The 53,362-nt window shown below is 41.5% G+C and overlaps 1 protein-coding gene and 1 pseudogene across 2 annotated transcripts; both read left to right on the top strand.

Moving 5' to 3' along the window:
• Window positions 1-13,989: 13,989 nt before the first annotated feature.
• On the top strand, window positions 13,990-34,429 carry frmpd1a (FERM and PDZ domain containing 1a; the record flags this gene model as incomplete). Its single annotated transcript, XM_084562028.1, has 14 exons — window positions 13,990-14,108; window positions 14,388-14,551; window positions 17,464-17,566; window positions 17,698-17,743; window positions 19,261-19,365; window positions 20,719-20,814; window positions 21,593-21,718; window positions 21,824-21,943; window positions 22,778-22,914; window positions 24,873-25,092; window positions 25,589-25,771; window positions 26,696-26,840; window positions 26,968-28,170; window positions 29,123-34,429. 14 exons carry the CDS (start codon window positions 13,990-13,992, stop codon window positions 32,557-32,559), a joined length of 6,204 nt encoding a protein of 2,067 aa, XP_084418154.1. The 3' UTR covers window positions 32,560-34,429.
• A 3,151-nt stretch (window positions 34,430-37,580) lies between these two features.
• Window positions 37,581-47,245, top strand: LOC311501930 (multidrug and toxin extrusion protein 1-like; annotated as a pseudogene). The gene is made up of 17 exons (XR_014699915.1): window positions 37,581-37,968; window positions 39,064-39,165; window positions 39,272-39,340; window positions 39,474-39,622; window positions 39,783-39,825; window positions 39,930-39,974; window positions 40,065-40,162; window positions 40,554-40,651; window positions 40,792-40,973; window positions 42,061-42,169; window positions 42,385-42,460; window positions 43,500-43,558; window positions 43,795-43,864; window positions 43,954-44,086; window positions 44,174-44,268; window positions 44,373-44,436; window positions 44,531-47,245. The product of XR_014699915.1 is annotated as a multidrug and toxin extrusion protein 1-like (transcript).
• Window positions 47,246-53,362: the final 6,117 nt, after the last annotated feature.

The raw sequence follows: 53,362 nt of genomic DNA on the forward strand, positions 1-53,362 counted from the left end.
GGTAATATATTACATTTGTTTCTAAAAGCATCACCACAGACTCCAGTTTTGTAATAAAGAAAATGGATAAACGCTGCAATTCTTTCATTAGTGGATCATTGGCTCGGTTACTGTTGTGTTACCTTGTTTAGAGACACAGTTAATGAACATCTTTGATACTTTAAAGTCCCCTTCTGCTCAACAATGGGATTTCTCAACGTTACTTCTCTCGGATGTTTCAGCTTCACTGTAGAGAACAATGTATGTGCAAGCTGCTCTTCTGTTGCTTCTTCTGTTCGTCTAAAATCTTTGTTAAAGGATGAACCTGTGAAATTGTGAGACCATAGATTTGAACCGAATCTCGAGCCTGATTTATTCACACACTATGCATTAACTTTCACTGATGCACTTTGAAAAAGGAGAATATTTGGATAGATTCAGAATTTTTCAAGGACTTATCAGAATCAGATGAATTGTTGTTGTGTATTTATACATGTTTTTATACATGTGCAAGTGCACGCATGTCTGCAGGGATGTTTAATTAGACTGCACAAGTAATTATTTGGTTCACAGGGTGTACTCAACCATGAAGGGATAAGTACTGACTAGGGGGGCATTGTAAAAAATACCACCCTCATTAATGGACATGAGTTACCACAGCCAGTCTGATTTCCCACATGTCAGTAGATCAATTATTGTCCAGTCAGTTGTCCATTTGTCTCTGCCTCATTGAAAAAAAACTTATTATTAATGTCATCAATCAGTTCACAGGATGAATACATAGGATCAGAGATGTGGAAAGACAAAAATACACAAACAAATATGATTACCTCAAATTCTATTTTCATATTTTCCATAAACACTCATTTACTATATTGACAGAGTAGAGATCGAAAGTAAATGTGTTTTCTGGATCACAGCCAGCGCTCCGTCCCCCGAGACTCGAGACTTATTATAAAATGCAATGAAATATGAATCAACTAATGAGATCATTTAAACATGCATATGCGAGTATTCTTTAAAAAACTATTGAAATGTAGTCCTGGAGAATACATCGTTGACAGTCCTAAACTATCATTTGTTAATATCACACTGCTGCACTATTTCATATGCTAGAAAAATAATGAGTATGTCTCAACATGAAGTCAGATGCAGTATGCCAGAATACCAGTCCTATACATCACGTCCTGTTGCAGCCTGATGAATTTTGCGGTATGAAAGCTGGAATGCTTTTCTAGCGATATTGACCCACAGTCCTCTGTGCTGAGGAAGATACTGTATGTCATATGTCTAAACTGCAGAAAGAACACAGATGAGATAGTACTTCAATAATAGTGACAGAGGACAGCATGAATGGCGTGTTGTTATACTTCAGAGGTTTTGCCAGCTATATTATTGGCTCTACAGACTGCAATAGATGAGAGAAGGTGGATCAGAGTTCAGGAAGCAAAGTTGTGAGGACACCGGTCATGTTAACATGGACAATATATCTTTTTCAGTCTGATTGAAATAATTCTGATCACAAATACAGTATGTGTTTACTTGTCCCAAAACATCAAACACTAGAGAGCTGTTTGATAATGTGGTCCAGTTGCTGTGGAGTGTCAAGTCTGACAAAGATAACAGAAGAAGAAGAAGTATTTAGTCCCAACTTTATTGACAAGACTAAACTGATTAAATAGAAAAAGATGACTAAGACGTTACTATGTTTCCATCATTGCTGTCCACATGGATTCCAGCTTCGTTCATCTTCTGAAACACTTATTTCATCAATTGGTTGTTTTGCTACCTCCATGTTTTGGGCCCTCTTAGAAGCCTCCTGTTTAGCCCACGTTAGGCAGACATGCTCAGAAAGAATGAAGTTATTCCAACTAGAGAGAAACCAGCAGATGAAGTGTTCACATGGAGATTTTCCTATTGAACAGTTTATCAAAGGTTCACACCACTCCTCTACATCTGATTGAAAGCTCTTAATGATCAGGTCAGTCTGTTCTGATTGAGGTGGTCACATGAAGTATTTCAATTCTGAGTATTTGAGTATACATGTTGGCTATTAAACATGACCAGTTGTACTTATAGTATATTGCAGTAAAGGCACACAGTTTTATCAGCCAGCTCTTATTTCCAAGAGAAATACCTAACTAATTAAATACTGTGTGTGTAACTTATGAGATATGCATGCAGCCACCCACTGTCTGTGTCAGTTAAATGATCTGATAGGTATTTTCCTAAAAAGGTCATTACGTTACAGTTACGTGTGTGCATGTGTGTGACCTGCTATTTGGATTGTATTTCCTCTGCCACCCTTTGGAGAGTGGGCATATAATTCTTTTGTGTCAAGAGGAGGGGAGACCAAAAAATGCAACTAAAACATTAACTCAGCGCGCATACACCCACAACAGATGCATGCAGTGAAAAAAAGGCTTGAATAATTTATCTACAGCTGTTTTTACAGAATGAATTCTCATTTGTTTTAAAACAATATTCAGTGACAGAGTTAACATTTGTTGTCAGATGTAAATACTTTAAAGGTCTTTCTCAGGAAAACGGTTTGAGGAAGTTAAGAAAAGCAAGTTTATTAATACAAAACGAGAAATAAAATGAATTAAATTGTCCAGTTAAAGTACTGACTGTTGACTCCTAACTATAGGAGTCAACAGTCAGAAAGAGCATACATGGCATGTAGTGTGTTTTAGCCCATTAGCTGTTTTCATGTCTGACGTTATGGTCCTGCTAGCATCTTCTGCAGGTAATAAGACTTGTGGGTAATGTAGTACTCCAAATAGTAAAAACATCACCCATAAGCTAATTTTCTGAATTTATTAAACTATGTCCTCTATTTCTGTGCTGAACAATATTGACACCATACAATATTTTTATACACAATTTAACTGAGACTAGAGTTGCAATTAGACACTTTAATTGAAAATGTCAGGACCTTTAATCCACTCATTGCTTTAGAGTAGACTCTCACTTTTATATGGATTTTATGTCTCATTCATCGTTCTGCTGGGCACAGACTACAGTTGTTACAAGGCGGTTACCCCGAAATTGCTCATCAGGATTGCAAGACTCACCAGGATTGCCCAGATCAATGTCAAACATGTTGAATAGTTAGGATTTAAAATCAGGATGATGACTTTCAAAATAACCAGCGAGAGAAACAAGTCCATGAGTTATGCTTTAATTAGCTTTAATCTGACCAAATTTGTATGTGCTCTGTAGCACTCAGATCTTTCCACAGGTGAAGTATCTCTGTCTCTTTATTTGTCTTTCGTCTTGAAAAGTGTTGCTCTACTTCATCCTGTTCATCTACAGCAAGATCTTTCTTCTTATACAAAATTTATGAGAATTGTGGCTTGCAAAGTAATGGAACAAACTCTTTTAAAATTTTAAATCACCTGTGAGTATTTTATAAAAATATTGTTGTCAGTGCAAACATTATTAACTCAAAAGTTTGGTGACAGCATAACTTTAATTGAAGTCCCCTTGGCCTTTAATCCGCTTGTGTTGGATTTTTGTGAAAATCACTTTTAAATGAATGTTTTTGCTTCCTTACGCTGGGACAGACTACAGGCGTTTAACCCTCAATTCAACCCTCCAAACAAGGCTTGGCCCAAATGATCTGGTAATGTGAGGGTTTGCATACCCGCTCTTAAACTCCTAAACTGCTCCAGAGTTATCAGGGCCATCCAAATTAATATTAAACATGTTTGGTATTTAGAATTTAAACTCTGGATGGTTGTGTCAGTACTCATAACCAGTGAGAGGAATGAGTCTACGAGTTATTCATTAATTACCGTGTATTTGACTTGTCTGTGTTCTACAACTCTCAGAGGTTGTTCCACAGTTCAATGATTTCTTCCTCTTCAGTTTTCATGTCTCTTGAAAAATATTGCTCTGTTTCATCTTTTTCAGATCCAGAAAGGTTTTTGCTACGAAACTAAAATTCATGAGAATTGTGGCTTGCATAATAATGTAGAACAAACGTCTCTTTCAAATCACCTGTCACACTAAATAACAGCACAGTCTTAATACAAGTTATCTAAAAAAGGTGAAAACGTAAGTGAGAAACTCCTACTGAAATCCCATTAGCATAATAATGTGGAACAGTCTATATGTTCTCTCCATACTCATCACAACCTCACCTCTGTGATCCCTCATTATATAGTTCACATTTCCCTTTCTCATCTTACAGTTCTTTGCAGCCTCATGTGTTTTTTGTCTCTCTCTCTCGTCCCTGTTCTCTGTCTTCCTCTGTGTGCGTCGGTATGCCTGTTAGTTGTTGGTAGAGTGAAGCGGCTGCATTATCTAGATACATTATTGATGCACGCAGCACTCTGACTAACGCGCACAAACACACACACACACACACACACACACACAGGCCGCTCAACTCCAGCCGCTCGCTCACATAAGAAACGCACACATACACTCATAAAATCAAACACGTCGTTGCAGGTACTCACGACGTCACAACAAGCGAAGAGTGCCTCAATTTGTTTCTGAATGCAAGTGTGTAAAAGAAAGAACACACACGTGCTTTTCTTTATGGTTGTGAAAACGCATTTGGTCCTGCCCATCTCTCTGAGAAAGTATTGAATAGACCATGCCGTTCGAAAGGCACAGAGGAAAATTAAACACTTGCAACCACGTGCTGAGCTATTAGGTCCGTGTTGTGCTCTTTCTTCACACCCCTTAGCACTTTGGGAGGAGTTGGGGGCTCGGGAGAGACAATCAGGTTTTAAAAATAACTAAAGAGATATCAAGAGAGACAGAGAGAATCGGGAAAGCGGAGAGAAACAAGAGGGAAGAGTGAGAATTACGAAAGAGAAAAAGTACTGAGGAGTCAGAATTTGAGTGGTGGGGAAGTGGAGATGGGAGGGAGGAGGGACAGAAGAGTTCCCAGCATCTCTTTTCCCAGGGCTTTGTAAGGGCCTCATTAAATATGGATGGTGTTTGGAGCAGAGCAGGGGTAAGTGGGACTCCACAAACAGCACAAGCAGGCCAGGCAGGCAGACCTATCCTGCTGCAATGGAGGCCTGCTGTCTCTTTCCCCCGTTTGCCTCTCCGTCCTCCTCTCCTCCCTCAGCTCTCTTCACTGTCTCTCCCCGTTTTTGTCCGCACTCTTTTGCTGCTTGCCCTGCATCTCTTTCCCGACCTCTCTCTCTGCCGTCATCCTAAACTGTCCATCAAATCTCTGGTGGGAAAATGTGTCTTTTTTTCAGCCGGCTTGTCCGATTTTGTCTCTTCCTTCTGCTCCTTTCCCTCGCTGCAGTTTCTCACACTGTCTTTTCTCCCTCCCTTCCTTCCTCCCTCCCTCAGATGATCACTGAGTTGTTTAATTAGTACATGTGACTGAAGAGGGAAGCTCCCCTTCATTGTTCAAACAAGAAAATCAAACAAGACTGTATATTATTCAGACTACAATAACGTCAACCTCGCAGTACTGACGTTGTGTTTGTCCACAGGAGATGAAGACACGTCATCCTGGTCTTCTTCAGCAGAACGATGGATGGACAGGAAGTAGAGCGGGACTGTAAGCGGCGCCCTCATGGAGCCCTGATACACAGGGCAGAGAGCAGGTGTGTGACTGTCCGTCTTTCTAAATACTAATATGAAACAGATTTTGATCCGTATGTATACAAAGCAAGCAAGATTACAAGATTACAGGTTTAAGCGTGTGGGATAAGGAGAGAGTGAGACAGACAGACAATGAGAGGGAGGTGAATCATGGACTGGTGTCTGTCTTATAGCTTTAGACAGTCTGTTACCCTAAACAGACCTGTAAGGTTGAGGTGAAGCTCAGTCTAATCTGGCTCAGCAGCAGTGACGCACAAATTCCCTGTCACAGCCGGCAGACACACTCTGTAATCCCATTTGCTTACTCTGTGTCGATGTGCCTCTGTATATATGTGCATTCAGAGTTATGCAAGAGGATACTATATGCTTAATTCTGTTTACTGAAAATATATATTTATATACATTCAACAAATGTTATTGACATTCCCAAACTAATGGGAAAACACGGGGGACTCAGGTTGTCTTTACATGTAGGCTACTTTTGACTTTTTTAATTGTACCATAGCCAGTTTATCTAACCGTAACCACACTTTGACCAGTCTGAATGCAAACATAAAAATGCATAAAAACCATCACAGGCAAAGCGTCATTCATTTATTCATAAAACAAGACCAAGAGTTTAGATTCCTGTGAGGATGTATTTAGCCAAATGCTAGCATCAGCATGCACCAACTTAGTTCCTCATGCTAATGTTTGATATTCAGCACAATTGAGGCTTATTTAGGGAATCAGAGAATCCCTGTTGTTATTAAAGAGCCCCTTGAGGCCTGTTTGAAGATACATAAAAATACTAATTTGAATAATAATTTGTATCTTTTACCTTTGTTTGCTTTTTCCTCATTTAACATTACCATGTTAGAACTTCTTTAAATAGCCAGCTACTGTTCCTTCCTTTACTTTAATCGGCCGCAACTGTGAAGGTGTAGATCAAAGATATGAGGAGCTAGAGGAGTCACCTCCTGACCTGCAAGAGTCATCTCTCTCTGGCTGCTAAGGCAAACCAGGTCTGATTTTTGCTGCCTTGAAATGTTTACTGCGTTCATGAGAAAACTGCATTAACGGTGCTCTCTGGTTGTATCCACAACCTCATGATTGGACATTTAAAATAAGATTAGAGTTCACTTGTTTGGACTTGTTTGCAGACATTTTCAGCAATGGAAAAAAGATTGATGGTAAATTAATGAACTGTAATTTGTATAAAGTCGTATAAAGGTTTCTTTATAATTTTAAAAGGAAATTGTTGTCTTATATTCGGCCTTTGCATTTACTTCACTGAGTTGCTCTGTTGTTAGCTTATGGTTGTTAGCTTACTTACTGTTATACTTGGTTGCTTCTACACACTAGCAGCAGTGTGTTACCACTTGAAGCATTTTGTGTAGACAGTTTCCTGTTTTGTACCCATGAGGTCACAAGCTCCATTTGAAAGCAGCAAATGTCACATATTTACATAATGTATTTTTTATTTTTGTTGTAACCGTGTGTGCAGTTCATGTTTAAAGTTTCAGTCTCAGGAGATTGGACAGACTGGAGACTGGAAACGTTAATTGATCTCAGTCCAAATTGAAATAGTACATAATTTAAATAAAGTTCCATTAAATTTGACGGGATGCCTGTCACTTTTATATACCCACTTCTCTTACTGCCAGCTTCATGGTCAGAGCTGCTGCTGTTGTCAGCAATCTGTACCAGCAGTATTATGATTATTAGGAAAACATTTCAGGAGTGAACCAGTGAAACTAGAAGATGCACAACTAACATCACTCCGCTAAACTATGCTATATGTTCATGAGTGGAAAGAATATGTATGGAACAAGGACAGATGACAAAGTGAATGAATAAATGTACATGAGAGAGCTCCAGAGTGGGGAGTAGAGGATAGACTGTAAGTGCTGCTGCTGCAGACCCATTAGTCAACCGGTGTGTTTGTGACAGTGTGTGTGTGTTTATTTCTCTGCAGCATTTGTTACACCACCCAGCTGAAGTTTCAGCATTAAATAAAAAGCTAACATTTCTACCAGAGACTAAAGTTTCCTGCAGATATTATATAACAAACACAGCTGTCTGAAATGAAACAAGACAACTATAATGTGATTAATGTTACTTATGTTACGTGTATTATAATATTGCGTAAAAAGAAAACATGGGCAAAAAAAGAGGAAGCAACTGCACATGCGGCACAGTTTAACTCCTACACTGTTGGAATCATGTTGTTGTTCAAGTTATATGTTGATCAGCTGTGATCTTAGTTTATTCACACTGTAGTTGTGTGATCAGAGTCATATGTTTAATCATTACAGAAGTAAAATGATAAAGAAACTAAATCCTTCAAATCACTTTCATCAATTAAATAAAATATTACTTCTATTTTTTTATTTGACGTACCCTTACTTGATAGTCCCAAGCGGCAACCTCCAGAGCTGAAAAATTAAGCCTACAAGGAAGTGCAGTTTCTCAAATAACCACTAAAAGTGAATCAATCCACATATACCTCCATGTTGAAATGTCCACTATTACAGCAGAAGTAAATATATTTGCAGCCTAGTACAAAAAGACTATTTTGGTGTCTATGGCTAACTTCTCTATTTATGACAACTGTTTCATTTCTATATAATACACCTGTTTAAATTATATTGAGGGTTAAAGTTTTGAGTAACTGTGGCTGTGTTGCCTTAAGTAACAGGTGTGTGTCCTCACAGAGTGATCGTTTTTGAATTAGCTGTGAGTTAGGTGGAGTCAGACACTGCCAAGATGGCAGCGGCCAGTGACAAGACACCGAGCTTCAGAACAGCTCTTCAGGAAAACTAATGAGTGACGTCACGGAGGGTTCATACATGGTTAGATACAGTCAACGTTTATTCCGAATAAAATGCGCTTAGTGTGTTTAAAATCCTTCGCTTTCATTGCTTAAACCTCAAATATGGCATCTGGAAGGATGAACATATCTAGTCTGTACAAAAACATATTTAAGAGATTGTCAGCTTTTCAAATCAAAAACAGTATTATTATATAGCATTACATGATGATGATACAGTGTATTGGATGGGGGTGGAGTGTTCCTTTAAGCTCCATCTCTGCAGTTGTCATTGAGACAAAGAGAAAGCAATAAACAGATGCGAGAAATGTGATTCCTCCAACATAAACTAATCTGATTGAAAGAGAGGGAATGGGGGCGCACAAGTGAGTGATTGGAGGACGAGTGGACTGGCAGAAAAACATGTATGTGAGTAACATGGCATAGTAAAGAATGGCTTAAAGTGCACGATAGATGCACAGATAGTTTTACATTGTTTCAGTAGACTTTTCAGCATCATCCTTACACATCTTCCAGTGGGGTTGCCAGATTGCCAGCAGACAACATGTCGTTCATTACGTAGTGTACAATCCTGGGAACACATGCTGTAGCTGTACAGAGAAGCATTGGGCTACTAATGTGTCTCTGCCAAAGAGCCACACTTTGTTTGTTTTTTAGTCACTGGTGTATTGTACTGTTTTGTTCAGCTTATTTAGGGTGGTACAGATGTGGTTATTCAAACTCAGATTGCCTGAAAGTGATTTTGGACTACATAACCCTTATGTGCATCAGCAGGAGTTGAAGAATCTTCCTTGGCTGCCTAAAAATGCTCAAAACCACCAATTTATTTTTTGAGTTCTTTGCGATCACTAGATCACTCAGTGAACTGAACTACAGATTTTGTCATCATGGACAACCCGAAAAAAATCATTCTGATCAGAATTCTAATCAGATATATGTGTTCACATACCATAAAACACCAATCATTACAGAACTTTATTGACAAAGTGGTTCTGCTGCTGTAGCGTTTTGATTCTGCTGGAAATAGAACAGAAGAAGACGAATATTTTTCCCCAGCGTTATTGACAATACTGACTACACTGTCCCAGGAATCAAATCTCAAATCCTTACAGTCACGGGCTTTTATTTCCAGATCTCATAACTCATAAATGTCTCATCTAAAATGGATAACGGTGACTACAAGAGCAAAAAAAAAAAACCCAGAATCCCTTCAGTCTGTTATATGAAACTAGTAATAAGCATTTAAAGAGTCAGCTTTTGATGCACTGAGAGTATTTATTAAACATATGAGATGGAGAAATGGGACGTCTCTAGTGATTGGTGTTAGAGGGAAGTACAGTATACGGTTTCCATCAGTCTCTAATGTTACACCTTGTCAAAAAAATCAGCTGACATTTCCCGTCTCTTATCTTGAACGCTGTGGTTGCAAAATGGGAGTTGCTCTGCAATCTCATCACTGTTTTACCAGAGTGGATTTAATTCTCTGGGTTTGTTCTTCATTGGTATATTGTTACCATTGTCATGGTATGTTGTGTTTGAAATGCACATTTAGGAGTAAGTCACTCATTTTACGTTTACGCCCATGTGGACCCTGAGATCCCGATGCTGGTGAGCACGTTTGATTATCGCAGTGTGTCTCTGCAACTTGAGACATGAGCGAAGCAAATGTGAGGAGTGAGATATGGAATAACAAGAAGTGAAGTGAGCGGCAGATAGGATGAAAGGACAAAGTGAGGAGCAGGAGAGGGGTATTCACAGACAGATGGAGGGATAATGTGCTTATGACTCAAGATCCCCCAGGAGACACTGCTGTCTGGCTGTGTCACTCAACACTTTCATCACTAAGCCCTCCACTTTCCTCACCTTCTATCGCACTCGTCTGTCTTCTGTCCTCTTTTTATTCAGTTTCCTGTGTTTGTCGATCCTCTTCACTCCTCTCCTCCTCATTCCTCTCCTCTCCTGTCCTCCCCTCTCCCCAGCCTTTTGTTTCCTCTAATGGACGTTGCTAATGCCCATCATCAGCAACGTCCGTCTGGGGGAGATTCCTTCCTGCAGCTGCTCACTGAGGGACATAGCAGGCATGCTGAGATCATTCACTCATTCACTCCATCCATCACCTGTGTTTATGCATTCATCTACCCCTGTGCTTATTAGCTCTTCACATGAGTAACCTGTCATTGCAGTCTCATTTAAAAATGCCATTCGTATTCTCATCCTCTTATTCATCCACTCTTTGATCAATGTATTATGTGTCAGTCATCTGCTTATCATTTGTTCATTTCTCTGTCCATTTATTCCGTGTGAAATTGTCTCTCCTCCCTTTTACCCACTGTGTGAATAATTGCTTGCTCAAATGAATGAGTCATTCATCTGTTCACTAGTTCGTTCACTCCTATTCTTCTCCATCTGCCATTCATAGTAAGGTGATTCTCCATGAATGCTCCTTCATCGGAGTATCTGTTTCCAGTCCCAGTCAAGTAGATTCTTCCTTTGATGATGTGAAGGGCGTATTAGGTGTCAGCTAATGACCAAGTCTTTGTCTGACTGCCTCAGTCATCCTGGAGGACTGTTGTGTGTGTGTGTGTGTGTGTGTGTGTGTATGAGTGCAAGGGAATACTTTCTAGTATCTAGCCCTTTTCATAACCCTGTAATAGTTTGTATTGAAGACAAGCTAGTTTTTCTACCAAAAACACAAATTTGCATTTGTTTTTACAATTCAAGGATGGGTTGGGATTTTTTGAAGCTAATTTTAATACAGTGTTGAAATCACTGAATGCATCCATTGGGTTACTGAAGATAAACTTTGAAGCTCAGTGTGCAGTCACTGGCTGTCACCATCTTGGAAGTGCCTCACTTTGCGCAAGTCCCGGCTAATTCATAAATGGTCAGAGAGGTGGTGCGTGAATGTAGCTGAAGCAGATAGCTACCAACGTGTGAGGACACCCATCTGTCACTCAAAGCCTTGATATAATTCAAACATGTAGGTTATATGAAAACTCTCTCCCGTACAATTGTCATAAATGGGGAAATTAACTTTAGAGACCGAACCTCTTTCTGAACCAGGCTGCAGGTTTCTTCATGCCTGAAAGTCGGACATTTTGACGTAGATGTATATGGGGATTGACTTCCCATTGGAGTCAGCCTCAAGTGGCCATTAGAGGAACTGCACTTCTGTGTTGGCTTCAGTTTACAGCACCGTAGGTTGCAAATACCTACAGTCCAAAGAGTAAATAGTCATTGTAATAATTCTTTCTATCTGCACTGACATCTGCATTTAAAGTATTATAACATTCAGTAAAAGCTAATATGAGGCATCAGCAGCTGAATTTGAATCTGTGTCATGCTACGTTCACACTATGAGCAGTAATGTTACAAAAGGGCGAAGCATGCATTATTGGAGCGCTAGTAAAACTCTGAGACCAGCTCAACTTTGATTTGTTGCCAGTCGCACCCATCACACAGCAAACAGGGACAGGTGTCATTTTGAATCCTCATATCACCGACTTCCTTTCTTTTACCCACTGTGTGGAAAAGGGGAGGAGAGACGATTTCACAGAATGAATGGACAGAGAAATTAACAAATGATAAGCAGATGACTAACAGAAAATACTGACTAATATCCTGCTGCTCTTTCACAGGTAGTCTAAACGCTGTTGCAGTAGTAAAAGGACCCACCATGTTAAAGCTTCTCAGCAGCGTATTTGTGAATACATTTTGCACCATAACTATGGATTTCTGTCCTCTCTTACAGTGTAATCTCACTAGGCCAGATAATGTCCACACTCATAGATATTTGCTAAATGTGATGGTGATGATGAGGGCACATGTGTATGTAAGCTGATATTGCATTACCGAAAATATTGAGAGGTTCCACAGTGGCCCATTAACTCACTTGTGAATCGTAGGCTCATGCATTAGCCTGACTTAACCCCTCAGAGAGCAGAGGTGACCCATGTCCATTACATCTCACCAACCCAGTCTTTCAACAATCATTTATGACCACCACCTGCTTCACAGCTACACAGCAGGGACCCATTTAAAGGAAACACCATCATTATTGGATATTATGAACTATTGATATTGATGTTTATTAAGGCATGAAAGCAACAAAAGAGCAAGTGGCTCATAACTCAAGCTAAGAGCCTACTGGGCTGCATGATGCCACAAATGACATCATTGTTGTCCTCAGCCAAGTGTAATACCCAGAAGTCCCACTGCAAATCTTAATGTGTGGGTGTGTATGTGTGGCTTCTGTGGCCTAAAGTCCTCTCCATTGCCTTTGTATGCTGCTTGTATAGATTTGATGGAGACAGATTTTTTGCCTCCCACTGTCCTCCCAAAACACAGACGGTCTCAAGGACTCGAGACTGATTTTACACAATTGCTGCATTTACATAGAGAGTATAAGTGCACATATAATCAGAATAAAAAAGCCTCATGTGGCCAACTCAATCAGAATAGACTGGTCTGATCAGATGGAGTTTTCAATCAGACTGAGAGGGTTGATGCAAACCTTTAAATAATCAGTTCAATAGGAAAATCTGATGGTTTCTCTGTGGTTGGAATTAATCCATTCTGTCTGAGCATGTTCCACGTGGGGTAAACATTAGGTAAAGAGTTTCCAGGAGGAACACAAACATGGAGGTAGTAAAACAAAAAGTTGTTTAAACAGGAGAAATGATGAACGAAGCTGGAATCCATGTGGACAGCAACGTCGGAAAAGCAGAGACATCTTGGTCATCTTCTTCTTCTGAATTAGTTTAGTGTCGTCATTACAGTGGTGGAAAAATCTTCCCTCTCTTCTTCTGTTATATTCTGTTGTACATTGTGTTAAACAGAACCGCTTTGTTTTGGGTGATGTAAACACACATATATAGTATCATATCAGATCGTTTAAATTATCGTCCATTTAAACTGTTCATTTGGCATCCCCGATCTGAATGATTTCAGTCAGACCAGTAAAGTATTAGACATGTAAACGAAGCCATTGTTGCATTTGAGTGACCTGGAGAAATTCATCCCAGTTCTGTGTATGTGATAAAGAGCTGCAGTCTGAGGCCATCTTGTAGGGTTTCCTTAGCATGAAACTAAAAGATAAAGCCGACCCCTTTCATTTGGGTTCCCCTCTGCTCAACACCATCATACTGACCAGTTTATTGAAGCTCTAGCTGAACTTTGTTAACGCTTCATACGGACAGGAACTCTCAGTCTTGTCTTGTGTGCAAAAATCTTCTTTTATCTGAAGTGTAGCAACCATAGCAATACAAGCGTTCTCCATGCTTGTTTACTGTGTTCATGGAAACACTCTGATTAGCTTTAAGCACATCCTTGAGGGCTGATGACTACCAGCGGTGCATAAGAGGACATACTGTGTTCAACTGATTCACGCTTGTGCTATGTGTTTCCATTTGCATTAGTTCTGTGGACCATGGTTGGTGTCTTGAGCTCGTTTGTCCACCCTCCGGCTCGCTGCCTGTTTGGACTCTTGCATGAAACTTTTCGTAACCTTTTACTTATTACATTGTTTCTTTCTTTACTGTTGAAACATCTAATCACTTAAACTGTATGAATCTTTGATCTTTAACTTCTGCTGATCTTTAACCCCTCATAGGTAAATGGAGGTGCAGGACAGGAGCCGCTCCCCATCCCGCAGGACCAGCCGGGTGGAGCAGGTGGTGGGACGATGGCTGAGACGGTCCCGAGACTTAGGCAGCAGGTCTCACTCTCTGAGCAGGTAATCCTATCTTTTGTCTATTTAAATTCATTAGTTAGATTCTCATGTTTACTTTTTATCTGTCTTATGATTTTGCAAGGGGCTTGTGGAAAGTCTAAATTAGTGATTCACCTATATTCTTTCATCCAGTAACAAATAATTTATGCAGTGATTTGCTACAGTCCACTGTATTATATCAGCGATCCAAATATGAAGTAGTTCAAAACAAAACTGCAAAAATGCAGAAACTGCAAAAATACAAATACTATATTAAGATGTAATTCTAAATTACCCTTCCAGAGATCGGGCTGCTGCGGATGGGAAGGCAGGAGAGTCCAGCGGCTCTGATCAGAGGAATTACCCTTTCCGCTTCAGTGTTCAGATCCAACGGGACCCAAACCTCCACTCTCATGGACTCACTCTTTCCTCCCAGACCCCCATCCTGGTGCAGGAGGTCACCCCAGGTAGGGCAATATTTATATATATATTTATGCAGCATCCATATAAAGAATAAGCAGAGACATTTCAAAGGTCTGCATACTTACTGTGTTTACACTGATTTGTTATTCTCATGCTGGAAATCTCAGGAGAAGAAAGAGTACCACTTTGTATCAGTGAGTTTACTTTTATAGCTGACGCTGCATATTTAGGGCCCAGGTATGTGTGTTCGGTACTTCTCTACCAACTCAGGCTTCTTCCCCCACAGAGATCACATTTTACCTGCCAAGAATCTGTATCCATTGCCAGCATTTGCAGTGTTTTGTCTGCTTTGTCAATGGCTCCTGCCCAAAAACACAGCACCTAAGATTCATTTAGTTCGGGTTGTAGCGCATCAGTCCAGGATTAGAGTGTGCCACCGTACTGAGGGGAGAGTAGCATCGGAGAAGAGACGCTGTGTCTTCATAGCCACAGTATAAATAAATTTATCATGGCGAGCACCTCAGGAAAACTGCAGGATCTTAAAATTATTGGTCCTCTACAGTGGGAGGAACCAGATGAGAATATATGTCTGCATACGTTGGAGGTGTACCGGCAGATATACACAAATCAAATGAGTTTAACGACAGATGTAATTTGGTTGTTGATTCAAGAAAGGAAATCATTTGAAAATGAATAATTTATGATCTCCTTTTATCTACCTCAGTACTAGTTTAAGCTTCCTAAATATTTTATCATTTTTGGTACTGAAATGTTAACTGTATCACACTGACAGCTTCTATCAGTTATGGAATAATGTAATCATTAAAAGGGTCTTTCAGGAACAGTATATATTCTCTTCCAATTTGTCCCAGGAATGCTGTTTTTATTTTGCATAAAATAACCCCTAAGCAAATGAAGTAGTGGAGCTGTGCCAGACTGCTGCAGGGCTCTGGCTAGTGTACAATACAAAATTGACAACAGTGAAACCTCCACAGGAGGCTGATACTGTTTGCTGATACTGCATACATGCACATTAAATTGCATTAACAGAGGAAACGTACTGTGGCTCTAATGTTCGTGTGTGTAAATCATCCTCAATATAATGAGCAGGCAAAGCACATTTGGAAGGACTGAAGGAAGATGGACTTTTTAGCCCATAATTGAAGCTCTCAGGAAGCACTTCCTTCCAGGATGTATACTGTCCCCAGCAAATAGATGCAGGAAGCAATAGATGGAGAAGGTTTGGAGTGTACACCACCAGCCAGAGGTGTGCCTAGGATGCAAGGGTGTGTCAGTGCTGCACTGTTTAAAAGGCCATAACCACAGAATGTATTTTTTGGCACATACTAATACATATCAATACAGATAAGCGTGATTCTCCATAAGCACAGGTTTAGTCATTTAACTCAACAAAATCCACATAAACCCAGCCACTAACACCTCTCTAATGGCATTTTAATAAAAACACAACACTGTGTGTTTTGTATTTTGTGACCAGTAAGTGAAAATGCATAATAAATCACAATACATTACATGAGGCATAATCAGTTAGCTCACATTTAGACACATTACTGTGAAGATGGCTCATTTCCCAACTAATGAAAGCAAGAGAATACATCCATGGACAAGCTATAGAGGATGATATTATTTTTACCAGTGCACTTTACATAATATTCTAAAAATAAAATTAAAGTAGATGGGAAACCTGAATATAAAAAATCCAGTGCAAGCTAAGAAACACAGTAAGTCCTGAAACTGCAAAATAATGACAATGATTATCATCATCACTGTCATTGATATTATTATTGGTAGTAGTTCTAATATATTTGTGTAGTGGAGTTTGTTGTTGAGGTGCAGAAGCCCAATGATCTGAACCCCCTGAGGTCCTGGGGCAGATTACCTCACTTTCTCCTGTCTGGCTCAAGTCTAGCGTTTCACCATCTGTTCCTGTCTGCCACACACACACACACACACACACCCACCCACACACACAGACACACACTGTTGCTCGTGTCTCTAGTGGCCCCACTGAGCCTTGGCTCAGTTCTCTCTGTCCCTGTGTCTCAGTCTGTGACACGTGCTGCAACATCTTGACAGCGAAATATGAATCCTTTTTCTTTTTCAGAAGCATCATTCAGACCTATCGGTGTCACCTGCCTCTGCCCATGGTCATTTTGAATGAAGCACCAAGTAAAGTTCTATGTGACCATTAAATAAATTACTGAACTAGACTGTTTCCTGATGTTATACAGAAAAAAATGGTGTGAAGTGCTGTATGGACTCAGTGATATTTATGATCATAATATATACATATAACTGCTTAATATTTTCTCCTTAACATGATAGAAATGTACAACATAATATTCAGCCTGTAAGCATACTGAACAGGAAAACCTTTGTGTAATACTGTGAAACTGAGCTTCACCAAATCTTCTTTGTGTTAGTGTCAGTTTATTACAGAAGTATTTTCCTTGACCAGAGCACAGTTAAAGACGTAGACTAAGGGACAGCGTAATCAACACATGTTGAGCATAAAAACAGCTTGTAAATATCCATTAGTGGCCATAGTTCTGTGGAACTGTGACGTACCAGACACATTTAAATGTCGATTGAGTGCTATATAGAAAGAAAGGAAAGAGAGATGTTATCAATAATGTTGACTGTTTGGATGCAAGAAGAGATAATAAAAGAAAGGTTGTGTTAAACAGCTGAGGAAGATGGCGGAAAGCTAAATGATGTGGAGAGATATACAGTCGTTTGATGTTTCCTAAATCAGAAGGACAATAATTAGATGGTCGGTCTTCCTGCGGTGGGACGGTTAGGTTTGAAGAGCAGTGTGAAAATTATGCAACGGTGTGAGATGAAAGGAAATCACTAGAATACAAGCTACTGGCTGTCATCGGCGCCAGTTGAACACCCTCAAGCATGACACCACAAGGACATTTTGTGTGTGCAGGTGGCCCTGCAGATGGTCGGCTCGTCCCCGGCGACCAGCTTGTGAAGATCAATAACGTCGCTGTCGATGACCTGACCCCAGAGCAAGCTGCTGAAATAATCAGGTCTGCACAGAAAGCTGAGTTCACAAACACACACACATACAGACATAGCTACTGATACACGTACATGTTCAAAATTAAACAATGTGTATCACATCTCACCTCCTCACCATCCTCGCCTTCTGTTTTTTCAGGGAGTGTCAAGATACATTGACTATGACCATCCTCAGAATAATGGTGGTAAGTCTGCTCTAGCGAATGCACATGTACACACACACACACTTAACAGAAACACATGTTAACACACAAAATTACTTTCAAGTGGATAATGGCTGCTCCTCTTGCATTAACACGCTAGATATACTTAATGTATCACTTGTTTCCTATTTTCATTAGGCTGTACAAACATGTACGGTACACATGGCTACGTACTATACATGTACAGTGACACGTCCTGAAACACTGTTGTCAACAAACCCATTAATCATTATATGAGTGAGTGATGTGTCAATGCTAACAACAATCCTGTCACCAAGGTCCCACCGATACATCAATGTTAATCATGACAACAGGAAACTCCCCCACAGACTCAGATCCTCCTCTGGAGACACACCTCATCACATTCATTACACGTGTGTGTGTGTGTCGTTGCCGTTTTCAGTCTCTGAAGAACTTGATTCAATTTTCATGCAGCTTGGAGAGAAGGAGCTTTCTGGCTGTTCTCTCAAGAAATCTCCTCACCTTATATCCCAACGCTCAGGTGTTAGTCAAGTATCATGTTTACAGTCTCTTTTAAAGTGCTTTTTCAACACAATGTCCCTTTGTGAACAACACACTGACTTGAGGCTCATCTTACTGCAGCTCACCATAAGCACGAGGATCACATCAAAATCACCAAATGAATACACTGACTTCCTGGATTTTTATTTCCCACAGTCAGACTGGATCCCTGAAGTTGATGTACATGTTTGCACTAAGGTGGAGGAAATCTGTAAATAAACAGCTGCTCCTCAGTGATTTTCATTGGCAGCTCTGCTGATATAAGCACCTTCACAGAGTGATTCATGACGCACAGCTCCTCCAAGAAATCATTATGGAGCTTAAAGCAACTGGCAGTATTTCTCAGGAAATATTAATCTCCGTCCTGCCTAATGGTGGTTACAAAACATCACAAGAGTTCAGAAGAATTTTATTATGACCAGACAGTGAGCTAAGAGCAGGACTATAATAAGTCCTTTAGTGCTTTATTTGACCAACTGTAAGTGGTTGTACAATAATGAAGACAGCAACCATGTTTATCTTTGCGACTGTGCTTGAGGCAACAGGCAAAATCTCATTCGTACTTAATAATAAAAAAATGTATTCCCATAATTTTAGTACAGATAATGCATTTTTAAAATTATATGGATGCATCTTTATGTGTCACATACCCACAGTATATGTTTACATGTATTTGCCTGTTTGTAAGCAAACCACAAATAGATTTTAACTACATCTTTTACCACTGATGGTATGTATGTACACAAAGGTCTATGGGGACTATCTCACCTTTGGAGTTAACCTAAAGTGTACATTAGAGGAACTGCAGTGTTTGGTACTTCAACTTCATGCCATCAACACCCTAAATAAAAAGTGTGTTTAGCTAAACTGTTGCTTGGATATAATGCTAAACAAAAGCCACAGACTGTGTGTACCTGCATCCCATTCAGTATTGAATAAAAAAACAACAACATTGTGTTGGCTTGTATTGGTCCCAGGGCCCAAAGTCATCATTCATCACACCAGAGAAGAGGGCTAAGCTCAGGTCCAACCCTGTGAAAGTCCACTTTGCTGAGGAGGTGGAAGTCAATGGACACTCTCAGGTGAGTCTGTGGGAGAGTTCAGCAAACTTTCAACTTTTGTCTTCTATATGCAGATTAGATTTATACTTGCTGATTTATTTATACTGAGAATGAGTCAGATAGCATTAACATGTGCAATCTGCGTATTCAGAGATAGATCATGTGTTAAAACCCAGTATAGATGGTGTCTGGTTTTGTTCACATATGTTTATAAGGACTTGCTCATGTCCATCCTGGATCAGACACACCATTGTCTAGTTTCATTACATGTTTACTTTGCGTCTCAACGTTAACTGTTTCAGTATGCTTAATTTATACACACACATGAAGGGTCTACATACAGTTACAAGACAAACTAAATCCAAATAAGCAGATCTGGATCTCCTCACAAAATATTGGTTGAGAAGTTTCTACAATCAAAAAAATCACAATAAATGCTAATTAAATAGAAGAATTAAACAGACAACTCAGTTTTTGATAGTCTGCATTCCCATGTTTCAGTGTTTTCCGAACAACTTCATGATCTTTTTTAAAGGTTCAATGTGGAGCTATTGAGCTGAAGTAACATGTGAGGTGCTTTGTTAGTGAATGAGTCCTCTTTTTGTTTGTCTCAGTGAGTGCACACTCAGTGAATAATGACAGGTGTACTTTAAAATGGGTTTTATTAGCTTTGCACTATAACAAGGAGTGGTGGTTTCTAATTGCTCTGTATTATTTCATACTGTGCACAGTTTTTTCTTTTATAAGCCAGTTCCAGCTTGTTAGAGTTTCCATCTTGCAAGCGGATGTGAAATTAGCTGGATGAGAAAAACCACAGGGGCCAGAGCACCCATTACTGATCACAGAGAAGACACAGATCGATATCTGCCCCATCCTCCAGTCCTAATGTCTGTGATTACAGAACAATAAGCATAAGATTATGAGGAAGGTAGAGAGAGGTAAAAAAGAAACTGAGAGAGAAAAAAGAGTGATGAGGGGAGGCAGAGTAGAAAGCGGCTATGACAAGGGAGGGGTTGTGAACATTTTCAGAGATCTTCACAGTATCAATACAGGAAAACCCTTTCTGAAGTCATAAGAGAACAGAGATGAGGCGTGGAAAGATGACTCACCACAGTGAACAAGCTCCTCAGACAGAAACGGGTCATGAGCAGAAAATGGGAGAGGAAGCTACTCTCCTATTTATATTATAAGATACACAACATAATATTTTTAACTGTTAATCTATCTCTAAAGTGTTTTATTTTTGTGAAGAAGCCAAAATACAGCAATAAAAATGCAACAGCTCTGTCGTATTTCTTCTTCCCAGGCTGTTAATTATTAACACATTTTGATTTGACACCTCCCTTGACCCCTGACCTCTTGTTTGCGTCACAGGGGAACTCGCTGCTCTTCCTGCCTAACGTGCTAAAGGTGTATCTGGAGAACGGGCAGACCAAGGCCTTCAAATTTGAGCCCAACACCACGGTCAAGGTACCATGAAATTGATGCCCAAACCTAACTTACAGTTTCAGATGTGAGCCTGGTTACATAATCCAGATATTGGATAGACTTTACACCAATCAGTCATAACATATGACATATAATATATAATATTTCCTGCCTTGAGAGGTGGGGCCTCCATGGATCTGACTTGTTTGTCCAGCACATCCCACAGATGCTGGATTGGATTGAGATCTGGGGAATTTGGAGGCCAAGTCAACACCTTGAACTCCTCAAACCATTCTTGAACCGTTGTTGCTTTGTGGCAGAGAGTATTATCCTGCTGAAAGAGGCCACTGACATCAGGGAATACAGTTTGTACAATATTTAGGTAGGTGGTATGTCTCCCAGCAGAACATTGCCCAAAGCATCACAGTGCCTCTGCTTAGCATGCCACATCCAAAGCGCTGCACACACATTCAGTCATCCACGTGATGTCAAACAAAACATGACTCATCAGACCAGGGCACCTTCTTCCATTGCTCCTCGATCCAGTTCTCATGCTCATGTGTCCGTTTGTCAGTGTAATCCACTGACAAACGGTGGATTACAGTGTTATTCATTTCACCTGTCAGTGGTCATAATGTTATGGCTGATTGGTGTATTGTCGAATTTAAAAGATGCAACTGGGTGATTCATTAACTCCCTTATGTGTTATCTCGCGTTTAATTATGCCTTAGTTCCCTGTATTTTGCCAACTAGACAAACTCCAAACCTCAGCTCAGCAAAAATGTAAATATTGTCTCTGAAGATGTCATTTTCTTTGCAGGACATTGTGATGACACTGAAGGAAAAGCTTTCTCTGAGCAACATCGAGCACTTCTCCCTGGTGCTGGAGCAACAGCACAGCATCAGCAAACTGCTGCTGCTACATGATGAGGAGAGGATACAGCAGGTAAACACAGACACATGCAGTCTCCTCAAACGTGGTGGGTTTAATCACAGCTTTTACTTAAATGTGGGTGTGAAGTAAAGTGTGCACGTGTGTGTGTGTTTTCAGGTGGTCCAGAAAAAGGAGGCCCATGACTACAGATGTCTGTTCCGTGTTTGTTTCATGCCCAAAAATCTCCAGATGCTGCTGCAGGAGGACCCCACCGCCTTCGAGTACCTCTACCTGCAGGTAGACTGATGAACCCGCAGGCCACCAGGCAGTGTTACTGCTTTTACGTTTCTTGTATTAAAAAAGAGTGTAATCCACTGATTTGTGGTCGCTGCACACTCTGCAGCAACGTCAACAGAAAAAGAGGCTTCCTCAGTTTAAAGAGGGATTCAGAAGTTTTAATCAAATCAATAAGCAAAGTGTTGTAACACTTCCAACAGCCCGGCTATTGCTGCAGTTGACACATTTCCCCATGACGTAAATCAGCAGATTGTTATGTCAGCTTGTTTGGAAGTGTGCACTTTTTCATTAAATCTCTCAGGTAGACGTTTGAAGTATTTTAAATATATATATGAGAATACTGTCAATCAACCAGGCCACAGTGTAACAAAGGTAACTGGATTTTCCCTAAAGACATTCATTCAAGTGTCTTCTTCAAGTCTAAGTGTCTGATGGAGAGTTTTGGTTTTTTGAAACATCTGTTGGTATCTGTGAAGGCTCTCAGTCATCCAGGTCATGGTATATCCAAACACATCTGTAGGTGTTACCCATCAGAACCTGTCTGGTCATGAGAGTTTTGGATGGATAACACCTACAGATGTTTCTGCAAGTCCAGTTGCCTTTCTGTTCTGATAAACCTGGTTCTCCACAAGTAGTGGTAATCTAACGACCCTAAACCTAAACATGCTTCTATTTGGTGGACTGTTATATGAGTTTTACTTTTAAGCACTAAGTTACTTCAGGTATTTTTCTCAGCTCAGCAGCAATAAAGTAAATGCTGCTGAATCTGCCTTTTTTCACAGTTTGTTCTGTTTAATTCTCTGTGTGTGTGTGTCTGCGTGTGTGTTATGATAGGGTGTGAATGATGTGCTGCAGGAGCGCTTTGCAGTAGAGATGCGGTGTAACACGGCCTTGCGACTCGCTGCGCTGCACATTCAGGAGAGACTGGCGAGCTGTGGACAATCACCCAAGACCAACCTGAAGATGATCACGTGAGACACATAAATACACATTGTTAATCTTTTCTGTAATCTACCACAGTTGAACCACAGACTGTATAGAAGAGAAGGTTGAACATTTTGTTTTTTTTGGAGTCTCCCTGGCCAAATCTGATCCTGTCCTCCAATAAAACCAAAGTTAAGATAGCTATAGAGATATAGTCTGACTTTCTTTTTTGTTAACAATGAATATGGATGTGAGCCAACTGCAGTAAACACAGAATTTTATCCCTAGTTAAAAGCCCAGAGCAAAGTGAGGATCCCTGCTGGCCCCTATCGTCTTAGAGGCATATTAATAAAGACGGAGATCCAATAATGGTTTATAAGATTTAATGCTGTATAATTAATTTACACAGGACATCATTTTGTGTTTCTGCTCTGTTCTTGCACTTACAAACCTCATCAGAATGAATGAGTGTGTTTACACTAGTCTTTGAATAAGTTGTTATGTTGTTAGGCCTGGTGGAATTAAATAAATACAACCACACAGATGCAGCGCTCCAGATGATTTGAGGTTTATTGCTGTACATATCCTGGCTGTAGACATGAAATATTGTTTAATATATATAAACAGACAACAAGCAATTACTGTCTATATTTTATACGGGGCAGCCGTGGCCTACTGGTTAGCGCTTTGGGCTTGTGACCGGAGGGTTGCCGGTTCGAACCCCGACCGGTAGAAAGCTGCTGAAGTTCCCTTGAGCAAGGCACCTAACCCCTCACTGCTCCCCGAGCGCCGCTGTAGCATGGTAGCTCACTGCTCCGGGTTAGTGTGTGCTTCACCTCACTGTGTGCTTTGTGTGTGTTCACTAATTCACTAATTCACGGTTGCAGAGACCAAATTCCTTGTATACACAAGTATACTTGGCCGACAGACACTTAATTCTAATTCTAATTCTATACATACTAATTGTCCTGATCATTACACTGAACATGTCACTTTTTGTGTGGAGTTTGCATGTTCTCCGTGTGCCTGCATGGGTTTTATGTGAGTGCACCGGCTTCCTCCCACTGTCCTAAGACATGCTTGTTAGGTTTATTGGTGATTCTAAATTGGCCGTAGATGTGAATGTGAATGTGAACGGTTGATTCTGTGTTAGCTCCATAATGTGCAGAACATACTACTTGGAGCAACACTGCTTCAACACTGATGTTAAGATTCTTACTGTGCAAGCCTGTCTTACTGAAAACAATAAATAAAACAATAAGAAATAAACAAGGTGCAGAAGAAATTAGTTAAATTAAAAACATAAAACTGTTGTCCTTGATTTCACACTCCTGTAGCGTCTCCGAGACGGCAGGTGTGTGGTGTCCTTGGTGATGTTGTGGGCTCTCCTGATAACCCTGGTTGTGTAAAGGTTGTGGAAGGTGGAAACGCTACTCCAGAAATGTATTGTGCAGTTTTTTATCACATGTTGGAGAGCCTTCCTATCCTGACCAGTGCTGTTTCCAAAACACACTGTGACTGTACTCCTGTAAACTTCGCTCTCATCAAGTACAGTCTTATAATTATATTAATATTTCTTCAGGAGCTGCTGAGTGTTATGAAACCAGGTGCGTTATTTGCTGATTTAGGAGTTTGAAGGTTCTCACCCTCTCCACCTCTTATGGTTCTTTTTACTTTTTTAGCCATCAGTCATAGTAGCTGTGCACTTTGTCTGGATGAATGAGGTCTGCTCATTCATCACACAGAGCAGGTCAGTTAAATAGGTGGTCTATCAGGATGGCCAGGATGCATTGTGTGTTCACACTACTAAAGGAATCTGGTCTCAAGCAGATACCAGGGCTGATCAGAGCCAAAGTTAAACAAGTCTTACATTAAAACAGCAGGCCTGTAGCACTGTTGTAGTAGGTGGTTTTATATTAACTTTACTGTGCTGTTCATTCACATATTGATGCATCCTAAGATCAGTTTCAGCTCTCTAATAGACTTGTGTCTGTGTTTGCTCCAGGAAGACCTGGGGCATAGAGAACTTTGTGTCATCCACCTTGCTGAGGAACATGCGAGAGAAAGACCTGAGGAAGGCCATCAGCTACCACATGAAGAAGAGTCAATCACAGCACAATCCCAAGCAGAAGGGCCTGCCGGTTGATCAGGCACGGATCAACTATCTGGAGGAGCTGAGCGATCTCAAGTCATTTGGAGGGAAATCCTTTGGCGCCACCATGATGGTAGCATTTTGATCTGTATTTTTATTGTCATTATATTGTGCAATATGCAGTACAAAAGGTGCAAATATGTCTGACAGCAGAAGTACTTGAAACAACGGGTCATCCGGTATGTCAACATACAGTGAATAAAAGGAGTTCACAATAGTAGTCCTCCAGTGACTATGTATGACTAAAGAAGGTGTAGGGCCATGTTGATTAGTCTGACAGCTTGAGGGAAGAAGCTGTTTTGGTTGGGTATGAATGAATTGTCCTGTAACAAACACCCAAGGGAGGTAATGCAGAGTGGTGGTGGCCTCCGCGTGTTTTGGGTCTCGGATGATGTTTAAGGCCATGCCCTAAATAGGGAAGCTGCAGGAAGCTGGGTCCCAACAATTTGCTCAGGAGAGGTCTTCAGTGATGAGATTTGTATATTATTTGTTGTAATGTGGGTGATTATAGTTCTCTCTTCTTCTTCTACATTTTCACCCCTTCCCGTCTGTCCGACCTCTCCATTTAGCTCCAGGACAGGGAGTCAATGGTGACTCTGTTGGTGGGGGCACGCTACGGGGTGAGTCAGGTTGTCAACCACAAGCTGAGCATCCTGTCCACCCTCACAGAGTTTACCAGCATCACACGCATCGAGCTGCTGCCTGAATCAGACAAGGTCAGCCTGGTGAAAATATACCTGCAGGACATCAAGGTGAGACTGGAGAATACACACGTGTGACTAGGTGGGTCAAGTTAAGTTGTAGAATAGTTCACCTCTTAGTCGGTAGTCACACCTGGGATTTGTGAAGGCCCAGACACACCACACCGACATCAAAGAATTACCAGCAGCAAAGGCTGACAGTGACATCCCCTCACATCGCCCGTGTCTGGACTAAAAACGTTGCACTTGAACGCAGCACAAATAGCCAGCCGATTTAAAATAACTTTTAAATCAATAGTTGGTAGCGGCCTATATTTGTCATTCAAAAGGGAAAAACCAGAAGAAACCAGAGGAGCTACTACAAGCTATGAAACCGTCAAACAGAGCCTCTCCTGTTTATTCATTCTGGATGATCATGTTGTTGAGATAATATTTGAATGTTCAGATAAGGGAAAGATAAAAAATGAGAGGAGCCTTTTGTGTTTTATTTTTTGACTGTGTTGTTTTGTTTATTTTTTTTTTCACTTCTGTTTTTCTTCCCGGGCTCTGGTTTGCTTATCAAAGTGACGTCTCTCACTGACGCGCTCCGCCACCGATTCACCACGCTGCAATGGCTGAAAAGGCGCAGTCAGAGGTCCAACTATTGGCAATAAAGCTAGCACCTCACACACACTTACCAGATGCCTATGATCAGCAAAGAGAGCTGGGATTTGTGGTCACAGCCCTTAGATGACTTTTGTGTCTTTAAAATCTCGCTTGGCAAGCTGCTGACTGCCAGACCTCATAGATCTAATTACCATCAAACTTAACTTGACCCACCTTTGTAGCAGCGTGTATATTGGATAAGGATAAATTATCACTAAATTCTTTATACAATGTGCATACGTCAGCATGCAGCTATATGTTAAGTGCTTTTCCTTTGTCTCTTTCCCTGTCTCTTTTCACACCATCTTGTCTCCTGTCTCCTGCACAAAGCCCATCACATTACTTTTGGAGTCAGTTGCTGCTAAGGATATGTCCTGCCTAATAGCTGGATACTGTCGAGTGTTTGTTGACCCCAACCTCAACATCTTTCCCTGGATCGAAGGCTCCAAGAAACACAGAGTCTCTGCTGAGGAAGGTAAAAAAAAAAAAAACATGTACATACTGTATATGTATGTATATATATGTATATATGTATAAAAATTACACATGCAGTGCACCTCTCTGTTCAAATAATAAACGTTGTCTTGTTTTATTGTTCACAGGTTATGTGTCCCGATGTGCGAGTGACTCAGACGACTCTTCGGACTTGGACATGGAACCGCTGGTCCACCTGGTGTCTCATGACGAGAAACCGTGTCCTCGTTTGAGATCATCATCAGACCCCGATGGAAGAAAAAGAAAAACCAGAGACAGAAGGGGAAACAAAGACGGCAAAGAAAAGGGGGATAAAAAACTAAAAGAAGAAAAGGATGCTGACACTGAAAAGTCTCCAGTAGATAAGAACAGAGAGGGTAAGAATGAAGAGACAGTAAGACATCAGGACGCTGGCCAAATACAAATCAAGGTAACTCACAATGACTCGGAGGGACAAGCGGGACAAGAAGTTCAAGCAGCCGAGGAGCAGCCGTCTGTATCTGAAGCATCGGATTCTTGTCAGACTGACTCTCGTGTCATCACTAGCCCTTCCAGTGACTCTCTTGACGCCCTGGAGGAAGATGACTTGGTTTCATGTTCCTCTTCCTCCATTCATCTGAATACTTCCTCGCGCTCCTTTCAGCTTCACCCGTACTCTCACCGGCATGTTCAGTCTCACCTCCTCATCCCTCCACCGGCTCACTGTCACCCCCTCGTCAACTTCACAAACCTCGACAGAGAAGGGGGCTCCTGCAGGAGGTCGGGTGATGGAGCAGATCCCCAACTCCTCCAAAACTGTTCAGATAACCTCTGCTCCGATGACAACTCCCTGTGCTTTGCTGACCTCTCCCGTCTTGTTGACTTCCTGCCAAGCCCCCCTGAGGCCAGTGAGGAAGACGATGATGAAGAAGATGAGTTAAGAAGGAGAAGAAAGATGTTGAAAGAAATGGAGGAGGAGATGAGCAGAGAAGGTGAAGCAGAAAGCAGGGAAGGTGTTTTAAAGGATCATCCACTATCCCATTCCCCATCCTCCACCTCCCACATAGACTTTGTGTTTAACTTTGACCAAAGTGACGCTCGCTGTTACTACAACCTCTGCTCCAACATCACCCCGGACAGCGCTCGCAGTCTTTCCCACCCTCAGCATCATAACGAGGAAGAAGAGTGGTTGGAGATGGAAGAGGATGAGAGTAAGGCTGACGACACGGACCCGATCCCCATCCTCCATCCGCCACCTGGCTTCGGAGACAGCAGCTCTGACGAGGAGTTCTTTGACGCCAGGGACCGCTTCACTTCACCTGAAGACCCGAGCTCCGGGGCCGTGCCAAGAGGTGATTTAGCTATCACCCTAAGGCTGATGACGAGATTTTTCTGTCATTTTTAAGCTCTTTCAATTTCTGATCCAAAAATTAAGCTTGCTTTTGCTGCCATCTAGTGGCTGAAGAATTTAATCTGTAAAAGCAATACAACATTGTATTACTGAACAGTTATATACTATTAGTAATTATAGCTTAGTGCAGCCATGCTCTACTGCAAGGAAAGATGAGACATTTCATCTGTAACACTGAATTGCTCAAAGATATTGATCATTCCAAGTGGAACGTAAGAACTGTTTTAACCGTAAACGTTTTTTTACCGTACTTGAGTATTTCAAGTAAAGTACAAACCAGTTTATTAAACTGAGTTCAGCAGATTTACTTTTTGTAAAAAAATAAGTAAATAAATAAATAAATAAAGTAAAAACAAAAAACTAAAAAAAAAACACATGCTCAGGAATTATTTGGACTTTTTTGTCCATTAGTTGTGCCTGTGTAGTACTGCTACTGTATTTGCTATATGAACACAGAGAGGTGAAGCAGTCACTGCTGTGGGTAATGCTTCATTGCTACAGCATAGTAGGTGAAATGCTTGTATTTCATAAACCTTTCAACTGACTGTTAGATTAAATACTAATTTATAAAATCCCAGTTGCTTTAATAACAATTGCTATGTCAACCTGGATATGACCCTCAGAGCAAACAGTGAATTAACAAACTATTCTCTTTCTAGTTCCTGCTTGTATGCACTGTGTGTATAGCACATCACAATCAGAATCAGAATGCCTTTATTGTCCTTGTGCGCAGTGCAACAAGAGCTTGAAGTCATCTGCTATGTGGTTTTGTGTAAGAAAAAGAAGGAAGACAGTATAAAAACACAAAAAAAATGTGTTAATATTCTGAAACATCAGAGTCAACAGTGTTGATTGTGACATACACTGGCTGATGCGTTTTTACTGTCTTACAGATATTTCTGTGGTGGATGCAAACAAAGATGGAAATGCAGAAGTAGACAGAAAAGGGGGAGATGAGGAAGGAGGAGCCAGAGAAACATTATTCCAGCTCAGAAAAAGATCCCGGAAGAGACGATCCTTCATGGAAACTGATTACACTGCCAGGGTGTCGTATCCAGAACCTGATCCAAAATCTAAGCAGGACCGGGCCTCCAACAGGATTAATCAACACCTTTTGTCAGAAGCCAGTGACGTCCAGATACTCAGTTCAGATCCTGAACCTTCAGAGCAAACACAAAACCCCAGTCCTACCGTCTCCTCACTCACTCACTCTGAGGGGGAACCGGCTCAACTCGAGTCAAAACCCATCCTGACAAAGCTCTGCTCACGTGGACCAGGTTTTGGGTCTTGTGAACAGACAAGAGTCTTAAAATCCCCCTCCAGAACCAGGAAGCAGGACATGGAGATGGAACCTGACGCAATGGAGTCTAAATCAGTCACAGATCTGGTGAAGGCAGCGTCTCCTACCATCACCGTTGTTCGCTGCCGGGTGGATCCAGACGGGAAGGAGAGTGCTGATCGGAGAGGTGACGGAAAGGAGGAAGGGGAAGCACAGGAGGAGATGAGTGAGGGAAAAAAGAAGGAAGAGAAGGATGAGTCAACAGTTGTGGCAGGAAATGGGCCATTCACTACTCATATGTTTTTGCCAGAGGAGAAAGGGAAGAAGGAAGAGGAGAAGGAAGAGGAGAAGGAAGAGGAAGTAAGAGAATACTCATCCAGTTTAAAGAAACCACTCACAGGTGCTGAAAAATTACCAGAAGACAACGCACTGAATACATGTTTAACAGAAGAGAGTGAAAAGGGCAGCAATGGCCTTTTATTATCCAATTTGACTGACCCAGAGATAAACTCATATGAAGAAAATGAAGAATATATGCTTGAAAGTCTGCTTGAAAAATCAAGCCCTCCATCATATTCACCACCACCTCCTCCACCTTCAACCCCTCTACCTCCAGTGCCAGTTCTTCACAAGTCCCCAGATTTGGTAAAGGAGGAAGGGTACAGTGAAAACATGGCAACCTCAAACAAAATGTTAGATTTTGAAGAACGTAGTACATCCCTCGTCACAGAGACGAGTAATCACACCAACAAAGTCACAGTACAAGTTACAACCAGCTCTACTGTGACTAGCGATGATGTTACAGACAGCACCAATTCAGATAATGTTTTTGATGATGATGATGATGATGATGAAGTGAGTAATTCCTTAAATGTAGGCCAAGGTGATAAGAGAGTCAACAGGACTGTAGCTACAACATACAGCAGCAGTACCTCAGCTGCAGGTAAAGCGAGTGCGCCACCAAACAGTATTAAGTCTCTTCCCATCTCTGAAGCTCATACAAGAATTCCTTCTGTCAACTCTGACTATACTCGTACTATAAACTCTATCACAGCGAAGCTTGGGGCTGCGACAAGCGCCATGTCTCCTACTTTTAATTCAGGTGCTATAAGTGAGGTCACACTTCAAAATACTTCAAATCCAAATGTAGATAAACCCAGAAGTGATTCCAACATGCCGCGTGCTGAAGCGGAAGAAAGTCCTAGCTTGGCAAAGGCTAACGTGGCTACAGTCCACAATCTCTCCAGAGAGCCTCCTTCTCCAACTCATTTCCTTTTCCAGACCTGTTCCCCAAGTTTCATGGGTCGATTATCTGCCTCAACGCTTCGGGGAAAAATACAAAAGTTGCCTCTATATTTGTCACGCTCCCAAGAAACTCTCAATCAAGCTGGGGTTGGGAATGTAGCCCAGAGTCCTGCTGAGGACAACACTTGTGACAACACGGCGATCACCATCAAAGTAACGGACGTTAATGACGTCACACAAACTATTGACTTAGAAGTGGGCACAGCAGCTGAATCAGTGGAGTCGGACGATTCAGACACAACAGTCACAGGATCAGAGGTGGACGGGGAAATTATTACGGAAGTAACGTCAGCAAAGAGTCTTAATTCAGAACCAGAGATGAAGGAAGTAAGTTCTCACATGCCTGTCCAGTGTGAGCCCAAACCCCAACATCTAAATCAGCCTCTGTTTTCTGGACCTAACGAGAACACACCAGGACCAGTAACAGAGCCTCCTGTCTCCATAGCGAGCCTCCTCCAAAGAGAGAGCACAAGTTTAAAGATAGACACTCCTGGTCCTATAAAAGATGCTCCAGAACCAAACATCAAGGTCACTACTTCAGCTGTAGACATTCCAGGTTATAAAATAAGCCATCCGTCATCTTCCAGTCCCCCTCTGCTAGTGGTGACCACACAGAACTTAAATGGGCCAGGAATTCCTTTTCACGGAGAGCCACTGAAATTAAGAAGGACAAGTAGCGACAGGCCTTTAATGAATCTTTGTAGGCCTTCAGAGCAGAATCCAGACTCATCAAACACGGCAGCCTCAGGCTGCAGAGTTTTTAGCATCTGTGAGGATCCATCGCAGACAAAGGTCCCTGCCGATGTGGGGTCTACTCCACCTTTGAAGTCTGAGTTTAGCTGTGGTTCTGTACTATCATCTGGATGTGAGTCAGTCATAGAGGGGGTACAGGTTCCACTGGATGCTTGTGGTTGCCCAGCGGTTTATACCAACTGTTTCAGCGGGGGGGACAGCTTTGATGAAGAGCTGACAGTCTACGAGTTCTCCTGCCGCACACAGAGCGGTGGTGTAACCCAGACTTCTGGAGCAGGTCTTCCTCTCATCACCACTTCCCCTGTTCCCTCCTTTCTATCCACCTCTTCCACCCACTCCCCCTCTTTTCCACGCTCCATCATTTTCTCCTCCTCTACCTCTGAGCTTAATCCTCTCCTCTCACCGCTCTCGGACACGTCTGATTGTTTCATGTCTCAAACGCACAAGGATACCATCAGTCAGCTGGGTCAGCAGCGCTACCCAGAACCTCCCACTGGTTTCCAGGTCCTCCGGGTAGACGTGGACCAGCTCCTTTCTATTCTGGAAAGTAGCAGTGCTGACCGATCTGTAGCAGGTTACGGAGGGCGCCACCCAAGGGATACCTGCCCTGCCCACTTTACAGAAAACAAGAGGGTGCTCCAGATAGAGGCGCGGCGGCTGATGTCCGGCTGCCAGAAGGTGGTGGGGATTGGACAGAGCCCAGAGGAAATGCTCCACTCCCTGGCGGACAGTTTCCGGACCCTGGTGGAACTGGCAGGTATATGCCTCTGGTTCTCTGGTTGTGACAGGTGCGACCGGAGGAACGCGGAGGCGGTCGCAGGTCTGGCAGATGTGGCCCGGTCATTCAGGGACTTCTGTCTGGCAGCAGAGCGTGCCAGCAGCAAACGCACCTGCCAGGACCTGAGCACCAAGCTCCTCGCCAAACAGTGCACAGCGCTCACCGCCTCCGTCTTCTGCCTCACTCAGCTGTTCCGCACCCTCACTGCACTATGAGCGGCCCACGGCCTCTGGTGGCTTTGAAGTGAACCTTAAGCAACCTGTGGTGTGTAATTCCACATTATGAGGTCACCACTGAGCCCACAGCCGCTGTAGATGTGGACAGAGTGTGACCTGGAACAATCAGCACGTTTAGAGCCGGCATTAAAGCTTGAAGTGGGAGTTCAATGAAAGCTCACAAAAACTCTCAACATCATAGAGCCAGTTTGCACTTTTTTGTGTGGTTTACATGGCAGAGATCTCTGAGGTGCATGGTTTGACTATATGCTGCACATTTACTGTAGGCCACAAACCAGACTGTCAGCCAACAACCAGACTGTAGAGTGGTGCAGGCTTCAAAAAGCAGAATCTGCTTGATTTCCAGTATTGAGGAACTGATGTACTTGAATGTATTCAATGTTACCTGTTCTGTTTAGTTATTTATTAATTTATTTTAATTTATGAGGTACTACAGTGTCTCTGACTGAGCAAGGAATGTCAAGGAAGGAATTTGGAAATGTTTACAGGTGTAGCTTGATACAGAGGCGTTTACACACACACACAAGCACATACACAATACACAGAGTAAATCTGTCTTTGATTCCTCCATTCGTACTCTGGCCTTCTCTTCAACTGATGTTTCCTCTGATCCTCTGCAGTTTACTGATGCTCACATACTGTATTGTAACATTCTCTCTTGAGGTGAATGTTACCGTTTACAAAACCAAAAAAAAAAAACTAGCGTGAGAAGTGATTTGATCAAATCAAGCCTGAAGCTGTTTGCCATTTTATAAAGCTAGTAGTGGAATGCTGACGTATGCGCATTATATGATTTTATGAGACAACAGTCTGTGTGAGGACTGTCCCTTACACGTCCAGTTTGTCATTTTGCACAGACATTTGGTAACATTTATGGCGACATACATTTGCGAGCTATTCTCCTCCACCCGCAGTTAAAAGACTGAACATTAGAGTGCATGGTGATAGTGCTGTTAACTTCTTTTTGTTTTTGTTTTATTTACTGTCTGCTGAGGATCTCCAGCCTATAGGGGAGACTTATCAATAGATATTCATGGTGTGTTGCATAGTTTCATGAGACTTTCACAAGTTTCAGACATTGTTTTCAAGATCATAAGAATCCGCACACCTCTGTTTGAACTCTAGGGGTAGTCAGTAAAGGCTGACGTAGACTAACCTGCCCCTTACACTAAGTGCATTATTACTACTGATTTCCCAGTGTGACCACAAATCGTAGTAAACCAGTGACAGAATTCGGCCACAGATTGCCCAAACACTGCAGGATCACATTACGAGCTTCTCCAGCCTTTGTTTGACACATCCATCAAACTGATCCAGTCATTTGTCGAAAGCTTTCTTGTCAGAGTCACAAAATCATGTAAACACTGATTTGCATAAAGCTGTTATTGTGGATAAGCTGTTGTATCGCAGCATTTTCACTTGGAATGTTTCTTAAACTAAAAAGGTTCGATGCACACTGGACCTGCATGTTCACTGGAGGAACAGTTATCAGAAGTAATTTCACTACTTCAGGACTGGGGACACAATATACTGTAAACAGTGTTTCTAGTTACAGTGGCAGTTGAAACACTCGTATTGTTCACTTGTACCGTTTCGTTCCATTTGGTTGCAACAGAATATCATTTCCTGTATTTTATTCCTGATCTGCAGCAAAGAAGAAAGGATTTTACCCTGATCTCCGTGTGGAAACTGCCCCAAAGAAATGATGGAAAACCTTCTCTTTAAATCATCTGACCTGTGCTCACAAAGCATGCTGTAATAAGCCATGAAATACATCGTTGTTTCATCAGGGATTTTATCTGTGAATGACTGAATGATGATGTCTGCTCTTGCTTTGTAATGCGCAACTCCCACCATTAAAAACAATGTTAAGATCTTCTTTTCATGATTCTTTCAACAGTGTTTATCTGTTAATTTAAAGGCTGTGTTATAAGTAACTGTTTTTCAGTTTTACATAGATGTTTCCTTTACTCATCTTTCAAAACATCTGTCTTAAATGTGGAAGTGTGTCCCTTGTCCTTCGAGTGTAGGCAGACAGCGGAGTCCAGATCTGTAGAGCTGGCTCCCCTGTGTTGAGACATGTCTTTGTAAATAGGTTGTTATGTTTTCCCAATGTTTCCCAATGAAGTCTGTACATTCCTCACTGCACTCAACTGTAGGCTATACACTGCATTACGCTGATTTTGTCTTCTTTGCAGTGAACAAGTTTCAGTTCTGCATCTCTTCTGATTGCTGCATTAATGGCTTTAACCACTAGAGGGCAGACACATAAAAACCAAACAACATTTTGCATTTGTTGTGTGCTTAAACTCAACTTTCAGGGTGTTCTCAGACAAAAACATGCAATTCTATAGACCTTGAGACAACTGCTTCACTGAGATTTTACAGCTTTGAGTCTAGAAACTTGCTGACTTGGCTGCCTCTGTGCCTTCAAGGAGATGCGTGATCTCCAACATATGATCTCAGTACTGTACTATTAGTAATTATACTAATAGTAAACCTAGTAAACTCTTTTCTTTTGCGTGGACTTGATCATGATGTTTGCCACTGCCACTAAAGTGTGCACAGCACTCTCTGACGTTTCTGTACAGAGAAGTGGTGCACATAAGAAAATATATTTAGAGTCGCATAACTTCTCAGCTCAGCATGTAAGTGACTTTTTATGTTTATTTGGATTTACAACATAATGAGATACTAGTTCTGTTTTTGTTTCATGAAATCCCCCTTCGTGAGTGAAGGTTCTGGGCCTGATGATTTCACATAAATACATCAAATGGTTATGTTTATGTCATTATATGTGAAGCTCTTCGTGCCTGCCCTGCTGGTGAGTTTGGTGCATTTGGTTTTCCCTCAGGATCTTGTAGAAGGAACAGATTTCAAAGGTGTTTTTGTATTGCTTTGGCTGTCACTGCTCTCCGACACACATGATCACATATTTGCACCATTCTTAATATATTTACCTTCCCTCTTGGGTCTACTTTTATGCTCCAGCTGCAACTAAAGCGTCTTCAGAACCAGGTGCCCCCTCTTATTGCCTGGCTGCTAATGTGAAATCAAATAACAGACAAATTGATAAATCAATATTGTGTCCTTCAGCTCTTAAGTACGGAGAACTTTATGGCCTCGGGTTAGTGGAGCAACTGCAAATGGCTTCAACGTAATTATCAAATGCATCTTCCTCTCTCGTCCGGAAGTGGGCATCATGTTTTTCTATCATCATGGTGTTGAGTCGAAGACCAGTTATGATTTGAATACCATTAAATGTTTAACTCAGTAAAAACACAGATCTTATCACTGATCATATTCACATTTAGTCATGTGTTAACAGGACATTTTTAACAAGGCAACACAAGATAATTTAACATAAAATAAGTTAAGCTTTATTGTCAGTCAAAACAGTTAAAAACATAACAGATAAATACATACACTTGTGTCACAGGTTATCGCTTAAATACATTGCACATGTTGGATATTATGGGTGATGTTACACATGTAGTTAGTATTTCACCTATTAATCAGAAGCTGAGGGAAGCTAGTGCTCATATGGCAGTAGAGTGCCCCGACAGCCCATGGATAAAAGCTTTATTCAGTCTGTTTGTTGTGGTTTTGAAGTTCCTGTATTTCCTTTCAGGAGGCAGCAGACTGAGCAAGGTGGTCTCCTGGGTCTGAAGTCAATATTCAGATCTTTTCATTTTTTTTGCACACAACACAAGCCACTGGACTTGTTTGGTTTCTTGAAGACATTTCACCACTCATCCAAGTGGTTTCTTCAGTTCTAAAAGACTGGTGGGGAGTCTTTTACCATCTAGTTATGTGAGTTTCAGGTGGGCACCACCCACAGATGTTCCTAATAAAAACCTAACCTTCTCACCTGTCTTTTAGAACTGAAGAAGACACTCGGAGGAAAAGATTCAAACAAACTCTACAAGTCCTTTTTTTCTTTTCTTGTTTCATGTTATTACTGAAAACAGAACAGACATTTAAAGGACCTAGTCCGTGATGCTATTGAATTGTACTGAATTCATTTTCACAGATCACATTAAATAATAATATTAAAAAAAAAAAACGGTTTTGGTGAAAGTGGGCTTCTGCCACATCATCTAGTTATAACAGCAAACATTTACCATCCTTGTCTCATATTTTCAGTGTCTGCTGGAGTTGTTATACACTCACTGGCCAGTTCATTAGGTACACTAGTGAAAACGAATGCATTTTTATATAAAGGTATTGCACTAAATCCCCCTTTTTTGACACACAAGGTGCTTCTAACGCAGCTAACTAGCTGTATGTTCTTCTAGAAATACGAAGACACGTCACAGCAGAGAAAAAGGAGAGAGACGTTATGACATGCAGAAGATGATCAATGCTCAAATGTTCTTTTAGAAACTGAGATGATCCCCAAATTCAAAGAAAGTGGCCAAAGGACATTAAGTCATTTGTCAGCATACACACGCATACTGGGTGAAAATACACTCACTTGCCAAAACATTAGGCACACTAGTGAAAACAAGTGCATTGTAACATAATAGTCCTGCATCCTGGAGGATGGTGCTGTTAACCTGGATTGCATTAAACACTTTCTGTTAATTAGCCTAGTCCACAGACTGCATAAGGGTTGTCAAAAGTATAGGAACATATGTCAGTACATGACAGTACAATTCAATAAACTTCAGCCTCCAAAATGAAAACACAGTTGAATCCACAGCGCTGTCTGTTATTTTAAACTAATGCTGAATATCTACGTCAAGATAATATTTAGTGCAGGGGTGTTATATTAGAATTCATTCTAATATGGAGTGTACCTAATGTTTTGTCTAGTGTGTCTGGTGTCTAGTCACGGTCACAGTCCATCCGGATCTCGTGATTCAGTCCGTGAGCGTGACGTCGCCGCAGTAAAAGGAACAGCGGCGGGAGCACGTGCCGCTGAAAACCTGCTCACCGTCCCGTCCACCGCCACACTACCTCACATCAGCACACGGTGTCGATATTGGAGACCGTTATAACAACATGCAGCTGATTTTATTTACTTCCTGATTACTGACGTCCGAGCAGCGTAGCCTACGTTCCGTTTTAGTGGAAGCGCGTGGACATGTCCACGGACAGCAACGAGCCGCATAAACAAAAACTGCACCTGACGTTTCCTGTCAAGGCAGAAGGACGTTTGTTGTCAAGGGGTGTTGAGGCGGTGAGGGGATTTGAAAGACACTGAAGGTCGGCTTAAAGCGTTTTCTGGAGATGGAGAGTCCAACGTATCCTAACGGGGACTTGACTGGAGCTGCTCCCGTTCATAGCTCCGGGGAAAACTCTTGTCTGAAGAACAACTGCAACTTGATTCCGCCACAATACCGGAATGAGCTCGTACAACTTATTAAACTGGCAGGACCAGTGGTAAGAATGAAGCGCCCCCTTTTGCTGTTTGCCGCGTACTATGTTTATTGTAGTCAGGTTTCCTGTCCGAAAAAGGAAGTACAATGTTTCCATTGATACGGAGAGTTGAACTTTGGGCACACAGATTCATCCCCGTTTTTTTTTGGCCTATATTTGTTTAGATTTTTTTTTCTATTTACCGTTGGGGGGAAGAAATGAGCGAAAATTATATTTATGAGCTTCACAAGCTTCACAATAAAAAGCATGTTTTTTATCTATTCTGTTGGAATCAATGTACGGTGTGATAATTTTTTTTATTAATTAAAAAAACTAAAATTATAATTACACATCTGATATGTGCTTTAAACTGACGCCATGATCTGTATTTTCTCTCATTTCGATGTTGTTGTTTTTATGTAATTACAATTAGAGTTAGAAGCTATAAAGTGCCATTTCTTCATTCAGCAAACTTCATTCAAATTACTTTTATGACATAAACTGATACAACCTTAAAACAAACAAGTCTGTGGCTGTGCTTGTGCTTCTCTCAGCTATTGAATATGATGAACTGATGTGATGTCCTGCCATCAAAGCTTGACCAAGACTAGCCTGGTGTAGTCAAACTGACTTCTAATCAGAATATGAGTCTGGATTTAATTATGGGGAGTGTTTCGATTGATACAGAGCAAAAAAAAATACCTCTTTGTGTAATTGGATACTCCTATAACCAATCTGAGCCGTTTTGTTGTAAGATCCCACTGTGGAATAAATTAAAGGATTATCTTATTTTATCTTATCTTAATAATTAGTAACACCTCTTAAGTTACACAAAACCAGTGCCTGTTTAATGACTCTATATGATTGGTGGGGTATTTCTTGCATATGCAGATGAAAATTCAACATAATCAGATGGAAAGTTTGTGGTGGATTTCGTTACCACAACAACTAAATGATGTTACACGGTCTGTATTTCAGTCTGTGTTTGAAGCAAAGTGAAGAAGAAGGAATCAAGGTTAGAGGTCTTCACATCAAGGGTTCACATGCTGTATAGTCCTCAGTTTCTTTGGCATCTTGCATCATTTCAGGAAGGTATTTTGTTTGCTCTTGTTCTCCCAGGTCATTTCTCAGCTCATGGTTTTCATGATCAGTATCATCAGCATGGTGTTCTGTGGTCACCTGGGGAAAACTGAACTAGCAGGAGTATCACTTGCAACTGCGGTGAGGAGACTTGATGAATCCTGCCTTTGTCTGTTCCTGTTACGGTCTTGTATTTACTTATTTTTTTTTTGTATGGGTTGATTGAATGATGCTCTTTCATTTGCAGGTGGTTAACGTCACTGGTATATCCATTGGCACCGGTTTGTCAGCCGCATGTGATACCCTCATATCCCAGGTAGGGTCCTCAACAAAGTTTGTTCTTTAAACAGCTGAACAATGAGCATTTTGTTCAGGTGTGTATTCTTAAGGTTTGTTTAGTGGTGTGATCAGCGACTCCTCTTCTCTGCTGAATTGCTTGTGTCGTGAAGACGTATGGGAGCGGAAACTTGAAGCGTGTTGGGGTGATTCTCCAGAGGGCGATTCTGATTCTGCTGCTGGCCTGTTTCCCCTGCTGGGCCGTCCTCATCAACACTGAACCCATCCTACTTGCTGTCAAACAGAGCCCAGAGGTTGCCAGGTCAGTTTAACAGCTCACAGATTTATCAGATTCTTTTCTTAATGAGTTTATGTTAGCCTCATCTTTAACTACCAGAGTCCTCGACTATTTGGTGGCAACTTCATATATGACTAATCCATAATAAATGCACAAACAAATTGTCTGTGTTACTTCCATGAAGTCTCGCCCAGCTGTATGTGAAGATCTTCATGCCCGCTCTCCCCGTGAGTTTGATGCACTGTTTTTTTCTCCTGTGTGTCACTAAAGACATTTTGAGGATAAAAATAGTTCATTGGTTAATGCTCAAATGTCTGTTTTCTATTTTCAGGCAACTTTTATATACCAGCTTCAAGGGAAGTATCTACAAAACCAGGTATAGTCTCTAAGCACAGGGTTACAGAGGTCAAATGTAATAATAGTAATATTAATTTAAATCCACACTAAGTTCTGCTCTTGGTTACAGGGAATTATGTGGCCTCAGGTTACAACTGGAGCAATCGGAAATGTGCTCAACGCAATCATCAACTACATCTTCCTCTATCCTCTGGAGATGGGTGTTGCGTGAGTTTTTATATTATCCCGAAAGAAAGACTGGTGATTTTTAATTGTTCTGCTACAATAATTATTTGTCTACAGGATAAAAATAAATGTTACAGCTACGCTAATACTGGATAATCCAAAGCCAATTTAAATCTAATGTCTAGCCTCACCGAAATGTAAATATCTTACTTCTTCCACTCTTGCGTTCATGCTGGGGTAGGAAAAAGGTTATCATTGTGGTATTTTTTTAAGTACACAGACTCTACATAATCACAAACAGACAAACATTACAATGAATATCCACAAATCTGTGGCATACTTTTAAATGTCACTGTTATATCAGCAAAGCCTGGGTATTTCTCAATAACACGTCCTTCTACCTCTATTTTGATTCTAATTCCTACTCATGAAGTGGATCTGCAGCAGCTAATGCCATCTCACAGTATTTACTGGCTTTGTTCCTCTATGTGTACATCTGGTGGAGGGGTCTGCACAGAGCCACCTGGGGAGGTCAGTCCTCTTCTCAAGAGTTTCCTTTTTTCTTCATATTGAACTCTACTACTGTAACTTTCTAATCATAACAATCTGATTTATCATCTGCTACAGCATGTTAATTCCTTTACGTCCTCTTTACAACCTGTGATCCACAGGCTGGTCACTAGACTGTCTGCAGGAGTGGGGTCTCTTCATCAAGCTGGCCATCCCCAGCATGCTCATGATTTGTCTGTCATGGTGGATATTTGAGATCGGAGGATTCCTGGCTGGTGTGATCAGTGAGGTGGAGCTGGGGGCTCAGTCCATCGCATACCAGCTGAGCATTGTGGCTTACATGGTAAGTCCTCCTCATCTCTGCTACCTAATAAGTCTGAGATGACGATGTTGTGTTCTCAGTGTGTTCCATGAAGTGGTTACTAAAAGCAACTTTTATCACATTTGAGATGTGTAGCAATGCTTTTAAAATAAATATCTCATAGGGCCTCTAAGAAATAGCCTTTAACCCTGAATAACTCAGGAGTTAATCTGCTACATCAGTACTCTGTGGATGTGCTTTGGTCATATTTAACATGCCACCGGGATAATGAGGCTCCTGCTCATCTGAATAAAAATTGCTTTCCTGGCATATTAGCCAAAAAGAAAAAAGAAAAAGATTTTGTGCGTTCCATACTCATTAATCACTTAAGCAAAAGAAAAACATTGCTGAGACTGAAATATATGACATCAGCTTTTTCCAACACTTAGGGCTAGGAAGTAGAGTCCTGAAAAAAACAACACAAAAAACCAACAGAAATTCATGCTTAGTTGAAAACAAAGAACATGCAAATATTTCTCCTTGACTAGAAGAAAATGTGTATTTGAAATGTGTATCGAAGCAGGTATTCAGGGCCTGAAGTAACTGAACTAAACTGTCAATTAAAAATAAATATAAAAAAGAAAAGAATTTTATTGATCATTCAGTGTCAGCCATAATAAATGGACAATAGTTATTGCTTATACTTCATAATGCAATAACGCAGAAAAACCGAAGAATAGGTTTTCCATCTCTTGAGCTGGACTCACTGTTTTATATTTGCCTCTTTTGTCTGCCTCTCCCCTTTAGTCCTGGATGGCTACAGGTTTACAGTGCGCTTCTGATGATTAGCTTGTTATTAATCTGGCACAGACATACAGTACGGACTCTTAAATATGTAGCCTGTACTGTAGTACTAATTAAACCAATCAGATGTAGAGGCATAGCTCAGCTCAGCTGGTTCTGTCTCTTTGTTTTTAGCATTGCTAAGCTGCGCTAAAATAATATTGGAATATTGGATTGTAATATCAAAAGATATTAGTGTATTAGATAGTTGCTCTTGTTTTCAGCTTTTATGGATATATTATGACCTGGATGACTGAGCTTTTACAGACGTACTCCTCTTTTACAGTTCCCACTAGGATTCTCTGTTGCAGCCAGTGTAAGAGTTGGTAACGCTCTTGGTGCAGGAAACGCAGAGCAGGCCAAGCTATCTTGCAAAGTCCCCATCATCTGTGCATGTAAGGACCAGTGCACACAGTACATGCTACTTGAAGTACAGCTACAGAAAATAGCTGAACTGAGATGATCGTGTCGTAGTAGAAACAGAGTTATATTTTACACAAATCACAGCGGTTTTTTTCATGGACACGTAAATTATATTCTGTTACCTTTTATCGTTTAACTTTATTGACCATTACTATTTGTCCGTGTGTTTTTTGCTTGCCTAACACAGTCACAGTTGCCTGTTTTGTCGGAGCTAGTTTCAGCATCTCCAGAAACGTCATTGGATACATTTTCACCTCAGAGCGGTGAGTATACACCCTGACAGCAACTGAAGCCCGTACTCATTTTATGGGTCTTTAATTGTAGTTAGTGTGGTGTGACAGAGTTTGTTTTATATTTCTGTTCAAGCTATTATAACTTGACTGAGATCTTCATTTTTATGCTGACTCACAAACACTGAAATGTGACCATTTAATGAGCCTCAGTTATGTCTAACAGGTCAGTTGTCGGTGAGGCTGCGCAGCAGACAGGCACTGTTTGACATTATCATCTTACTGAATAAGTAAGCTGAGAATAGTTTCAGCACTCTAACCTGTTTATATAATGCATCATTTGACTGGAGATCATTTATGATGCAGCTACGTCACTAAGAAACTGAATAATCCTCTTCTATGAAAACACATGCAAGCAGACAAAACACAAGCAAATGAAGAAAACGTCTTCACCAATATGACAACAAAAAGTGTTATAATAAATGTTTTAATATTAATAATGTCATGAGTGAAAAACAAAACCAACAAAAACTGAATTTCCAACACCACGAGTAGCAAACATCAAGTGTATCCCAGCAGGTTCATCACTTAAAGGTTCATGGAAACATTTCTGTTGTCATTTGCTCTTTTTGCCACGCATTTCTGTATTTTTTGGTGTTGGGAATTTTTGCTGGTTTTGTGATGGTTTTCACCGATCAAGCATAACATTATAACCACCTGCCTAATATTGTGTAGGTCTCCCTTGTGCCTCCAAAACAGTTGTGACTCATCAGAGAATGGACATGATAGTAGCTCTTCCCTGAACAGTTATATAACCTTTGTGGTGAGTTCAAGTGAAAATGTTTGACCCAGACACAAGTGGACATGGACCTTCTGAGGGTGTCCTGTGGTGTCTGGAAACAGAATATTGTTAGTGTTCTATGGGTTGAGGGGAGGGGCCTCTGTGGATCATCCCACAGATACTTGATCAGTTTTGGATCTAGCCAATTTGGAGGCCAGGTCAACACCTTGTGCTGTTTTTCATGTTTTTTGAGTTGTTCCTAAACCGTTTTTGTGTGTGTTCCTGTGTCAGGCTGCATCCTGCTGGGGATGGCTGCTGCCTTCAAGGAGTGACATTGCTATGGGGTGGGGGTGCCTGGTCTGGTCTAGGTGGGTGGTACATGGCTGATCGGTGTACAGTGCATTTTTTTGTCATACTGATGAAGACATTTTCTTCATTTGCTTGTGTTCTGACCATTTACATGCGTTTTCTTAAACTGTAGCGCGTTAAGCTCTTGACCACCACATCTCCTGTCTTCTGATATTCCATGTAAATAATTCAGTGTGTCTTGAACACTGAGAAACATCTACATCTGCATCTTTTTCAGAGACATTATCCAGAGGGTTGCTGACGTCATGCTCATATTTGGTTTCATGCATGTTTGTGATGCCACTGCGGTAAGAAACTATTAACATTTCATGCACAAAATTAACATTTTAGACATATTAACCAGTGATGTGACCAGACATGTGTTTGTTATGTGCAGGGCGTGGCTGCAGGTGTTCTCAGAGGAGCAGGAAAACAGTTGATTGGTGCTCTGTTTAGTTTTGTGGGTTTCTACTTCATCGGCTTCCCCATTGGCGTGTCCCTTATGTTTGCCGCAAATATGGGGATTGTAGGTAAGACTAAACTGCTAATATGCACTACTATGTCTTTTGCACTACTATGCCTTTCAGGAAAGCCATTCATATACCCCCCTCTAATAGGACTATGGACAGGACTTGTCATCTGTGTAGCACTACAAGCAATCGTTTACATCACATTTTTATGGAAACTTGATTGGAAAAAGGCTGCAGATGAGGTTGGTAGCTACATTACTTCAATAAAAATCATTTTTACTTTGCCTTTATACATATTTGAAAGTTAAATACACGATCAGCAAGTGTCCTTAATGTCTCTGATCAGGCCCTCATGAGAGCAGGTGTCCAGATCACAGAAGAAAAGGAGATGGTTGACTTGGAGCACACAGGTGAGAACAAGCAGCACAAACACTTTCTAATAGTTTAAGTCTTGAGTAAAGTTTTGTTGCTAATGCTAAAAAAAATCCCTTCTCAAACCTCCAGATTTAATTTCAAACCAAGACCAAGAGGAGGACACAAACTTGAACGTTCACAATCCAGACCAAATAGAGTTCACTGTTACCACCACAGTGGGAGGTGTCCTGTCAGTAAAGCAACTGGTTGTTTGGCGCGGCCTGGCTCTGTTGATCATGATCATCATCCTTCTTGCTGGAATTATCACCAGCATGTTTCTTCTGAGGATGTTAAAACAATGATTTCTTTAGGCTGCTTGTCATTTTGATCTCACTGAGAATCAGCTCTCAGCCTTATGTGTAGTCTGTCTGTAACAGTCTCACTTTCCCTTTTCACTACAAAACAAACCACAAAGTGCCTGTGTCTAGTGTGTGGTACCTGAGTAAAATCCAGTTAAGACTTGGAGACAAAAGCTTTTACATGTGCCTTTGCTGGACAGAGCTCAAGTATTTAGCTAGCATTACAAAACTACCATACACAGCCTAACATGTTACATGTCAGTGCTCTCACACCCACACACTAGGGCTGAACTGATGAGGGATCAGATTGGTTTGTCTTTCATTCAGCCAGATGGGCAGAAACTGTATCAGACTTCCCTCTCAGTGGGCAGATTTCAGTATTAGTGAAACTTTGGCTATTCATGCATTTATACCTTTTCATGTTTCACCTCTGGAGGTGGTTTGAGATTTCAGTCAGTCTTGGATGTTTCCTTGAACGCTTCGTTTCAAACGTTTCATTTACACCTTTTTTTGTTTTTCTTTTTGTTTCTTTCTTGTCAGATTTAAGAGCAGGTCTACCAATAAATACTAAGTCAAAGAAAGACATTTTGTTAGCAAGCCAAAGTAGGGGTAAATTACAAGCAAATGGTTCACTTGCATTTGACAAGCAGCACTATGAATGAAGATGAATGAATGGCAAACCAATCCAACAACAAAGTGTTGGCTCATGTCACCTGTATCTGGGCCAAAATGTTAAACACCTCTAAGATCAGAGCCAACAAGCAGCTAGCACATAGTTTCTAGTAATGAGGCTTTAGTTAGGTGACTACTGCCCAGGTGGCGGTAGTCTGAATTCGTCATTTAAAAGGGAAAATTAGGAGAAGCTACAAGGTGCCGTGGAGAGCTGGCCTCTCCTGAATTATGCTGATCAGTTGATCTTCACTCTGTCAGTCTCTTGACTTGCACTGGGTTGCCAAGCTGATAAACCAGTCAGAGTGATCTTTCTCACCTGTTTGCACAGTTAACCTATTGAATGTGCAGAATCAGCCAAAATATTGACATAGACGGGGTCCAGCAGGAGTGGCAACAAAAAGCGTCTGCAACAATCACACACCGACAGGCCAACACCAGCAAACGGCGGAGTGGCGACTTGGTATTTCATGGCCCATACATCCCCACCCACTTATTTTTGGGGGCGGAAAGTTTGTTTGGGTGGGCTTTGTACAGTGATGGTCAGAAGAATCGCACCAACGCACTCATTCTTGTCATTTCTTTACAGCAAAATGTCTCCGATTGGGTCTGCAGTGTCTTGCAGAGGTATTTTTTTTCTCTGTATTGGTTGAAGCAAAATGAAATCCAAATGGCGAGTTACAAGGCTCATATTCTCATATGATTCATGTTTGTACTTTATGTCAACACTAGTTTCTGTGTGTGTGCTGCTCAGTTTTATTCTATTTAGTCAAATTGTGACAGAACACTTAGCAAGAAAAGTTCATGTGGACTGTTCACTACATGTATTAACACTGTTGTTACTGCTCTTTCTTAGTTTTTTTGTCTTCCATTTTATTGCCTCTCTGATCATCTTGTGTATAAAATAAGAAAAGAAAATGTTACGGTCAAAGAGAAGAAGAGTCTGATAATTCACCAGTTGCTCATTTATTACACCGGGCAATTTATTTGTGAGATTACGAGCAAAGACGCTCTGCGATGAAACACTTCAGCTAGGCTGAACAGTGTTCCATAAAGAGGGCCCAGGACAAACAGGGCCATTTAAACCCAATTTAGCGCTGACTGTAAGTTATCAGACTAAATCAGGCCTGATGTGCTGCGCGTTCATGAGCCAAGACAAGCACAGATCTCATCAGTTCACAGTAAAGAAAACAGAGCATGTTATCCACCAGTAGACTTTGACATGAGTGAAGATGACACATGCCCCACTCAGCTCCACCCCTGTTGTTTCATTTCATTTCACTTCTTTTCCTCACGTGTCATCTTGGGTTCAAATGTGTGTGCGATTCTTTGTATCCTGAATGTTGAAAATTAACCTGTGCACGATGCACGGCATTGGCAGTCACGTATGAATGTCTGCAACGTAACAGCCTCCATGTGGAAATATTTAAATCCATACATGAAATAAAGTTATTTTTGGATGTATTTTCTTAATTCACATGATATTTAAAGGAAGAGTAAATGGTGGGATTATTCTGTCACTGCCCTGGGACAACAGCACTGAACAGCTTTATTTTCAGTTCAATATTCATTCATTCATTCATTCATCTTCTGTAACCGCTTGTCCTGTGAAGGGTCGCGGGGGGCTGGAGCCTATCCCAGTTGTCATCAGGCAAGAGGCTGGGTACATCCTGGACCGGTCGCCAGTGTATTGCAGGGCCCAGTTCAACATTTAAAGTACTGTGATCATGTAGCATGCGCTTTGGTTTAGACTTCTGCCAGTCAGCCATAACATGAGGTGAATAACAATTAAAGGACCTGCTGCTAACATCTTGGTGCCAGATACCACAGCACACCTTAAGAGGTCTAGAGGAGTCCATGCATCGAGGGGTCAGGGGTGCTTTCGTGTCAAAAAAAAAAAAAAAAGGACCTGTACAATATAATGTTATGGGTGATTGGTGTATATTCACATTTCAGTTCTGTAGAGAAACAGCTGTTCAACTCCAGCAGAATGTTGCAGCCAAAAAGATTAACTGTTACGTCTCTGATCTGGGTGACTGTCCCATGACTGTCCCATGACGAGCCTGGTTAGACCTCTTTAAAACAGATCTATTTCATTCATCTTCTCTAACCGCTTGTCCTGTAAAGGGTGAGAGGCGAGAGGACAGGGTGTACCCCGGCTCTTGCCTGATGACAGCTGGGATAGGCTCCAGCCCCCCCGCAGTTTTATTTCCTAAAATAAAAAACTTTTCTCGACCGGCAACCTACAGTGTACCAGCAGTATAAAACAACCCATAATTCTTTTACTAGTATTTCCAAATGCTTTGAAATATTATTGTAATGAAGATTGAATTATTAATTTATGGGAATGTGTTGCTGCATTTTTCAAGTTGTATTTCTTCATGTATAAATGAATATCCTTCCATGTCTGAATGTTAAGAACACACTACTCTCAAACACACATATTGTTTGAAGCTACAGCTACACTGTGACAGTGTGTATTAACACCAATCAGCCATAGGCTCTAAATCAGGCCAAGACCATGTATTACACCACCATCATTGACAGAGGCCAAAACAACCCGAGAGCCCTCTTCTCTACTATTAATAAGCTCACCCAGCCCGCCAAATCCTTCCCACTCACCCCATCCACTCAACTCTGTTGTGAATTCCTTGACTTCTTCCAAAGCAAAATTAGCTTGATCTACAAACAGCTCCAGACTACCCAGACCACCCATGATGATGTCCCCCCATCCCCCTGTGCAACACTCAACAGATCCTTTTCTACCTTTTCACTTCTTAATGAACAGGATGTCTTTGACCTTGTCAATAAGTCTAGACCCACCACCTGCCTTCTTGACCCTATGCCCACCCCATTGGTCAGGGCCGGCCTACCTGCCCTCTGCCCTCTCTTGACACAAATAATAAACTCCTCCCTCTCTCTGGGCTCTGTTCCTCTGCCTCTCAAAACAGCAGCCATCACTCCTGTTTTAAAAAAGCCTGGGGCAGCCGCAGAGGATTATAAGAACTATCGGCCCATCTCTAACCTCCCGTTTATTGCAAAGCTCCTGGAACGCACAGTTGCCAGCCAGCTCCAACAGTACCTCACATGCCATGGCCTCTGGGAAAAGTTTCAGTCTGGCTTCAGGGCCATGCACAGTACTGAGACTGCCCTGGTTAAGGTTGTCAATGACCTGCTATTAGCTGCTGACTCAGGCCATGTCAGCATTCTCATTCTCCTTGACCTCACAGCTGCTTTTGATACTGTTTGCCACAACCTCCTACTCACTCGATTAGAGACCTTGCTCGGTGTCACTGGTGTTCCATTGGCCTGGTTTAAGTCATACCTCACTGACAGAGAACAGTTTGTCTCAATTGGGAATTTCAGATCTCCAAATTCACCCCTCTCACATGGTGTCCCCCAGGGCTCTGTCCTTGGCCCCCTGCTGTTTTTAATCTACGTCCTTCCCCTGGGCCACATAATACAACATCATGGGCTCAATTTTCACTGTTACGCAGATGACACCCAGATTTACATTCACACCAAGCCCGCTCACATACTATCATCATCCAATCTGGTCAACTGTCTAAATGCCATTAACAACTGGATGACTCAAAATTTCCTCAAACTCAACCAAGATAAGACTGAAGCTATTCTCATTTCCACCCCTAACATTCTAAAAAAACTTGAACATCTGCAGCTATCTATCCCCGGCTATTTCACTACAACCTCTGCTGAAGTTAGGAATCTGGGGATCCTTGATCCTACTCTCTCATTTGAGTCACATATCAAAAGCATCACCAGGGTGTCTTTCTTCCACCTCAAAAGCATCTCCAAACTCCGGCCCTCCCTTAACGCATCTACAGCAGAAACCCTCATACATGCCTTCATCACATCTAGGCTCGACTACTGCAATGCTCTACTGTGCGACATCCCGGCTAAAACCCTAAACAGGCTGCAGTATGTCCAAAACTCCGCTGCAAGGCTACTCACCCGAACCAGGTCCTGGGATCACATTACTCCCATCCTCCAGCACCTGCATTGGCTTCCTGTCCACTACCGCATTCAATACAAAATCCTTCTCTTAGTCTACAAATCCCTACACAATCTGGCCCCATCTTACCTATCAGATCTCCTTACCCCATACTTGCAATCCCGCACCCTCCGCTCTACAGACGCATGTCTTTTAACAGTCCCCACAACGCGTCTTCGCTCCATGGGTGACAGGGCCTTCAGTGTGGCAGGTCCTAAACTGTGGAATGACCTGCCACTCGTGATGCGCCAAAATACATGTATGTCCACTTTTAAAACTCAATTAAAAACATATCTTTTTAGCTTAGCTTACCTGTCAGCCCCCTGATCTCTACTTACACCGCCTCTTTTATTTTATTTTATTTTCCCTGTTTTTATCTGTCCTCGCTTTGTGCTCAGTGTACTGTTGTGTGTGTCTGGGGGTGTTTTTGTGTCTGGGGGTGTTTTGTGTTTTGTGTTCCTTGCCTATACCTACTTTGTACAGTGTCCTTGGGTACCTTGAAAGGCGCTTCTCTAAATAAAATGTATTATTATTATTATTATTATTATAATATTATGACCGGTGAAGTGAATAACACCGATAATCTAGTCATCGTGGCACCTCACCATAGTCAGCAGGTGGGATATATTAGGCACCAGGTGAACATTTAGTTAGAAACAGGAGAAATGGACAAGTAGAAAGATTTCAGCAACTTGAACAAGGGACAAATGATGGCTAGGTGACTGGGTCAGAGCAGTTTTAAAACTGTAACTTGTGGGGTGTTCCCAGTCTGAAGCAGTCAGTACCTATCAAAATAAGTGGTCCAATGAAGGAAAAAAGGTGAACCTGAGGTGCACTCATTGAGGAGTTAAGGCTTGTCTATTTGCCTAACCATGACAATCCGATCGGCCTTTAGCTGTACTTCGCACTCTTTCACATGGGGAGTTGAGGCTCGTCTGTGTGGACCAATGCAACAGCTCAAATAGGTTAAAAAAAAAAAAAAAAGAGAGAGAGAGGGAGAGGTGCATCACAGTTTGTTTTGTTTGGGGCTGAGTAGCTGCAGACTAGTCAGGGTGTCCATGCTGACCCCATTCCACTGCTGGGAGCTCCTACTACGGACACATGGGCATCAGAAATGGACCATGGAGCAATGCAAGGAGTTGGTTTGGTCTGATATATCATGTTTTATTTTGTTCAAATAGATGGCTGAGTGCCTGTGTGTGACATCTGGGGAACACATGGAACCAGGATGCAAGGAACACCCCACTGCCGTAGCCATGAGAAGTTCGCTTGGTCTGCAACCATGTCCAGGTGGTGGTGCGAATCAAAGTAACATCCACCTAAATGCCACAACCCAGGTTTACCAGATAAACATTAGATCAGTGTTATCCACTGATTTCATCGGCGGTTTTAATGTTGTGGCAGATCGGTGCGCATGGACAGTATGCAAGAGCGTGTAACCTGAACCTCAACATGTGCACTTGAACGCAGCATAGCGATTGCAGCAACACCCCCAAAAAAGACGAACGACGTGGTTGGCTTCGAGGACACTCCTCAACTTACAGCCAATGCTTACAGCACTCATTTAACCCCTCCTCTGATTCTCTGCTACTTATCAAACGCACATTTCACCAGCCTCCTCTTGAGTCTGGCGGCCACGGCTGAGGAGATAGAAGCAGAGTTCACTTCGGACTGCTGGCCGGCTGGGGTAAATCTTAACTGGTGCAGATATGGACGCGTCTGCTAAAACACCGGTCAAACACACAGAGGGAGAGGACTCAAAAGCTGGCGAGGAGGCTTCTTTTGCTCGGGTCTCCTGTCTGAAGAGAATGCGGGGCTTCATCCCGCAGGACTACCGGAATGAGCTGGGGCAACTTTTCAAACTAGCGGGACCAGTGGTGAGATAGTCCGGACGCTGCACAGCGTCTTTTACCCTGATCTCCGTGTGGAAACTGCCCCAAAGAAATGATGGAAAACCTTCTCTTTAAATCATCTGACCTGTGCTCACAAAGCATGCTGTAATAAGCCATGAAATACATCGTTGTTTCATCAGGGATTTTATCTGTGAATGACTGAATGATGATGTCTGCTCTTGCTTTGTAATGCGCAACTCCCACCATTAAAAACAATGTTAAGATCTTCTTTTCGTGATTCTTTCAACAGTGCTTATCTGTTAATCCGCAGTCATCCAGGTCCCATGGACCAATTTTAAGGCCGTGTTATAAGTAACTGTTTTTCAGTTTTACATAGATGTTTCCTTTACTCATCTTTCAAAACGTCTTTCTTAAATGTGGAAGTGTGTCCCTTGTCCTTCGAGTGTAGGCAGACAGCGGAGTCCAGATCTGTAGAGCTGGCTCCCCTGTGTTGAGACATGTCTTTGTAAATAGGTTGTTATGTTATGTTTTCCCAATGTTTCCCAATGAAGTCTGTACATTCCTCACTGCACTCAGCTGTAGGCTATACACTGCATTACGCTGATTTTGTCTTCTTTGCAGTGAACAAGTTTCAGTTCTGCATCTCTTCTGATTGCGGCATTAATGGCTTTAACCACTAGAGGGCAGACACATAAAAACCAAACAACATTTTGCATTTGTTGTGTGCTTAAACTCAACTTTCAGGGTGTTCTCAGACAAAAACATGCAATTCTATAAAACTCGACTAGGTCTAACTAGACATTGAGACGACTGCTTCACTGAGATTTTACAGCTTTGAGTCTAGAAACTTGCTGACTTGGCTGCCTCTGTGCCTTCAAGGAGATGCGTGATCTCCAACATATGATCTCAGTACTGTACTATTAGTAATTATACTAATAGTAAACCTAGTAAACTCTTTTCTTTTGCGTGGACTTGATCATGATGTTTGGCACTAAAGTGTGCACAGCACTCTCTGACGTTTCTGTACAGAGAAGTGGTGCACATAAAATATATTTAGAGTCGCATAACTTCTCAGCTCAGCATGTAAATGACTTTTTATGTTAATTTGGATTTACAACATAATGAGATACTAGTTCTGTTTTTGTTTCATGAAATCCCCCTTCGTGAGTGAAGGTTCTGGGCCTGATGATTTCACATAAATGCATCAAATGGTTATGTTTATGTCATTATATGTGAAGCTCTTCGTGCCTGCCCTGCTGGTGAGTTTGGTGCATTTGGTTTTCCCTCAGGATCTTGTAGAAGGAACAGATTTCAAAGGTGTTTTTGTATTGCTTTGGCTGTCACTGCTCTCCGACACACATGATCACATATTTGCACCATTTTTAATATATTTACCTTCCCTCTTGAAAGCGTCTTCAGAACCAGGTGCCCCCTCTTATTGCCAGGCTGCTAATGTGAAATCAAATAGCAGACAAATTGATAAATCAATATTGTGTCCTTCAGCTCTTAAGTACGGAGAACTTTATGGCCTCGGGTTAGTGGAGCAACTGCAAATGGCTTCAATGTAATTATCAAATGCATCTTCCTCTCTCGTCCGGAAGTGGGCAACATGTTTTTCTATCATCATGGTGTTGAGTCGAAGACCAGTTATGATTTGAATACCATTAAATGTTTAACTCAGTAAAAACACAGATCATATCACTGATCATATTCACATTTAGTCATGTGTTAACAGGACATTTTTAACAAGGCAACACAAGACAATTTAACATAAAATAAGTTAAGCTTTATTGTCAGTCAAAACAGTTAAAAACATAACAGATAAATACATACACTTGTGTCACAGGTTATCGCTTAAATACATTGCACATGTTGGATATTATGGGTGATGTTATACATGTAGTTAGTATTTCACCTATTAATCAGAAGCTGAGGGAAGCTAGTGCTCATATGGCAGTAGAGTGTCCTGACAGCCCATGGATAAAAGCTTTATTCAGTCTGTTTGTTGTGGTTTTGAAGTTCCTGTATTTCCTTCCAGGAGGCAGCAGACTGAGCAAGGTGGTCTCCTGGGTCTGAAGTCAATATTCAG

The sequence above is a fragment of the Chelon labrosus genome (genome assembly GCF_963514085.1).
Source record: "Chelon labrosus genome assembly, chromosome: 2".
NCBI classification, from domain to species: Eukaryota; Metazoa; Chordata; class Actinopteri; order Mugiliformes; family Mugilidae; genus Chelon; species Chelon labrosus.